This window comes from Cryptomeria japonica, chromosome 5, assembly GCF_030272615.1.
Source record: "Cryptomeria japonica chromosome 5, Sugi_1.0, whole genome shotgun sequence".
Taxonomy (NCBI): Eukaryota; Viridiplantae; Streptophyta; class Pinopsida; order Cupressales; family Cupressaceae; genus Cryptomeria; species Cryptomeria japonica.
Genome location: NC_081409.1, coordinates 832,502,896 through 832,574,984, shown reverse-complemented (window position 1 = coordinate 832,574,984; position 72,089 = coordinate 832,502,896). Strand labels below are relative to the sequence as shown.

At 34.3% G+C, this 72,089-nt stretch overlaps 1 protein-coding gene across 8 annotated transcripts; it reads left to right on the top strand.

The window, feature by feature from the left end:
- The first annotated feature begins 16,148 nt into the window (after positions 1-16,148).
- Positions 16,149-39,179, top strand: LOC131075509 (uncharacterized). 8 transcript variants are annotated; one of them, XM_058012354.2, is made up of 16 exons: positions 16,152-16,553; positions 16,708-16,753; positions 17,905-18,152; positions 20,400-20,503; positions 20,786-20,886; positions 21,178-21,294; positions 21,953-22,022; positions 22,214-22,300; positions 22,451-22,516; positions 22,690-22,782; positions 22,965-23,021; positions 23,354-23,482; positions 23,700-23,790; positions 23,997-24,085; positions 25,118-25,311; positions 38,755-39,179. In XM_058012354.2, exons 3-16 carry the CDS (start codon positions 17,918-17,920, stop codon positions 38,822-38,824), a joined length of 1,503 nt encoding a protein of 500 aa, XP_057868337.2. In that variant the 5' UTR covers positions 16,152-16,553; positions 16,708-16,753; positions 17,905-17,917; the 3' UTR covers positions 38,825-39,179. The 8 variants fall into 8 exon arrangements, with proteins under 8 accessions (XP_057868343.2, XP_057868345.2, XP_057868337.2 ...); XM_058012356.2 differs by having other exon boundaries at positions 16,701-16,753; XM_058012358.2 differs by having other exon boundaries at positions 16,688-16,753.
- The last annotated feature ends 32,910 nt before the right edge of the window (positions 39,180-72,089 follow it).

Below are 72,089 nucleotides of genomic sequence, written 5' to 3'. Positions count from 1 at the left end.
TGGCAATGTAATCTTACCTCGACGGGTTGTAACATGACATTCAGAGGTAGATTCAGACGAAGATCCCACACCTTTTAGGACAATCTTGGGTCTCTGAGAAGGATTCTCAGGATTTTTGTTTTTGATAGTAATGGTAGAGATATGATTGTCCATTGAGATGTGATTGATAGTAGAATCATAATTGTAAGGTGCTCTAGTGTAATTGGCTTCATCATCTGTGACTTTGCCTTTTCCTTTGTCATGTTTTGGGAATGGTTCCTTAAACACCTCATGCTCTTGATTAGATGAATGTCCCTCAATCTCTATATCTCCTCTGTCAATGAGATCTTGCACAATGTTTTTCAATCGATGGCAATTACCTGTCTTGTGACCCTTGCTCTTATGAAACTCACAAAACTCATCATCATTCCACCAATTTGGTTTGACCTTTGGTTCATATGGAGGAAAATCTGGAACTGTAATTACTTTGTTTGCTACTAGCTTTTTGAATACTGATTCAAGTGGTTCCCCCAATGGAGTGTACTTCCTTCGCGGTTTAGAAGTTGTTTGGTTGTTCACCTGATTGTTGGTAGAACTTGATCCAGAAAAGACAAACTTTGGTCTCACTGTATTGGCATCAACAACGCCGTCATTAACTGTATTCTTGTTCTTGTTCCAAAATTTTGGTTTGTCCTTTCCTTTAAAGTCCTCTTTGTTTTCTTTGAATAGTTTGATAACTCCTTGTTCAATTAAGACCTTTTCTGTTGCTAGGCCCTTTTCAATGACATCCTTGAATGTAGACAAACAAGCTTTTCTGAGATCATAGCCAATAGCCTTATTAACGTTTTGTGTGAACATCTCTACCATTTGTTTCTGCGGGATTTCACAAGAGCATCTGCTAGCTAAGTTTCTCCATCTCTGTAAAAATGTTGCGAAAGATTCTCCTTCCTTTTGTTTAGTATTGCACAAGGTAGTAACTGAGACATCTGTTTCAATGTTGTAAGAGAAATGCTGAATGAATGCCTCTGCTAAGTCGCCCCATGACTGAATACCAGGAGGTAATTGAGAAAACCATTCCATAGCTTGATCTCCTAAGCTCTGTGGGAACAACCTCATTAAGTATGTTTCTTCTGCCGCTACCTCAATGCAAGCTGTGAAGAATTGTCTTATGTGTGCCTTGGGGTCTCCTCTCCCTCTATATTTGTCGAATTTTGGTGTCACAAAGTGTGGAGGAAATGGAGGCATTGGAATGCTCTTATCGAAGGGATAAGGACATATATCTCTCATAGTGTATGTAGGTTTTGATGTACTCATGTCCTCCACTTTCTTTTGTAGATCTCTAATTTGTTGCTCCAAATTATTCTTGGGAGGAGATTGATTTCTTGTAGCATACCCCATGTTTGAAACACCCATTTGAGGAGGAGCTTGTTGCATATATGGATGATACTGATCGTAGACATGTCCATATGGAGGTCTATATTGTTGTGACATGTATGGAGCACTTGGCATAACTTCTTGTTGGGGAACCCCATATCTGTTTTGTGTGTATAAACCATATTCAATAGGCCTTTCATTTTCCATTGTGTTGCCCCCAATTTTGACATGAGGTCTCCTTGTGTCAAAATTTTGAGGATGTCCTTGAGTATCCACTTGTTTTGATTGATTCATACCTTGAGCATGTGATTGAGCATAAGGCCTCCATGATGGTCCTTGAGTGTAAGTATCATATGTTTGAGCTTGTGTATGTGGGATTGCTGGCTTTTGAAGCAAAGCTGATGGTGACTCAGGCATCATATTATTTGGTCCTCTATTTCCTCCACTATTTGGTCTCCTTTGATCCATGTTAGGTTGAGTTTGTTGTGAGGGTCGACTTTCCATAAGTTGAGATAAGTCAAAATCATGCGGTATTTTAGCTCCACTATGTGCCATCATGTTTAGAAAGTATTGTCGATCTCTCCTCATTATCTCTTCAACCAATCTATTGAATTGAGGATTCATTATGGATTCTTCTATGTCTGCTAATAGTATTGAAGAGTTGTCCACTGTGTCATTGTGTGTAGCATTGTTGTTTATAGTGTTTGCGCTCTCCACATTTGGATTGTGTCTATAAACATTCATGTCTGGTAATGTAGTGTGCTCAGGATTGTAGAATAGATCATTGTCATACTCATAAGAACTCATGTTTACGGATTCTTGAGCTTCTTTAGCTATTCTCCTAGATTTTTGAAGGCGGGTTTCAACCATGAACTAGGTGTTTAACCAAGCTGTGAGAGACTAGATGAAAAATGAAAAAAGTATGGAAGACCAAGAGTTGTATGGAGTGTAAATGAATCTGAGGTGTACTTGCAATGTCCAAAATGTAAGACCAAGTATGTAAGTAGTAGAGTAGGTGTGACTTCCAAAGAGAGGATAGTTTCTCTTGATGAGGTAAGCTGACCTTGACTCTAAGTAAGACCAAATGAGACCCAAAGGTAAGAAACCTTGATGAGGGACCACTTAGCAAAGTGTAGTAGTATGTAGTGTGTTGACAAAGTATGATGAGGACAAGCAAGTGACCTTTTGACTCAAGTTTAGACAAGTATGAATGTAAAATGAGATGTGAAGCAATGATGGACTGTGTGAGACCTTAGAACAGGCTGAATGCTAGATGAAACCTGAAGAGACAACCTAAGAAGCTCAAGTATGCCGAAACTGATTTTCTTTGTTTGCTTGACTGTTAAAGTTTTCAAATCCTGACACAGACGCCTCTGTATACTTCACAGACGCGATTCCCAGACACAGACGCTACTCTGTTTGACACAGACGCTGATAAAAACACAGACGCTATTCTGTACTTCACAGACGCGCTTATCTGACGCAAACGCGGTTTGAACAGACACAGACGCGTTTCTGTAACCTTAGTGCAATTTTTCCTATCTGTGAAGTTGTTTTGTTGTGACCAAATCTGATTTTTCGACTGTTTTTCGTGACAAGAGGACACAATGTTGATGACTCAATGTTTGTAAACTGTTTAGACTCCAAAAGTGTGTTGTTTGATGTAAAAAGTTTTTGCATACACTTGAAGACACAAAAGACACAATGTTTTGTTGTTTTGTCCTGAATGTTTGAGTGTTTAGCATAAGACAAGCACAAATCTTAGGGCTGGCCAAGACAATAGTTGTTGATCCCACATAGGGTTTTACCCCCGAGGCTACGCTATTCAGAGCGGATACTTAGATGCTTGACCTCACTGGCTCCACCCTCGGCACTCACTTCTCGGGTCAGCCAAACATCAGTCCCCATGAAAACTCCCCATGGCGAACTTTGTATCTCTACTAAGAACCGTATGTGTGTGGGCCGCTACCAGAGGTCCGACCTCCTGCCTCAACAACTAGAAGGATTTGGGCATCTAAAACAAAGAGGTGCTAGTAAGGGCATCCGCTTGTGTGCCATACATGCGGCACTTTCAGCTCTGTAAATACAGAAGGCTCCCAGCCAGTAGGGGTTACGCCCTACAAATGATCAAATAAATTTGATCAAACGGGTTTATGGGGAGACATAGTGTCGGTATGAACTAATCAGCACACGTTATTCATAGTTTTCACCATGAATACATTTGATTATAGTGGTTTGGATGAGGTGGGTTTTCCTCGCTACCACTTGGGTCGTTCTCTTCTCACTAGTAGTCCTAATGACCACACGGGAAGACAGGCCCTCTAAAGATTAAACAAAAAAGAGCCTATTGCTCAAGACACAAAAGACAATGATTCAATTTTAGTGCACCAATTGAAGTGTTTGCTAAGCTATGAAAAACAAGGCACACAATCAAAATTACAAAACCCTAACTAAGGCCCTGCAACAAAATTGTTAGTAGTTTCAAATGATAACCCCTTCCTGCAAGCACACAAGTTAGGTAAATTTTAGAAAACCCAAAAAGACTTTGTGAAAAAGGGGCCTTCAACAAAAACGTTTTTGCCTCCAAAGCAAGCTGCACAAACCAGGTTAGCTAGATCTGCAAGGGTTAGCCGAAAATAAACCAGATCTGAAACCCTAAGTACAAAAATCTGAAAATCCGAATCAAAGAAAATTGAAAAATTTACAAAACAGAATGCACAGACGCCTCTATACCAGACACAGACGCGTCTGTACGACACAGACGCGATTCTGTAATTCACAGACGCGATCAGAGGTCACAGACGCCTCTACCGAACGCAGACGCGATAATATAAATCACAGACGCGGTTCTGAATCACAGACGCACCTTTCGGGAACCTGCAAAATAAAAATTGACAGAAACACAGACGCGATTCCCGATATCTCAGACGCTTCTGAAACACAAAAACGCGATCCGAACACTCGCAGACGCGGAAAACCTAAAATGTCGTCAAAAACTTGTCCGATCTGCAACTTAAAAAATGCCAAATCTGCAACAAAAATGTTAAATGCAAAGGGACAAGAGTCCCACCGGGCGTGCCAAAATGTTTATGGTGAAAATGGATAACAAATAACAACAATATTGCAAGGCTAAAATGAATCCAACCACTAAACCCTAGCCTAACAATGAACAAAGATCCACCATAACATATGAAGATAACCTAAGACAATGCAAAATAACTCAAAATCACAAAGATTATACCATCACATGTCCAATAGGGTTTTGATCTCCATTCTTCCTATCTCCATTGATCTTGCTTGATATATTTGCTCTCAGATTTTTATATGCACAAGAGCTCAACAAAGAACGGAATGTGGTTGTAAGTGGAATTGTAGTGTAGCCAAGTACTCCAAAATCAGTCATTAGGATGTGTCATTAGGGTTTGACAATGAAGAAAGCATCTCCTTAAATAGAAGACACAATGAGAAATGGAGGGTTAAGATTGAGAGGTGTAAAAAGAGAGGTCGGCTAGGATTAGAGGGTAGGTATAAGAAATACCAAAATAATGAAAGAGGTAGGTAGTGTAGGAATTAAGAGATGAATGACATGTGTCATGTGTAGAAAAAGATAATGAATTAATTAAATAAATAAAGATTTATTTAATTAATAGAAGAAGTAGGACAATTAAATAAATAAAATATTTATTTAATTTAGGAAAAGGATAATTTAAATAAATAAATGTATTTATTTAAATGAGAAATAAGGCTAGAAGAGGATAAATGAATTAATTAAATAAATAAAGATTTATTTAATTAATAGAAGAATTAGGCTTAGATAATTAAATAAATAAAATATTTATTTAATTAGACATGACAATTTTGAGTGTCTACAAAAATAAATTCAATATTTGAATTAAATCTCATGCAAAGATTAAATTGAAAATCCAAGTCAAAGTTAAAGCACATGCTAAATTAATTATTTCAATTAATTAAATCATTATCTTTCCAATCTCTATTTCTATCTTCCACTTTGCTTATTTCCAAAAAGCTTTCAATTAGTTAACTATTCCATCTATTTTAATTAATCATTTCAATTAATTGATTAATTAAATCATTTTCTCAATTCTCTCCAATCATTCTTTTTCTATCTTCCAATTAGCTTTTTCTAAATAAAACTTTCTTTGTCATCAATCAATTCTCCTCTAATAATTCTTTCTCATCTTTCAATTAGCTTTTTTCTCAATTAGTTAACTCAATTAATAATTCAATCTATTAAGTTCTACCTCCAAATCAACAATTCAACTATCAATCAACATGTGAGCTCACCCGAGTTCCACCTCTTGATCATTTTGTTCCACCTCTCAATCAATCTCACCCAAAAATCTATAAATTCAACATCAATTCCTCATTTTTAACAATCATGAACTTTGAATCTTTGTGTCACTTGCAGGTTACCAGAGCAATATCTGAAAGCTACCATACCACAAAGAAGAGAAGAACAACTGAAGCCATATGCGATCATGGAATAAGGAGTTTTGATTAATATTTTACATCCTTATTGCTTTGATTGTATTATTTCATTGGTTTGTTTTGGAGTGCTTGAATAGTTAAAGAATTCATGATTTTTCTTATTTCCTATTTATGATGATTTTAAGCATATACAGATGGATAGACTACTAAGTCAAGGAATACGTTTATTATGTTCAACAATTACTATTGTTAACAATTTGGAGGAGGTAAAGATTGAAATTGATAAAACTCAAAATTTGTTTTCTAATGAGTTAGAAGCACATGAGAAAAACTTTGACTCCTGGTTGAAGTTAGAAGATTTCTAGTTGGATGTTCTAGTTGATAATGGAGTGATCCCTTCAAGGGATATGTACATTGAACAAAGAGAAATTCTAGAACACCAAATGAACACAATTGAGGTTCTTATCAAAGATTTGAGAAAGACACTAAAATAATGTAATGATAAAGGAAATGACATCATTGACAAGATATTAGCACTTCTTTGTACTTTCCTTGATGAAAATCAGAAGCCTCTTCATGAAGACATCATCATCAAAGAGTTCAATCTGCTAATTGGAGAAGAGATCGATAAACAAGCTTTCTCACTATCTTCCATTGATAAGTTGGTAGATATCCAAGTGAATTTGGACGATCTAATCTCATTTCTAAAGAAACACAAGAAGTGATACATGACCCTCAGAGATTCTATCACTAGGGTCAAGGTTATCACAAGTCATACCAAAGGACCTGACCAAGAACAAATGAAAGCAGTTCTACAAAAAATCGAGGATTTCATGAAGCAAGATCAAAATGTAGTGTCTCATGACACTTAGTATTTTTCATAAGTATATGCATTATTAAAAAAGACATTGACACCTTCAGTGTCAATTTTGTATTTAGTTTTTGCACTTAGGCAATGCATGAGTCCAAAGTCAATTAGGACTCTTCTTTGGATTAGTCATAGTAATTTCCTAGTTTTATGCTACACCTCTCTTCTATAAATATGAGGTTTCTCATTGTAATAGACATTTATTGTCTTTGATCTATATGCCGAAACTCTACCGAAGTGAAGAGAAAAAGTGAAACTTTATGTTGTGATTTTGCAAATTTGATGAAATAAGAAGAAAGTTTTTGGCATCCAGACTTTGTGTTGGATTAATTTGTGTTTATGGTGAGAGTGTTCTTATGTCATTTTCATTATAAAGTCTTATTTACTCAAGTAAAGGTGTGTTGAGAGAATATCATTAAAGCGTAGAGGCAATTATATATATATATATATATATATATATATATATATATATATATATATATATATATATATATATATATATATATATATATATATATATATATATATATATATATTGTATTATATATAATTTATTATGACATTATATTTTATATTAGAAATTGTTAAAAAAATAATATAACATAGTATACAATTATATTTATTATTACATATAATATTATACATTCAAATTATATTATTTTTTTTTTTGATCGGTAAGAGGCCGAGGCCAAAATTTTTATTAATTATTTGAAATTTACATTGCTCCACTCGTGTGGGCGCCGATAGGAAAGAGTGGAGGGGAGAAAACCTCCGGCCTTGCTCGGGACCATAGTCCAGCTAATTCAAATTATATATATATATATATATATATATATATATATATCAAGAAAAATATGTAATAATATATAAATATATTTAATTAAATTGTATTATATATAATTTATTATAACATTATATTTTATATTAGAAATTGCTAAAAAAATAATATAACATAGTATACAATTATATATATATATATATATTTTGATCGGAATTATATTTATTATTACATATAATATTATATATTACAATAAAAACAATTAAATATAAATATCAAATTATATAATGAATATTAGTATATTTTCATATAGTATAAATTAAATTAATATATAAATATTATTAAATATAAATATATAATATATTTAATATATTTTTAGTATAATATATAATAATATAATTTGAATATATAATATTATATGTAATAATAAATATAATTGTATACTATATTGTATTATTTTTTAATAATTTCTAATATAAAATATAATGTCATAATAAATTATATATAATACAATTTAATTAAATACATAACATAGTATACAATTAAAATATAATGTCATAAAAAATTATATATAATACAATTTAATTAAATATATAAAATAGTATATTAAATTATTAAAAAAATAATATAACATGGTATATAATTATATTCATTATTACATATAATATTTATAAATATATTTTATATTAAAAATTATTAAAAAAAATAATATAACATAGTATACAATTATATTTATTATTACATATAATATTATATATTCAAATTATATTATTATATATTATACTAAAAATAATTAAATATAAATATCAAATTATATAATTAATATTTAGTATATTTTTATATAGTATAAATTAAATTAATATATAAATATTATTAAATATAAATATAAAGTTATTATACAAAATTAAATTAACATAAAAAATATAATACAATATATTATTATATTTGCTATTTAGGGCTATTAAGAACCATGAGATCAATTAAGATTTTATAATAATGACATAGTGTAATTTAAAACTCCCAAAGGTGAGAAACAAGTACAAACACAAGAAGTGAGAAAGTATGCAATTTCTCAGTAGCTTCCTCCCTTGCCAACGGTCTCTCTACAAAATTCCTCAAATGTATTATGTCTTGAGAAGTATAAGTAGATGAGGGCACAAAAGGAGTGCATTCCTCCCTCGCCAATATTCTCTCTACAAAACTCCTCAAATGTATTATGTCTTGAGAAGTATAAGTAGATGAGGGCAGTAAAGGAGTGCATACATGACAAAAAAACAAAATGAGGTTATTCAAGTCAATCACAAATAATTCAATATTTTGTTAAAACTATTACCATTGGTTCAAAGATTTACCAAAGGTATAGCTAGTAGTTTAAAAACGAGCAGAGAAAACACATAATAATGAACAGAAAACAACATAAAGAATAATAGACACAACAAAGAACTCAAGACACAAGATTAATGTGGTTCACCACTAAGTGGCTACGTCCACCAGAAACACATGGAGAATTCTTATTAACCAATATCCAATTACACAATACATTATGTATGTGCTGCACACAACCATTTATATAAACATATCAAATATGAAATGAAGAGTCTTCTGGGAAGAAAAACAACCATGTGATTGTTGGGCTTCATATACCCAACAATCTCCCCCATGAAGTCCAACCGGTGTTGGCATTTCAATAAGGATATTAAGAAGGTTGTTGATGGTTATGGATATAACTGATTAAGGATGTTTACTGTCTTGATATTATTATTTTGTCATTGATGTCAAGAAATTGATTTTCTAATTCAGTATGATGTTGCCATATCTTGAGAAGTATGATTTGAAGAGTATAAAGATGTCGGTAAAAGACACATAAAGAATATGATGAATAAGGGGATGAATAAGGTATTCAATGGGAAACTATTACCGAGTCAGACAATGATGAGATCATGATGTTTAGATTGTTTTGACATCCTACATATGTTGTAAATTGTAAGGTTAATACTATTCTATGTTATTGAGCAAAGAACCTAGTCGGTAAACCCTAAGGAACCTAGTCGGTAAACCCTAAGGTTATCGCTATCAGTTAATGAAGGTGGAATGTCTACCGAGTGAAGTTTAGTATTTACCGAGTTGTTACCGAGTTGTAACTGAGCTGTAACAGAATACATTAAATGGTTACATGCGTTATTTAATGAAGGAAGCTGAAGAGCTGGAACTGATTAAATGATTGGTATGCCGTGCATGAAGTTTGTTAATGAATCTATGGCAAAGGAAAATCGGCATGAAGATCTACAACTTAGATTGAATCGCAATACCCTAGCACAAGTTCCAAGAAATGTATGCAAGTTCCAAGGCAGGGTGAAACATTTTCAGATCGAAGGATACATTAAACCTGGTCAAAGTTTGAAGATCTAATGGCTATGATTGATCATGGGAAATGTGATCAAGGAGATTAAGCGGTTAGCTAATTGTTTATAAATAGGGAACTATTGATAAACAATGTATGCGAGCAAATGTATGCACAGGGATGCTACATAGTGATTATCAAGCACATAAGCTTGAAGACCTATTTGAATAACATAGTATAGAAGCCCAACATAAGGACAAAATTAGTTCTATGTCTAGATTGTATTGAGCAAATAAGAATCTACTTTAGCATTTTAGATGTGAAGTTGCAGATAGATTTTTATTACTGTTATTTTGTGAAAGTGACAGAAAATCTCTTAACTAAGTGGACTAAACAGTCTTATTTGTAAAACCCTCTAGCAAGGTGACATTCTGATTGAGTGTTTGAAATCCTTTAACAAGGTCACTTCTAACAAGGTGAAGATCCTAACAAATCTGAGGGAAATCCCTTAACCGGGTCACATCTAGCAATGTTTTGTAATCTTTAACAGGATTTGCTTTTAACCGAGCATACTCTAGAAGAGTATATTTCTTAGTGGGTCCGAAATCCCACAGTGGTTTTTCCCTATTTGGGTTTCCACATTAAATCTGGTGTTATGAGGTTTATGATGTTTATATGCTTTCGAGTTTGCATGTTTAGCAGTTTTGGTTATATTACTGAAGTATATGTTACCGAGGTTGAATCTGATGTTTTTATGGAAGATTAAGTTTGTATGATTCACCCCCCCCCCCCATCTTGTTGGCTATTGGATCTGGACTTACATTAAGTATCAGAACTATCAACCGACACAACCTGTAACATTCCCTGCATCTCCATTCCAAGGCTCATACTACAACCAACTCTTGAGAAGATTTTAATATTGCCAAACTCTGTTCATGAATAGTGTGAATTAATCTTCTCCAAGTCAGATCAGAGTTAAAAACATATTCTCTAACTACTTCATCCAGTAATTCATAATCAGGAACACTACTATCAACAGATGCATAATACACTCCTCCGTCAAAGTCTCTTGCTTTTGTGCTCCTCCGTAATAGAACATCTAGAAGATCACCATTATCAAATTTTAATACCCAAATATAACTCTTGTACAGGTGTGAATAGCCTACAAACATCACTCCCAATTCTCATGGTTGCCCCACTGAATGAATTTGTTTTATTTTGTGCAGAAACTTGTGCAGTACCTGCAATCAATGCATTCCACTCCGCCTCTATTTCTGCAATCTGGAGCAATAAATCATCACTCTTTTGTTCTTTTTGAAATTCATTTTCCTCAAAGACCTTATCCTCAGCCTTTCCGAAGTCTTCTGGATCTTGCGCAGCCTTGAGCCAGAGTCTCTCTCCCGCCTTCATGAGCTCTATAATCCCGACGCTCCTGGGACATTCAATCTCTAGGCACCCTGAATCCTCTTGTGGATTCTTTCCTCCAAAGAAAGGCTTTCCTATCAATAAGGCATACATTTTGGTGAGGAAAGAGTCCTTAGTTAGGAGCTTCCCATCACTTTCCTCTTGCTGAAATACGATCTCTTTAGAAAAATTCGATTCTTTCTCAAAGTTATCTTTTCCAATATTCATGATGCGACACAAAACCATCAACTTCTGGTCCATACAAATCAGTTTGTCGGTGAGTAGGAGATTCTCTTCCTTCAACCTCATAAAATTTTCTTTTTCATAATCCTCCTGAGTCTTGGTCTCAACCTCATCAACTTCATCCTCACTTGCTTCAGCATCCTCCTCTTCAACATCCTCTTCTTCAGTCGAATCAAGAAAATCTTCAAACAATGAATACTTCAAACCCTCTTCTTCTTCAACCGAAGTCTCCTCATTTTTCCAGCCATCCCACCAATGGACATGACGTTTTGTTTTAACTTTTGCTTGCACACTTTTACTCTCCACCGAGTCTTAATTTGCAAGAAAATCTTCGATGACTGGATCGGTGTCTTCATCTTTTGGCTGCCTTTTAGCCTTCTCGAGAAATCAACAATTTCTTTTGAGGTGGCCTCGCTCTCCACAATACCAGCAACTAATTTCTCTAACTTTGAACTTCTGCATCTTCTCAAGAATTTTCAATCCTTTATCTATCTACCTTTCCATCTCTGCTCAATCACTTCACCTAAGCTCTGATACCAATTGTTAGTTTAAAAACAAGCAGAGAAAACACATAATAATGAACAGAAAACATCAGAAAGAATAATAGACACAATAAAGAACTCAAGACACAAGATTAACGTGGTTCACCACTAAGTGGCTACGTCCACCAAAAATGCAAGGAGAATTCTTATTAACCAATATCCAATTACACAGTACATTATGTATGGGTTGCACACAACCATTTATATAAACATATTAAATATGAAATGAAGAGTCTTTTGGGGAAGACAAACAACCATGTGACTATTGGGCTTCATATACCCAACAATATCCACCACACCAGGTGTCAATCTATGTCAACCGTCTTCATTGATGAGTCAATTACAAATTAGCCCACACACATCACTCTCCCTGTCCCCCTATATCTATATATCTCTTTTCTATTTCTCTATCCCCTAATCTCTATCTTTATCTCCCCCTCTCCATCTCCATCTATGTCTCTCATTATTTGTCTCCCTCTTCCTCTTTTTCTCTATCTAGACATGTCTCACTCTCTTTACCCATCAATATCTCTTCCTCTCTTCCTTCCTCTCTCCTTCTTCCTAGGCTCCTACTTTTATATTTCTTTGTGCCCCCTCTCTCTTCATTTCCATCTCTTTCTCTCTCTCTCTCTTTCTTTCCCCCTATCTCTAGACATGTCTCACTCTCTTTATCTATTCATCTCTCTCCTCTCTCACTATTGCAAACAACACATAAACCTATTGGTAATGGAGTCCAATTATCTTCTTGATTAAAAGGTTTGCTTTCACTTGTGTTTAGTTCCCTATTAATGAATGCCCAATTGATCTTAAGCTATCACTTCTTTATTGGGACCATTGTTGCATAAACAACATCATTTTCTAAATGGCTTAACAATTAACCTCATGTACTACACATATATATTGAAAAAAAGACCAAATTTTTATGTGATTGACCTTCCATACCTCTTTAGCGTGCCCATTGCACACCAAGGTGCAATTGCTAGTATATTTCCACGTTGTTATCTGGTTTGCGAGAGGAAGTTATCTAGGTCAAACGAAGGCGACACATCCGGAGACAGAGAAAATCAGAAATTCTAGATAAATTTTATGAAATTATCACATGATGTATATTTTATCTTATTGTAAAAGACCATAATGGTCACATGTAAAAGTTATGTAAAAGACCTTTAAGGTCCATGATATAATGCGATAGGAAGTTGCCATGCAGTGTAACTAGCAAAAGAAAGAAGAAAAAAAGGGGGTTACTAACATGCTAACCCACTAACATGCATGATTTACTTTTCGTAGATTAATTTTTCTTTCTGCATGCATGCGTGTTCGTATTTAATTTTTAGTTAGTTGATTTAATTATGCATTTTGCATGTTAATTTAATTTGTAATGACTCATGCACACAATTTATTTCTACGCATGTGTGCACATAGATCGAAATTACTGATAATTAAGGTTTATGAATGTTACTTAATTGTCAGGCACATTTACTTCATTTTTTTTTGCTACGTTGCATTTAGATGCATGTTAATCACGATCCACATGTTAAGTTTCACGTGTTAGACATGAATTGCATGAATGTTAAGTTCATTTATTAATTACATGTTAGATCAAGTTGTCATATAGTTTAAAGCTATACCTAATGAGAATTTATAACTATTAAATGATTAACTTTTGTCTTTGAATGTTAACTATTAAAATGATCTTTGCATGAGGTAAGGATATTTTTGAAAGAGCTAAAAATAGTGCAAGTGTGTATAAGGACATTCTAGGAATATTGGTGATAAATACCTAACAATTTGGCCAACTTATCAAACTACTCAGGTATGGTAAGCAAAGGTATACATGTGTGCATTAATATAATTTTTATAGTTATAGAAATCATGCAAATTTATCTACTTGCTTAAGCATTGGGTCAAGAAATTATTATTTGGATAAGGAGTAATGTTTTGAGGAATAATTTATTTCATTTTTACTATGGACTAATGTTTTGGTGTTGTTCCCAAGGGTGTGACAGATGAGACTACACATCAAAAGGAAGAGAACATTGTTGGAGAAGGGGTAGCGTAACTTTGTGAAATTAAATGGTAGTAATGGAATTCACACACTCACATAATTGCATTCTTCTTGCATTTTTGAATGATTTATGCCTTATGTTTTATTTTTAATATGTTGTGTTTATGTCGTATTAGTGATTTCAGAGTGCTTCTGTGTTGGAGTTTTGTTGACTTGTTTTCAGTATGATGATAATCTTTCGGTAGATGCATCGAGACGATGCATTCTTTTTAGAGGGGAATTATGTCATAACCTGATTTATTTCCTAAATTAATTTTATTTTAATTTCCATTTAGTGATTAATTTTAAGATTTATTATCAAATTATTCAGAAAGAAAAATGTTATAATGTGCTTCATGAATAGGAAACTATAGTCAGAGAGGAGTTGATTTTATCTAACATTTAAAAAACATATACAAACAAAAATGAAAATAAAAATTAAGTGAGAAGATCAAATTGAATTATAATATTTAAAAATATATGTAAATATTTTTATAAAAGAAAAACATGTATTAATTTATAAAATGAGTTTTTACAAATATATTTTTAATTAATAACTTAATCTGACCTATTATAATTTAAAATAAAGTAAACTCAACTTATTATATATAGATAGAAAAGAGTAAAAGTAAAATTATTATTAATCTACTCGTGTTTTAAAAAGGTCATGTTTGAGTTTAGAAATAAAAAAAACTAAATATAAACTATATTTAAAGTAAGAGAAGGGAAAGGTAAATAATGTTTAAAAAAAAAGAGAACTCAACTAAAATTAACGCATGGAAAAGCTAAGATATTAATAGGGGAAGGAAAAGAATTTGTATTAAAGCAAAAGCCACATGCATATACCACTATTGGTATTTGAAAAAAAAAAATGTGTGGATTATTTAATAAAAAAATTGAATGCTATAAGGAAAAAGCAAGAGTTAAAAATAAGAAACTTAGCCTTAACATAGTTCTTATTTGAATGTAAGAACTATATTAATCTTTGTTTTGTTTTGTTGAAAGGTTAGAAAGTTTTCTTATGATTTTTTGTAAATGATTATTATTGTAACTTTGTTTTGTAAGAAAGCATAAATAACAATTAGAACTACTTTAGCTATGTAGAAATAACTTGTGTTAGAAAGGCAATATGAGTATCCATTAATTATAGGATATTGAGCATTATCTTTATGTGACTCTTATGCATATCGTAGCCTAAGCATCTAGGTGTGTCATTTTTAGGCGTATGTAGACATGTTCTTTAAATTGATTAAATTGATGATATGGGTACCATTTGACATGGTAGAGAGGTAGTTGTTTGTTGAATGTCTTGATAATCTTTTTGTACCATATTTTTGTATTATAAGCAATTATATATAACAATGGCATAAACATTCTATTTTGAATTATATATAACAATGACATAAACATTCTATTTTGAAATCACTCTAACAAAATATTACTATTGTAAATGACTAATGTAAAAATATAATGTATCTATTATAGTGCTATTATAAAGATATATATTTTTTTTTGAATACTATAGTGTTTAAAGCATGAACTTTCATAAAAAAATTAAAATCTTGTGATTGAAACTTATTGTTTTTATCTTTACCAAAAAAAATTATCCATATTATTAAATAATAAATAATAAATAATAATAATAATAATCAATTGGAGTTCACCTTTTTATTATTATTAATATATTGATCAAAATCTATTAACTTGTTACACCAAGAAGATTCATATAAAATAGTAAAAGCACTAAAAAATACTACTAGTCAATAACCATGATCTGCCCACTTTTCTAAAACCTTAAAATAAAAATGCTTGTTTTAACTTTTCACGACACTAAGATAATAATAATAATAATAATAATAATAAAGAGCAATAAAATAAAATTAGGTTTTGCCCTGGGAAGTGAGGGGTAAAAGGACTAGGAATGTTCTGGGTATATGCTTCACCGGAAAACTCCGGCAATTGACGGGAAACATTCCTTTTGCCATTACCACGTCACTCGCAAAGGGTGAAATCCAAAAGATTCCGCATGCCCATTAATGATGACGTCATCATCTGGACGATTCGCTACTCCCCGTCAAAAGACACTGTTCACAAAGGCGATACCGTGACCTGTCGGGAAAAAAAACCGAAAACAAAACGCAAAACAATCTCTGTTATCAACTTAGCTCGCCTTGCCCGGAAACGACAGTAACTTGTCGGAAAAAAAAAAGAAAACAAAACGCAAAACAATCTCTGTTATCAACTTCGCTTGCCTTGCCCCAGTTAAATACAGAGACGTTTTTATTCATTGTTGTATTTTTGTCAAAAGTCTTCTCATCCTCATTTTGTCAAAAGCCTTCTCATCCTGCAAACTTTTAAATCTGTAAACACATTTTCACTGGTCTTCTTGTTCATCTCTTTCCACGCCAAGCTCAAAAAGGGAAAACAGAAAAAACTCTTATTGTTTTTCGACTTTTATTACAAATAAGCGAAGGCCGATCTATTCCGTATTGGGGCGTTCTTAACTCTGATCAGAATTGGCTTTGTTCCAGGTATTCAATTAAGTCCTATCTTAATTTGAATAAAAAAGAGAGAATTGTACAGACATTTTTGACGCCATTTGCATTCTTTATCTTTTTTTTTCCACATAATTAAATTTTTGGGTGCTGCTGTATTCACACTGTGGATCTCTCGTTGAGATCATAGGATACAGCTGACGAGACTCGTTACTGCAAGGGCACTGTTTGTTATCGTAAGTACAATTAATTTTGTAGAATAGTTTGAATGAAATTTGTAATATTGTCCAACACTGATTTGTATTTTTCGCAAGTTTTGATTTTGATTTAGGTTTTGAGACCTCCATGACAAGGTTTTCTGGTGTCAACTGGGATTTAGATTGGGGAAATATCATTTTTTTTTTCATGAATTAAAAATAGATTAATTAAAATCGACCATTAATAGAAAGCCAAACAGGTATTATGTCTTGACACAAGGCAACATCGAAATTAGCAGCCTCTGATAATATAATATCCCCAAAATCTCAAAAAAAAAAAAGACTAAGTTCGGCAGGGCTATAATAGCAAAGATTGAATGACAGTTTATTCGGCTTTCTGGATTTTTAATGGTGATAATTTCTGCTGTAATAATTCAACATGTACTATTTTTCCTTTGATTTTTTTTCTTTTGAGGAATCCGGGGGTAAATTAGGTTCTTTCATACACAATTTGAGGTGGGTGCATATCGGATGGTGGGCATGCTCAATATGCACCAAGTATTTATGGAACTTCCTTAATGCAAGTATTTTACCATGGATTGCTTTTCCATTTACCTCGTATGTTGTTAATCAAGGTGCACAATCTACCTCTTTTAACATGAACATGTGATCAATATAAGTACACACACCTTCATCATCACGCCCAACAAATGTATAAGAAGCTTTCGCTTTAGTTATTTTGAATCTAGTTATGAGTTATGGGTTCCGATATCTTCAATTTTCAAAATAAAAAATTCTGTAAAAAGTCTGTATTGAAAATATAGGTGCATGTGTGATTAAATAACAACGGAAGTGGTATCTTGAACAACACTGAGCTTGATTTTTTGATTTAAGAACCCATATCCACAAGTGCTGAGTTGTGCGTTACATTCTTATTAAATTTTTCATAATTATATAGTGAATGTAAGGCTATTTTAACTTGCGAGTTTAAGGATTTTAAATACACAAACTACTTGTAGTGGTAAATATTAAAGATTTAGGTTCTATTTGGATTGTAATTTAGAAGGTGAATAACTGTTTGAAGTCTTGTTTCAAGATAAATTACCCTCTTGGCATCTTTTCTCACTTTGCAGACAACTCTGCTGTCAAATTGCTACCAAGGGAGATTTAATTCTGTTGCTGATTTGTAGGTTTTGGTAAACAATGAGGTCTGTGATCCGAGCAGCTAATCGTGTGAGGTCAATTTACTGGCTTACAAAAGAGGGTGCATTTGACGGGTGCATAAGCAGGGGTGGAAGATCTTTTGTCAAGCTGCAGAAAGCATTAGCATTTTCTATGCCATGTAGCCCTGTTTTGGAGAAACAAATCAGTATGGGTCTACAGCATGCTGTAATTTCAAGGACCTTACTGTTATCTGCAGTCAAAAATTATAGCAGAGGTTGGTCTTCAACGATTTCATTTATTATATTGGTGTCTCTCTTGTTTTAGATTCTTATTTATTCGTATGCATGAGGTGAAAATCTTCAGGATTCCTTAGGCATGAAAATACTCTTTTTCCATGGAATACATTTTGGGCACAAGGGTGGGGTAGGGGATAGGGAGGGTTGGGGAACATTAGTCTATAATAAAAAAATTCAGCTCGCATAAATTGTTAATGAAAACAGTGGTTAGTATCTACAGCTTAAATTGTTGTTAGTAGTAACAGCAATGGAAGCGTTTCCTATAGCATCTGCAACCCGATAAACTAAAACAAACAGGAAATACCTAAGGAAGTGTGAAGCTGAGAAAAGGTTTGGCCATAAAGTGGTAAAATATTACTACTTAAATAATCTTACCTGGCAATTAGAAAATCTTATTTGAAAAACATTCTTATCGCCGCAAGGATTAAATCCAGCGTTACCAGGAGACCCGTCTCCTACCCCTGGAGACACGTACCAGTACCGGAGACGTCTCCGGAAACTTCTTGATGCATAAGGTTCTTTTGACTGCCGTTTCCTGCCGTCTCCAAAGTCTCCTGACCAAAAAATGAAGTCTCCTCCCAAAAAACTTGGGGCAAAATGTAGTAAAAAGGCAAAAAAAAATGAAAAAAAATAAATAAGAGAAGCTTACAGCAAAGCGAAGTCGTAGGAAAATAACTAATAAGGAAATTGTTTCGCAGAAAGACAAAAATCCATGCAAATCCATGCAAAGTTATAGTGATCAGATCTATTGATAGCGTAGACTTTTTGAGAGGACTGATTTCTTATCATTGTAATAGTCTAAATAGAAATTGCCTTCACTATTTAGCAGATAATATTGAGTGTGCTCAACATCTATATTACCTTACTTTCACTAAACAATTTAGACCGGCTATTAAGAGTATAAACAATTTTAATTTCAATTTTTGTTCAATTTTAAAGTTAATTTTAAACTTTATCATTGTTCCTGTTTCAAAGTTCTCTGTCACGATATGTTTTAGAAATTATTAAATTATATTTAAGAAAAAAATCGGCGTCTCCAAGTACCCCCGTCTCCTATTTTTGAAAATTAGCCGTACCAGTACCGGTACCAGTCTCCGAAGTCTCCAAGTACCCCCGTCTCCTGGTAACCTTGATTAAATCACAATATATTTTTTTCTAGATAAAATATTAAAAGACGTAGAATGTCTGTAATTTTATTGATACAATAAACGTATGTTACATACATATGACAAAGTGGACATTGCACCAAAAACTGCAAGCCTCGACAGATTTTTGATAGATACACAGAGGCACCAAGGGCCAAAAATTGGACAGGACAGGAAGTATAGGATTAAAAATTATTAGTCAGTATTACATTATAATTATTAAATTATACTGACTAATTATTAAATCATAATAATTAGTCAGTATTACATTTTAATTGTTCAGCAGGTTTGGTGGGGTATTTGATGGAAAAAATACCCTCACATTTCTAGGTCAATCCTAGAAAATCATTCAGCTGAGTTTTATATTGCCATGTTTCAAGGTGATCACTGAATGAGTCAAAGAGGGCTTGTTGCACATGCCAATCCTACCTTTTTTCTTCTCATTTATCCTCAATTTAATTGAACTGTGTCTGCTTTACCAGAATCAACCATATCTTCAAATAAGACTTGCATTTATTATTTGTAAATTTAATCAATACCAAGAACGACATTTGAAAACTTTCAAGACAATTATCAGCCATTGATAAAGTATCTATCCCCTTCAAATTAATTTATTAAATTGCTTTACAGAATCCAGTTTGAAGCAGCAAGTAAATATGGGAAATCAATAAATTATAGTTGTTCTTTGATGAATAGGATGGTGTGAGAACTTCAGCTCCTTTTTGTGTGATGTGCAGAATTTTCCATGAAATAAATCATGCAACAGTTTTTGTTTTATTTGCTTGCACTTCTGTCAGAAAGAGTCCCCTACCCTCCGGCATGATTGTTGGGTGTGAATTTTGCAATAGATCATCAGGTTCAATTAGGCTGCTGTACTTTGCAATACATTAGTTTCTCTTTGATATTTGTTAGTTCTTATACCTTATTATTTTCTTTGTTAATGTTCCCCAATATAGAAAACTAATAATAAGCAGAGAACATTCAGGAGCAAGAGTGATTCGAACTTTTCGCTGCTTATAATTTAACAAAACTCTTCTTGGAAGTCAGAGCTTCTGATAGTATATATCTTGGATGTCACAGATGCTTTAATTGATGCAACAGTGGATATGGAAAGAAGGGGTCCCTTAGTAGAGTATGAAAGGAGAATAGCAGCAGGAGAGCTTATGGCAGGCGACAAAGATCAGGTATTTTGTACCATGATATTATAATTCGTATGGGAGATCACTAATCTTTTCATCTATAGATACCAAAATTTAATTTATTGAATTTATAAAAGGATTCTAATTCTGTAAATTTCTGGCCTTTTCTAGGTTCAATATTGTCATGTTTCCTGATTTCACAATTTCAGATTTAAGAACTTGAATCGATCTCTTACAGAGAATTTTTTTTAATTTTTTTCTTTCAAGTTTCTCTGCTTTGCAGCTTCCTTATGCTTTTACTGAATCTTCTTTTTGTTAAACTTGTAGGAAGAGACCCTCAGGGTTCTTCAGAGGTTGTATGATGAGCTGATGGATGGTGCTGAAACCTGTGGATTGGAAAGGTCTGCATCTTCTGGTCAAGTTGGCAGGTGAGGGAGATTGCAAGAAGAGCAGCTGTTTTAACAAGGTGGTAGCACACTTGTAATTGAAGTGCTCCTGTGGTTGCAGGAATAATTCATGCATTCCCCCTATCATTTAGCATGGAAAGTTTATTAGAATCATTGAGAAGCATTTTCTATTCTTAAGAAATTTTAAGATCATGGTCAGCCATAGTGATAAATGCATTCTCTTGTCAATTCAAACACAAATGCATCCATCTTTCTCAAATGATGCTATATTGTGTTCTTTTATCACGGTCTAATCGATATTGGAATTTGTAGGAGCTGGTTTTGGTCCATCATTCCAAAGACTTCTTTGTCACCTATTCATGGCTTGTATCTATATGGTGGGGTGGGCACAGGAAAAACAATGCTAATGGACTTGTTTTATGAGCAATTGTAAGAAGATATTTCTTTAACTCTTCAATTAACCTTTTATTCAAATTTTGATTTACGTCTTGCTTTGGCTGTACTTGAACTGCTCAAATTTCATTTTATATGCTTATGTTCAAGCTACTATAGTTTATTTTGCAACTGATAGGTGGATGTTAAATAAATAGATTTTCTCATTTGAATGAGGATGGACAATGTACAAAATCAGAGCAGCTCCTAATTTTTGTATTCTAAATAACGACCATGACCAAACTCATTAGCATTATGCTATACTGGACTTAAATATCCATTCTAGAAATTTATCATGAGTCATCTAAGATCTCTTTATGCTTACTAGGAGCTAATATAAGGAGTGATTATGATAAATAATTGTAACACCATGGAAAAATGAGTGATTCAGAAGTTTTTTTTTCTCCTGAATCATTTGTAATATTCTTCTATTGCAAAATGGTTTGCTGTCATCTGAGTAGATATGGTGAAGGTCTCTTTCCTTGGGTTATTGTTGATACAATTTAATGGAAATGCCATTTAAAACAAAAATTTATCTCTGTGATTGCTGGAGGAAAGTTAAAATATATATTCAGCAGAAGCTAATTAATTGTTCTAGTGAACACTTTTTACACAGTGTATGCTTAAAATTGGTTTGAATCTGTTCTTTTCATAGGCCTGAAACTTGGAGAAAGAAAAGAATTCATTTTCATGACTTTATGTTGGATGTGCATAGCCGTTTGCAAGTAAGATTTCTACCGTCCTAAAGAAGATCAATTCAAGTGCCTTTTTAGTGTCTTACATGCATACTGATGATGAAATATGTCACATCTTTTAATATCCTACAATCATAATGAGGTTTCCTGCATTAATTGTTTTTTTCTATATGGATTTATTAGAGTTGGTAGAATTCACATGGTTTAGATAATGACTACAGAGACATAAAGGTGTTAGTGATCCATTGGATGCTGTTGCTGAGGAGATTTCAAGAGAAGCAATTTTATTGTGCCTTGATGAGTTCATGGTAATAATTTCATCCTAGATGATTTCCTAAATTTCAGATTATATTTCTTTGGCAAGTAAGTAGCATATGCTATTACCATTCGATTCCATTACTTGCAAGGAGAAAACTTGAGGAATGTTTTTCCTTTACCTTCAGTTTTCAATGTTGTAGGTAACAGATGTAGCTGATGCATTGATATTGAATAGAATGTTTGGACATCTTTTTAATAAAGGAATTGTAAGTATTTCCAATTCACCTTTTATGTTGTCAAGAAGTTAACTATAATACTCATACAAGGAATTTCTTTGTTTTTCTTGAATAGGTACAATTAGTTCTGCATTTCTGGAATGTTAATTAGTGTATTAGAAGTTGTCATATGTCAATTGAAGATGATCTTGCTGTGATTTCAGATCTTAGTTGCTACTTCCAACAGGCCTCCTGATCAGCTATATGAGGGCGGTCTGCAGAGAAATTTATTCTTACCCTTCATCTCACTTTTGAAGGTGCAGAGCAGGAAACTAACTTTGAATAAAGATTGCCTAAATATAGAATTCAACCATTTATTTTTATATTCTAATGCATATTAAATATAAAATTAAACCTTCTAATTTTATATTCTAATACAGGCTAATACTTTGGGAGTCACTCTGGAAATTGCTTTTTAATTAGAGTTTTCTTGTTGTAGGAGCGATGTGAAGTTCATCCAATTGGTTCATCCACTGACTACAGAAAGCTCACTTCAGTAAGGTTCTTGCATCTCTGAAATTTTGAAACATGTGATATCAAGTTTTAGATAGTTGATTATTCTTTCTGCATCAAATTCCACTTGTGAGCATAGCATAGCACATACATAAAATGTTCTGCATATTGGGATAATTGGGGTTGGTCTTATGGTTGGTAGACAACCATTAAATCAGACAAAAGAGAACTTGAGGTCCTTCCTAATTAGGGAGGTTGAGCTTATGCATCGTATAACTATCTGCACTATATGGCATTTACTGCAGAAGGTTGCTCTTCTGATTCTTGTGTTTATTACCTTCATTATTGCTATCTTAATTATATGGTCTGATGCAGGCAGAAAAAGGATTCTATTTCTGTGGTGAAGGAGCCTCTCAACTTTTGAGAGAAAAGTTCCGAAGTTTGATAGGTGGATGCATTGCCACCCCAACAAGTGTAGAAGTTGTCATGGGGCGAAAGTTACAGGTTTGGATTGGTAGATAATTGTCTTTGAGGGTAATTTCTTGTAGATAATGATCTTTGAGGGTAATTTCTTTGAAAGCATATTTTGATTTTTATGTATTCTACACCCAGTCATCATCATGTAGCTGTAGTAGCAGATAGGTTAGGTTGTATGTACTTTCCTGCATTGTCTGATCATTATTACTGAGCATTGATGCAATCTCATCCATCCATTTGTCAGATTCCATTTGGAGCAAATGGTTGTGCTTACTTTCAGTTCAATGATCTCTGTGGGAAACCTCTGGGTGCAGCAGATTACTTTGGACTTTTCAGTGAGTAGTTTGTTCTTGTAGGTCAAATGGTTTTAAAAATTTGCACATTGGATTTTCACAAGAGAGACATTTTTACTTATTTGGTATTGAATCCTATGCATTTTTGATTATAAAGTATTGCCATTTGAGTTTATTTTCATCTTGGTTCTCTTTTATTATTCAATTTTAGCCCATTGATGCATAACTGTAAGGATGGTTGTATCCAGAGCACTTCCATACTCTTGCACTTGAAGGTGTACCCACATTTGGGGCACACAACAGGACAGAAGCTTATCGATTCGTCACATTAGTTGATGTATTTTCTCTCTCCTTGATCTTTGAATGTAATTACTTCCTTGAAAAAATTGGAGATACAATATGAGCTCATTCTATATGTCTAATTATGTCTTTATATTGCCAAAGACAGTGTATTGAATGATATTGACAATGTTTCTCATTTGCCTTCACGTCGTATGAATTGGTTTGAGGTAATCGTTTGATCTTGGTTAATCTCCTGTCTATGTGTGTATTTCTCACTTTTTTGATTGTCTGGGAAGGAGGCTTGAGCATGTTGGATGCTTTGACATATTGTATTTGACATGAGCAGCTCTTTTTATGCCTGCAAATTGATTCCCATGGTTACCTGGGTAGATGGGCATGGGTCACTGTATGTCATTTTTGAATTTTGGGTATGCTGGGTTATGAGTGTGTCTTTGTACACAAGTTTAATTTCTGATCATGAGTGCATCCATAACTCTGGCTGTGAGTGTATACATTTGGCCATGCATGCATGTCCGTGCCCTTATGTATATGAATGTGCCTGTACCTTTGCATGCATCCAGAATGTGGAAATTTGTTCTCTCAAAAAGTCAAAAACGTTGGAAGTAATTGATTATGTTGTCTGTTCAGTGCCCAAGTGTCTGAAATACTAGAGCTAGCACTCTTAGGAATCCATTCTAGATTTCTTATTAAAGAGTTGAATCAACTGGGAAACCACACATGTATTAAATGCAGAACAGTCAAAATTGAAAATAATAAATTTAATTAAATGAATTCAGTCCTGAGTAGAATCCATTTATAGATGTCACCTGTTGACTCTCAAACTGTTTACATGGGTACATCTACCAAGGATTGTGGGATATGTCTAAATAATAGAGGTAAGCTACCAGTTTTGGTAACTAAGAAAATCAAGGCATATGGCACAAAGTTGTCTTTTGAAGAATAGGCTTCACTAAGATGAGCCTTTATCTTGTGGCTGCAATTTTCTGGATTGATATTTTGACACTTTGAATTATTAATTAGAAGTGTAACAGCAGGCATGGTTGACATTTCATGTTATCTGTTGCAGGTTATGTATGAAAACAAAGCCAGGTTTCTGTGCACGGCAGAGGCATCTCCAATAGATCTCTTTGAACGGGTTCTTACAATTGCTGAGGCAAAAAGGATGGCACCAAGAACTTCATCACGGTCAAGGAAGAATGATGATGCAGATATCTGTGTTGACAATGAATTGGGATTTGCAAAAGATCGAACCATTAGCAGGTACAAATTTTAAACTTTTTATGGAAAGTTGAAACCTTGTCTATGTATATGCACCAATTTAAGTCTTAGGTAAGTTGCATTGTTTTATCACTGATTGATAATTATGGTACACAAGATCATAGTTGTATCTAGTAATCTCTAGTCTCACAAAAATTGTTTTCTGCAATGTTGATAGTTGATACTGATTCGGTCTTGTGAATTAAATATGAGGTCTTCATGTAAGTTTGTATTAGTTATGTTGACAGATCTATGTAGAAGGTTAGTGTTGTCATTTTATGACACCCTTGGTCCATCAGTGAGAACCGATTAGAGATATGTTCCATGGACCAGCGCTGCCCCAGTTTGATCAAAGAGGAAACAATGGAATCATGAAGTGTGAAGTGTTGTCTTGTCAGAAGGAAGTTCCTTAGTCTTTTCTTCCTCAACCCCAGAACTCCGGAACCCCTAGGTTCCCAAGTTCCCAAGTCTTCTCTTCCTCAACCTTGTAACTCCGGGACCCCTAGGTTCCCAAGTTCCTAAGTCTTCAGTCTGCCTAGAATCTTGGAATGCAGAAATCCCAAAGCCTAAGTTTTCCCAACTTCGGGAACCCTTGTTTCCGAAGTCTTCCATCTTCCCAACTTCGGGAACCCATATTTTCGAAGTCTTCCGTCTTCCCAACTTCGGAAACCCAGGTTTCCCAAGTCTTTCGACTTCCGACGACTTGCAACACTTCCAGATGGCGTGATCAACACTCAAAGCCTTAATGCTCCACCAACTCTTGCGACTTGTACACTTTCTTTTGTGGAGCTACAGGGGTGCATTTAATGATTTTTGCAGGATTTTCATCAAGTGGAGTACAAGGCCATGCTTATTTGTGGTTACTTATGTCATGCCTGCATACTTTGACTTTGGAATGTCAGGTGATCCACCTTCGAGAAGTACCTTTCTTCTTGGGATTGCGTTGTCAGGGCATGGCCGGGTTGCTTGCATGTACACAATGTCAGTTGCATGCACTTCCCTGCATTCCTTGGCTGACATTTCCCTGCACACATAAGGGTCAAGGCTTCTCTTTCTTGACCAATGGTCTCTCCTCTACAACCAATTTTCCATATAAAGGTTGTTAAGCCTCATTGTAAGGGGTTCTCTCCCTGTTGGCAGGAAGTAAGTATGAAGGAAAATCATCTTTTAAATATTTCACATGTAATAAGATAGGTCATTTTGCATCTAGATGTCTTGAAAGGAATTCAAGATTTGAAGAAAGAGCTAGAAGATCTTTTAGGCCTAACCATGATTATTAGAACAAGCATAAGTACAAGAGGAACAAAGACAAATCATACTACTGTGCGGATGAGGAAGGAGCGACTGATTCTGATGATGAACCGACACAAGATTCAGCTAGTGGATCCGGAAATGAAAAGAATGGGATAAGAAGACAGTTATCTGCACCCTGGACACCTCAGTAGAATGGAGTTGTGGTAAGGAAGAACATAACTATCTTGGATGCGGCTAAAACTATGATGATGGAAGCTAATTTGCCTCATATCTACTAGAGAGAAGCCGTGAGCACGACGATATACACATTCAACAGAGTTCATATCAAAGGAGACACCGGTAAGACACCTTATGAGTTATGGTTTGGTCATACACCTACAGTTAAGTATTTCAGAATCTTTGGTAGTAAATGCTATATCAAAAGAGATGATTCCATTGGAAAGTTTGATCATAGATGTGATGAAGGGATATTTCTTAGTTATTCTAATGAAAGCAAAGCATATAGATGTTATAACAAAAGATTGCAGAGAATTGTGAAGAGCACAAATGTCAAAGTGGATTAGCTGAATAGAAGTCAAATCAGAACTTATGAGAGAGAATCGGTAGTGGAAATGATCATAATTGAACCGGTAGCACCTACATTGGAATAGAATGTTGAACCAGTTACTCCGGCAGTATCAGAAAATTCAACAGTAACTGAAAATCAGAGCAAAGGAACAGAAAGTCAGAAGACTCCTAAGTATGTTAGGTTAAATCATTCAGAAGATTAGATCAGTGGAGACAAGAATAAAGGAGTAATGACAAGAAGAAGGTTGGTAGCTGATGAGGTATGTTTAATTTCTCAAATTGAACTGGCATCAGTAATTGAAGCATGTAAAGATGAATGTTGGATGAAAGCTATGGAAGAGGAATTAGATCAGATAGAAAAGAATAACACATAAACTTAAGTTCCCCGACCTAAAAATAAGAATGTTATTGGAACTAAATGGGTTTATAGGAATAAATTGAATGAAGATGGACAAGTTGTGAGGAATAAGTCTAGATTGGTTTGTAAAGGATATTCTCAGAAGGAAGGAATTGATTATGATGAGACTTTTGCTCCAGTAGCTAGGATTGAAGCTGTGAGATTATTTCTTGCTTATGCTGCTCATAAGAATTACAAGGTTTATCAGATGGATGTTAAGTGTGCATTTCTGAATGGAGATCTTGAAGAAAAAGTTTACATTGAGCAGCCTGATGGATTTTCACTTTTAGTTGACAAAAACATGGTTTGTAGGTTAAGGAAAGCTTTATATGGATTAAAACAAGCCCTTAGAGCTTGGTATGCAAAATTGGATAAATATCTTTTGAAGCTTGGTTTCACTAAAGGTAATGTTGACAACAATTTATATTATAAGATCACTGATGATGACATGTTGTTTGTTGAAGTCTGTGTTGATGATATCATTTTTGGAGGTGAGGATAAGTTATGTATGGAATTCTCTGATAATATGAAGAATGAATTTGAGATGTCTATGATTGGGGAGATGAAATTTTTCTTAGGTTTGCAGATTACTCGGATTGATAAAGGTATTTTCATCTGTCAAACTAAGTATGCTAGGGAGTTGTTGAAGAAATTTGGTATGGAAAATTCTAAACCGGTTGGTACTCCTGTGGTTACAAGTGAGAAATTGACTAAGATAGATGCATCAGCACCAGTAAATCCTACAAGGTACAAGTTTATGATTGGAGGTTTGTTATATTTGACTCAGACTAGATCGGATATAATGAATGCAGTTTGTATTGTATCAAGATATCAGAGTGATCTTAGAGAGAATCATGAGAGCGCGGTGAAAAAGATTTTCAGGTATTTGCAAGGAACAATTGAATATGGTTTGTGGTATCCTAAAGATGATGGTTTTACATATGTGCATATACAGATGCAGATTGGGCTGGAGATGTTGATGATCGAAAGAGCACATCCGGTGGAGCTTTCTTTCTTGGAAAGAAACTTGTTTCATGGATCAACAAGAAACACTCATGTACCTCTTATCTACTGTTGAAGCTGAGTATGTTGCTGCTGCTACTAACTGTACACAAGTTCTATGGATGAAGCAAATGTTGAAGGATATAAGGGTGGATTGTAATGAACAGGTAGCTATTCACTGTGATAACTTTGCTGCTATTGACATATCAAAGAATCCGGTATTTCATTCTAAGACAAAACACCTATCTATCAAGTACAACTTTTTGAAGGAAAAGGTGGAAGCAAATGAAGTTAGATTGGTTTATGTGAACACTAAAGAGCAGATTGTAGATATCTTCACTAAACCCTTGCCTAAGGAATCATTTGAGTACTTTAGAGACAGATTGGGGGTTTCTGCTCCTTCGGTAGAGACCTGAGTGATGCTGATTGGCATCAGTCCGATATGCATTTACAGAGCTACTATTCATTCCGGATTGATGTGTTGATGCTACTACTCAGGGGGAGTAGTCAGCTGTGTGGTTCAGTGGATTTATGATTTTTCGTTGATGTTTATGTCAGATTTTTGGCATTGATGTCAAAGGGGGAGAGATATATGTGAAAAATAGAGCTTAACAAAATATCAGTCAAAGGGGAGAGATCAAAGCTTAACAGGGATATCATTCACAAGGGGAGTTTGTTAACTTCATTTTAATATCACTTTATGGGAGATTGTTGGCTGTCTTCTTTTGGGGGAGACTTGTTTGACATTTCTTGGCACTCGGATGTTTTTCACATCTAGTGTTGCCATCAATGCCAAAGGGGGAGATTGTTGGCAAATTGGAGGAATCTTTTGATGCACTTGATAAGTGGTGTTGGTGCGACTTCTAGATGGCTTTCAGGATGTTGTTGGTTATCTTGTTCGTGTTCCTGTTGATCGGTGGTGTTGCATTTAGGACCGGACCTAATGCTATCTTATTCTGCTAGGTTATGGACCGGTTTATGTAATGTGTTGGTGGATGATCTTGAAGCGTTACTGGTTGGATCTATTGATTGAATTATGTTGTTTCGGTATTAGGTCGACTTGGTTGATCATTGGATTGCGGGTTTATATTATGAATTTATTGTATTATCTTTTAGGTGGCCGACCTAATTGTTTAGGTCCCGGGTTGGTATAAATATGATGCAAGATCTCTTTGTAGATCATGTAATGGTTATGGTTATGAGTTTATGGTTTTAGGGGTTATGCAACTATCTGTGTGCGAATAAGGTTGTAATCGTATGCAAAATTTTTGGTCGATTATAGGTGATTGAATTGGGTTGGTGAAAGAGGTTTAAGACCTCCGATACTGAGCTTATCCAAAACTGTACTCAGACATAGGAGATGCTATTCTTGCAGTTCACTCTTCTTTCCGAATTGTAGTCTAGATTTATTTTGTAGTCAGTGAAGCTCCTTTTGTGACGAGCAGTGCAGTCTAGGCTGTTGGCCTTCCTACATGTGCAGGCCCCTCTTTTTGTAATCACATACTTACTGCAGAAGTATTATTTGACTGTGGGTAGGCTTCCCACCGTGGTTTTTCCCTCTACTGGAGTTTCCATGTACAAATCTTAGTGTTATCTTTTGTGGATGGTTGGTAAATGTTTTGTGGTTTATATTTGTGCTTAACTAATATATTTGCTATTCCGGTATTTAGTTTATGTATTCCGGTAATAAGGTTTTAATGCTTAAAGTTTTATAATCTGTCGACAATTGATTCACAACCCCCCCCCCCCCCCCCACTCTCAGTTGTCCACCGATTATCTGAGCTGTTTAACAAAAGCATCAGTTGCCTCTTATTATAACAATGTAAATATTAGTTAGGTTTCTTGTTTTCCAAGAAGTGCATGAGCATAGGCTGTTCCCCTTCAGAATGGCTGATCTTGATCCTTTGCAGGTTACAGAGGAGAGAGTTTTCTTCTTTCTTGTAGTTGTGATTGCGCCCAATGAATTATACAGGCTACTGATCTATATGCTTAGCAGGCAAGCATCCCGCAGAGGTCGCTAAAAATGTTGTCATTTTATGATACTGATCTATATGCTTAGCAGGCAAGCATCCCGCAGAGGTCGCCAAAAATGTTGTCATTTTATGACACCCTTGGTCCATCAGTGAGAACCAATTAGAGATATGTTCCATGGACCAGCGATGCCCCAGTTTGATCAAAGAGGAAACAATGGAATCATGAAGTGTGAAGTGTTGTCTTGTCAGAAGGAAGTTCCTTAGTCTTCTATTCCTCAACCTTAGAACTCCGGAACCCCCAGGTTCCCAAGTTCCTAAGTCTTCTCTTCCTCAACCCCAGAACCCCCAGGTTCCCAAGTGTTAGTTTTACTTTCAGATTAACAATAAACTCAGAAAATAGATTTTTCTATTAAGATTTTCAACTGAGTGAATGATAGAGAGCAACCAAAATAGATGAAAATGAGACAAGACAACATTACCCTGGGAAAACCTCCTAGGAGGAAAAACCCAACAAGAAGAGATCCTCAGATCTGATTATGAATTATACAATATTCTGATTACAAAACTTATCTCTTTAGGAGGTCTGATATGGCCACACTTTAGGGCTGATGTAGATGACTAATCAAAATCAGGTTTGCACCTCAGATCTGCACTTTTGTCTTCATCAACCAGTAACTTGGTCTGCAATTTTGACGCCTTATTCTTGACAGCAGTTCGCACCTTTCATTGGAGATATTTACATCTAAAGTTTACACCTTGGCATTAGATGTAGTTTGCATTCATGCACAACAGATAATTGACTATTTTTGCTTCAACTTGGGAGCTAATTCACATGATGTGAGGAAAGATATGATATATTAATGAGGTCAAGTAGTTGTTCATTTATATGTGGCAAGGGGACCTATTTGAGGTTGGCTTGGTGCTAATTTCTTTTATTTATTTTATTCCTTTTGTGCGATGACTTTTGGTTTATAGGGTCGGCCCTATTAGAGGGAACATGTTTCCCTTAGAGTGGCGTGTGTCTTTTGAGTTATAGGGCTGGCCCTATTAGAGGGAACACGTTTTCCTTAGAGTGGTGTGTGAGAGGGAGAGAAAGGCCCAGCCCTTGGCGGATTCCAATGTTGCCTTAAGGCAATTAGAATCCGCATCCTACCTAGTTAAAATCAACACTCCCTCTTAACTAGGGAGGAAATAATTACATAATCAGAATATCATAATCTTCCATCTTGCACACAATCAAAGAATGGATTACATAATCAGAATGTTGTAGTCTTCCATCTTGCACACAAGCATAGATTGGAATCACATAACATAGTCTTCCATCTTGCAAACAAGCATAGAATGGATCCACCTTACATTGCCCACAGAGGGTGGAGAGGATCTTTTCTGCCATCTTACATTACCCGCAGAGGATGGTTACATTTGCTCTTCTCCCTGAGAAGAATACCACCTTGCATTGCCCGCAGAGGGTGGTTGATACAACACAATGTATCACTAAGGTTGAGACTCCTTCTCAACCAATGTTTCATTTTCCACAACACCAAGTTTGTCTCTGAAGTACACAAACTTCACTCTCAATAGGGGCTTGGTAAGAATATCTGCTATTTGATCATCAGTATTGACATACTTCAGCTGAATGGCGCCTCTTTGCACCATATCTTGAATGAAGTGATAATGAGTCTCCACATGTTTTGACCTGTCATGAAACACCGGATTGACAGACATCTTTATACAACTCTGATTATTACAATGAATAACTGTAGATTCCCAAGGTTGTCCAAACAACCCAGCAAGGAGCTTACGAAGCCACACCGCTTCTTTAGAAGCAACACTTGTTGCAATGTACTCAGCTTCAGCTGTACTAAGTGCTACTGAGGATTGTTTTCTGCAAGCCCAAGAGATCACTACGGATCCTAAGCTGAAACAGATGCCAGAAGTGTTTTTCCTGTCCTTGACACTCCCTGCCCAATCTGCATCTGAGTAACCTTCCAAGGTTATTGAAGTGTTAAGTGGATACTTCAGCCCATAACCAACTGTGCCTCGCAAGTATCTTAGGATGTGCTTGGCTGCAACAAGATGAACATGTTTAGGCATGCTCATGAATTGGCTGAGAGCATTCACTGCATAGCATATATCTGGTCCAGTGTTAACTAGATACATCAGGGATCCAATCAATTGTCTGTACTCAGATGGATTTGCAAAATCAGAGTTAACTGCAGAAACACTCAACTTCTTTAAGTTAGATTCCATAGGAGTAGACATGGGTTTACAATCCATCATTCTAAATCTTTTCAAGATATCAATAGAATACTTTCCTTGACTTAAGAAAATTTCGTTAGATCTTTGCCATACTTCTAGTCCCAGAAAATAATGCATTAGACCTAAATCTTTCATTTCAAATTCTGAAGCTAATTCTTTCTTACATCTAATGATAAGCTCATTTTTACCAGTAAGAAATAAATCATCCACATATAGAACCAGAATTAGCATTTCATCATTGGATATTTTGAAGTAAATGTTAGAATCAACATCATTTTTACAGAATCTTAAACTTAACAAGTATTTATCAATTCTTTCATACCAAGCACGAGGGGCCTGTTTGAAGCCATATAGAGCTTTCTTCAACCGGCACACATGAGTATTTCTTTCATGAATCTCATAACCCTCAGGTTGTTCAATATAGACTTCTTCCTCAATGACACCATTAAGGAAGGTAGTCTTAACATCCATTTGATGTAGCTTCCAACCTCTAGCTGCAACAATAGCTATTATAGTTCTAATAGAGGTATATCTAGCAACATGAGCAAATGTTTCTTCATAATCTATGCCTTCTTTTTGAGAAAAACCACGAGCTACAAATCTAGCTTTATATTTTTCAATACTACCATCAACATTATGTTTAATTTTAAATAACCATTTAGAGGAAACAACAGATTTACCTTTGGGTCTAGGCACTATGTCCCAAACATCATTCTTGATGATTGACTGATATTCTTCATCCATAGCAAGCTTCTAGGCATGATGGTTCAAGGCTTCTTCAACATTGCATGGCTCAGACTCAATGAGATTTCTCATCAATGCAACATAGTTGGAGAATACTTGAGGTCTCTTGCTTTCTCTGAAGGTGCCACTGGGAGCTGCAAATCTTTCGGCTTCTTGAATGGTGTTTCTCACTCAAAGTGGCCTCTTTTTGCTAACAACAGTGCCACTAGGTATATCAGTGGGATTCATGGGCTCAGGTGAGTCATTATGCTCTTCTTGAGGTGGAGGCTCAACAGACTCCCTCTGAATCTCAAGGTTAGTGTCAATATTCATATCTTGATTATTATTAACCTCATCAACAACAAGTGAACCTTTTGATTTCTTAAAAGCGATATCTTCTTTAAACGTAACATCCCTACTTACCTCAACATACCTTTGAGTTGGAATGTAAATCCTGAAGGCTTTGGAAGATCCATTGTATCCAACTAGCATCCCCTTCTTTCCGGAAGGCTCTAACTTAGTTCACTTTTCTTTAGGCACATGAACATATACAAGACTTCCAAAAATTCTCAAGTGGTTGATGTCAGGTTTGGATTTTGAGAAGGCTTCTTCAAGAGTCATATTCTTTAGAACACGGTGGGGACATCTATTCTGAATATAGACTGCTGTTCTAGAAGCCTCAGCCCAAAGAAAAGTCTGCAAGTTTTGATCATGGATCATAGCCTTTGCAGCCTCAACAATAGTCCTATTCTTTCTTTCAACAACTCCATTTTGCTGAGGATTGTAGGGATCACGGAACTCCCTCTTAATTCCTAACAACACAGAAGTCATAAAAACTGCCAGAGGTATACTCACCTCCATTGTCAGACCTTAAACATTTAATTCTTTTACCATAAATGTTTTCAGCCAATGCTTTAAATTCTTTAAATCTACTTAAGACTTCATCAGATTTTTTAGTCTTTTAAGAAATAAATCCAAGTTTTCCTACAGAAATCTTCTATGAAGATTTACATAGTAGAGACATCCACTAGGAGAAGCTACAGACATAGTTCCACATAAATCAGAATGAACAAGTTCTAATTTTTCTTTAGCTCTACTTTCACTTCTATGAAAAGAACTTTTAACATTTTTACCCATAGCACAACCTTTATAAGTATCATCATGAAATTGACTGAGTTTAGGCATACCTTTAACTATCCTTCTGAGGGAAGAAAGAGCTTGAAAGTGTAAGTTTCCAAGCCTTCGATGCCATAGCTCACAGGATTCAGGGGCCTCATTAATGAGGGCTTGAATAGGGTTAGTGGAGAGCTTATACAAACTATCATATCTATTTCCAATAACACGAGCAGATTTAAAACTAGATTTCTTAGGCCAAGAAAGTACTTTACCCTCAGAAAATGCTACTTGATAACCTTTATCTTCTAGAGCGGAAATAGAAATTAAGTTTCTTTTAATTTCAGGAACAAATAAGATATCACTAAGTTGAAGTGAAATACCAGAATTTAAATTTAAAGAGGTAGTGCCAGAACCTTTTACTGAAATATCGAGCATCATCACCAATTACCACATGTAGACTGGTATCCTTTTCTACTAAGTCTGAAAGATGCTCACGATAGCTTGTGATGTGTCTGGAAGCACCACTGTCAATCAACCATGTGTTACTATCTGAGGGTATGCTGCTTGACAAAGCAGAAATGAATAAGAAGTCTTCATTTTGTTCTGAGACCTCATTTAGGTTGGCTTCCCTTTGCAAAGGTTCATTTTGACATTCTTTAGCATAGTGACCATATTTGTCACATCTAAAACATCGAACACAAGAGAGATCTCTTAGCTTCTTCCAAGAATTCTGAGAGCTGGGTGGTCTGAATTCTCTATTCCTCTTAGGATTATTCTTCGTCCAATTATCACCTTTCTTGCATTGGGTTGCAAGCATATGCTGATCATCCACTTGAGGACTCCCGAGTTTTCCTCTTGTGGCAAGACGAAATTCCTCATGAAGACAATTGTTCCGAAGACAATCAAAGGTTGAGAATTCAGATCTCCCACTTATGGATTGAATGAAGGAATCCCATGAATCTGGGAGACCATTCAATGAGATCATGACAATGCCCTTGTCTTCTATGTTATGACCAATTGAGCCTAGTTGATCCTTTAGTTTAGAGATCTTCATGAAGTAAGACATAATTGAATCTTCTTTTGCCATTTTAATGTGAAGTAATTGTTGCCTTAATGCAATTGCTCTACTGAGGTTATTGATCTCATAAATACCTTCCAGATATTTGAATATCTCTCTGGCTGTAGTGAATTTGGAGATAGAGGTGACAAGGTGATCTTTGACTGAGTCAATGATGAGCTTTCTGGCTTTGAGGGCATTCCTTTTAAACTGCTTTAGTTCTTCTTGATCTGTAGGCGCAGTCAGCTTTTCGTTTTGCACAAACTGAAGGAGATCATCTTCCTCAAGAGCAAGTAGGATGCAAACCTTCCAGGCAGCAAAGTTAAGTGCCCCTTCGAGCCTATCTTCAACTTTCAGCCCTGTCATTGTCCTGACTGAAAATGAAACAACAAACTGGAAATAAAAGAGTACTGAAATCTGAAAGTTAATATATATATATATATATATATATAACCTAGGGCTCTGATACCATGTTAGTTTTACTTTCAGATTAACAATAAACTCAGAAAATAGATTTTTCTGTTAAGGTTTTCAACTTAGTGAATGACAGAGAGCAACCAAAATAGATGAAAATGAGACAAGACAACATTACCTTGGGAAAACCTCCTAGGAGGAAAAACCCAGCAAGAAGAGATCCTCAGATCTGATTATGAATTATACAATATTCTGATTACAACACTTATCTCTTTAGGAGGTCTGATATGGCCACACTTTAGATCTAATGTAGATGACTAATCAGTATCAGGTCTACACCTCAGATCTGCACTTTTGTCTTCATCAACCAGTAACCTAGTCTGCACTTTTGACGCCTTATTCTTGACAGCAGTTTGCACCTTTCACTGGAGATATTCACACCTAAAGTTTACACCTTGGCAGCAGATGTAGTTCGCATTCATGCACAACAGATAACCGACTATTTTTGCTTCAACTTGAGAGCTAATTCACATGATGTGAGGAAAGATATGATATATTAATGAGGTCAAGTAGTTGTTCATTTATACGTGGCAAGGGGACCTATTTGAGGTTGGCTTGGTGCTAATTCCTTTTATTTATTTTATCCCTTTTGTGTGATATGACTTTTGGTTTATAGGGTCGGCCCTATTAGAGGGAACACGTTTCCCTTAGAGTGGCGTGTGAGAGGGGAGAGAAGGGCCCAGCCCTTGGCGGATTCCAATGTTGCCTTAAGGCAATTGGAATCCGCATCCTACCCAGTTACAATCTCCCTCAACCCTAGAACTCCAGAACCCCCAGGTTCCCAAGTTCTTAAGTCTTCAGTCTCCCCAGAATCCCAGAATCACGAAATCCCAAAGCCTAAGTCTTCCCAACTTCAGGAACCCGTGTTTCCGAAGTCTTCCATCTTCCCAACTTCAGGAACCCATGTTTTCGAAGTCTTCCGTCTTCCCAACTTAGGAAACCCAGGTTTCCCAAGTCTTCCGACTTCCGACGGCTTGCAACACTTCCAGATGGCATGATCAACACTCAAAGCTTTAATGCTTCACCAACTCTTGCGACTTGTACACTTTCTTTTGTGGAGCTACATGGGTGCATTTAATAATTTTTGCAGGATTTTCATCAGGTGGAGTACAAGGCCTTCTTATTTGTGGTTGCTTATGTCATGATTGCATACTTTGACTTTGGAATGTCAGACAATCCACCTTCTAGAAGTACCTTTCTTCTTGGGATTGCGTTGTCAAGGCATGGCTGGGTTGCTTGCATGTACACAATGTCAGGTGCATGCACTTCCCTGCATTCCCTGACTGATATTTCCGTGCACACATAAGGGTCAAGGCTTCTCTTCCTTGACCAATGGTCTCTCCTCTGCGACCAGTTTTCTAAATCAAAGCTGTTAAGCCTCATTGTAAGGGGTTCTCTCCCTGCTGGCTTGAGCTATTTATGCTCTTTCACTTCTCTTGAAGACTTGTATTTATCTTGCATTTCTGCAACTGTAAGTTTGGCCATTGGCCTTATAATGAATTGAAATCATCATTCTTGCCTTACTTCAGCTTATGCATGCTGTGTATGTGTTCTTACCTTCATTGTAAGTGTATGTTTGTGGCTTTCTTTCACATATATGCTGTGTTAACCTGTTTCTGGGTGTGACTTGTGGGAAACCTTCTCCCCTCTTGACATTCAACAAGTTTTAACTTCCATACGTGCGTTGAGGTCATTCATGCAACTGAAGTTTGTGCATCTCCTGGGTATTTTAGTTGATTCTTTGTGCCATTTCTGGTGTAGAGAGAAACATCTCTTATCTTGGTGCATCACCTCTTTTCATTTTAAGCTTTTCTCTCTTCCTTTTTCCTCTGCAAGCTGTTAGGATAAGTTTAGAAGTAAAATTTGGAGTGTTGAGTTGGTTCAACACCTGCACTTGGATTGAGAAGGAAGCTGACCTTCTCCGGAGATTCAACCCCTTTGCGCAAGGTCCCACACTTCGGGGTTGTTTCCATGTTTCACAAGGTTGCTGAGTTGATAGCTCAACAAGGGTGCAAGCTTTTGTGATAACAGTTAGTTCAATTACGGGTCACTTGTAAGAGAGACATGGAATTGCTCTTTTGACATAACTGAAGTTCATATCTTACTAGTTGGAACAGACCTTGTTTTATGAGTCATTTTCTCTAGATTTATCTGATAGTTCGATTGATGACTATAGCTATTCCATGGTAAATTGCTGCCATATTAATACATTGGAAGGCCTGTATTGTGCTTTTTTGTATTGTTATATATATTGTTCTCCATGATGATAACAGATGTTTGCTGTCTCACCTGGTTATTGTATCGCTATACTAGTTTTTAATGAATGGATATTTTATCAAATGACCCGTGTTTTCTTGAATAAAAGTTTCACATCTTTTTTGGTTCAAAGGAAATAAGTTCAATTCAAACTCGTCCTATAGGGCCATCGGTACTTTTGTGTATTTGCGAATTGATTACTTTCAAGTGATTTTTTTCCTAGAAAAAATGCATGTGGCTCACAGTTACACTTGCCGTAATTTTTATTTATGAAATATCTAAGACAAGTAGGAGCTGCCAAAGAACCAGGTCAAAGGGATTTATTTGTAAGGTTTTAGTTAGTTATTCAGTTATATTTCTTGTGGCAGATTGACAGAGATGAACAGCAAGGAGTATTTGGAAGAACATGCTTTATACCTCAGCAAGAAAGAGACATAAGAAGGTTTTCAGACTTGTGACGACAGAAGCTCCAAAAGAGATTGATTTATTGCAGGCATGAACAATGAACCTAGGAATATTTAAGTTTGTAACCTCTCCCACAGATAATGTGATGGTCACAATTTGAAGCAATTGTTCTGCAGGATTTCAAAAGCAGTTAATTTCAAGAACTATAAATGTGCTCTTTTCAAATGGTGACAAAGCAACAAAGATGCTATCTCCTCATCTGAGTTGCGCTTACAAAGTCACAAAACACCATCATGAAGTACTTTCTGTAACATACTGATTGTATGATGCTTGGCTGTATGAGAATTACAGTTGGAAATATAAGTTAACCTTATCCTAATTTAATTTATCCAGTTGTCATATAGTAACTTCTCAATTCTCTTTGATGACCCAAATGAAGTTATCATTGAGAAAACTAATGATCATCTTTATAATTAGTCTTTAATGGTTGGTTATAATTTTTCACTGCTGTTGAAAAGCATTTGTATCAGGTCAAGTGGATTTATAGCAATGTAGCAATGTGGTATTATATTTTATCAAAGAAACCTTTTGTCATGGTAAAAATTCAGATATTCCAATAGAAATACATTGTTATGAGTCAATTGACTGTAACTAAAAGTAATGGGTTATCCCCCATGACTGCTGAAAACTAAGCCTCTAGGCAATGGAAGATTATGATCAATATTATTGTACCAAATAAATAGTCACTGACCAAAGTTTTTAAAAAAGAAAACCATATCCAGAGAGCACAGTAGTTCAAGGATTACGCTTCGTAAGAGTCAGCTTAATAATTAACAAAACGAGGGGATCACCATAATTGTTATCAAAACAAAACAGCTGTTTAAAAAACTTTATTCGTCAATGAGGAGTGCTGCTTTCAATTCCCATTTTGGAGGCGATGGTCTGCATCATAAGATGCCCGCTTTTGAATTAGGCATAGTTAGCCTAGTTTAATTTGTCTTCATCCTTGACTGTAGTTCACAGAAGAAAACCAAACAGGATTGGAGATGATATTCTCCAAGTTTTTAGAAAGCCCTTCTTGGCTCTGCTCTAGCTTGGTGATGAGTCTGGATTATCTTCATTTGATGGACCAGCTCCTTGTTGACCTTTAGATAGTCCTACAAGAGTTGATAAAGATGATGTTAGAATAAAGCCTCCGAATAATGATGCTTTGAGGGAAGCTAGAATTGGTACTTACAGCAATATGTCCTGCGTTTCCATAAAGTGATTAATGATTATCTGTTGAAAAGTTTCAGCTACCACATTGCTCGATACATTCAATTCAAGAAATTCTTGCAGTTTATCCTAGACCAAAGATGTTAATGAAGATATAGTACTCAATAAATGGAGTTATATTTTTCTGCATTCCTGATAAATACTATTTTCGAGCAACATTTTGTAGCAGTAAAATGTTCAAAATTGGAAGCATGACCGAAATAGCAAAATTCTGTATAGAAGGATGGGACTAGGCACACACATGCATAAGTCTCCAACTGAAGTTGGTATTCGAGAGATCCCTATTAAAAAGAAGAAAATGCCATGTCCCCTCCCAAATAGGTCAGCCCTTCCAGTTCATTTGATTTAAAAGGTGTTTATTAGCACCACTTAATATATTAATTAACAACTATTTAATATGAACCACCATTAAGAAAATAATAAATATAAGATAAAGTAGAAGGTATTTCTAAATTTTGAAATATGGCATCCAAATTGGGATCTTGTGACCTAAGCTACAACTAGGTATTGCTATTTATTTAATCTTGGGTACCATTGTGAGTTTATGTTTTTTGGATGTCAATTTTGTTGCAATCAATTTTTGTTTAAGAAAGGGACAATACCCTTTGGAACTAGGCATTGTGAGAGCTTTCAGCTGGGTGCTCTCAAGGTTGATTGATGCCCTTTTGTAGGGTTTGTAATCAGGTTGTAGGTCTTCTTGGGCAAATTTAAGTGGCGCTATCTTGGAAATCACTACACCAGCATCTATCATCCCTCAAATAGTGAGATTGTAGGTCATATCGCTAGACATGCATTAGTTTTTAGTAGATCAAATGCAAGGATGATTGACATCATCAATCTAGGTTTTGGAGGAACCCTTGGACAACTGCCACCATTGGGGATTTCTCAGTGCTAGCATGCTGTCCACTCTAAGCATCAAAGAACTGTCAAATTTGTCCACTCCAAACATAAAAAAATTGCCAAATCTACCCGTTGATGTGTATTTTGTACACGACCAAACACAGAATAAAATACCTAAAGGTACCTTATCCTCTCTTGAATAAAGCTTCTCAACTGCTAAAGATCTCTCCGAAGGATCAGTCGGAGTAACTCCAAGGTTCCGATATGTAGGTTCGCTACGTGTGGATAAGCTTCTCGTTGTATGATGTGATTTTGCTGGAATCACAAGGGGACTTACGTTTGATTGCCTGAACGTCTGATTTGCTTTGGATATTGCTAGAACGTGGGATTTTACTGGTCCTAGATTTTGAAAAAAAAGGAAAAAGGAGAAGGATTGAAACGAGATCTATTTCTAATACTAATAATGTAAGAGCAATGAATGACCTTTGATGAAACTCTAACCAAGTCTTGCTTTGACATGCTAGGATCATCTCCACAAGGTTAGTGCAATCTTCTAAGGATGACTTTATGATGTTCAGATCATCGCTACAAGCATAGACACCGTCAGGTTGATGCATATCAATGAAGAAGCGATAATTGAAGTTAAGCTTAAGCTGAATGATTCTAGTTGACTACGCAAGGCAAGTCTACAATCAACAAACCGTTAGTAGTATGGATATACGAATTTCACCGTTGATCATACAAATTTCTTCCATTCACCTAATAACATGAAATCAAATTTGAGAAGTATAGAGACCATGCAAATTGTTGAATCAACCCATAGAATTCACCATTTCTTCAATGAAGTTTACAAGTCTTTTGCAACAATATCTTGGCAACAATCTTTGCCTTCTCTTTCTACTCTACTCTAACTATTTCCTACTTTCTGACTATTAACTATTAACTCACTATTCATCGACTATTAACTATTACAAAATGAAGAGCTTGAGTCTTTTATAATGCTCTAAATACAATTCAATGTCTCAGATCAATTTGAGATCAATGGCCGAGATTTTACAATGAAAACCCTAATTAGGGTTTGTTACAACAAACTCAATTATGGCCAATGAAATAATTGCATTATTTGGACACATGTCTTCTCTGGAATATTCGACCAATGGATAACGGGGGTAAGTGCCTCAGAGTTTGTGCCATCACTGGTGAGTCAGGTACATTGTATCTAGACATGCTGACGTGGAACCCTCGAATTGGTGAAGTAGTGACTAGGATGCCACCTCAATCTTGCGCTTTGTAGACTTGAGTTGATTCATCATCATGAAGGGATGTTGAGAGATATCTCTTGATACTCAACATTATTCAATTGCTTAATGTGATGATGATGAGAATTATTGATGTAGTTGGGCCCTTCTTCCATCCTTGCTTGCTTGCCTTAGGGTGATTGCATGATCTCTTCCTTTAGATCCTTACTCCAATCTTCCTCTAACCTGGTCCATTTGATTTCTTTCCTTGCTTCCTGCAAAACAAACAAATGGGTATCAATCTCACATGATATATAACCTTTATACACTCCCACTTTGACTTGATTTCTTATTCTACATTTGCAGGTCTGATATGTGTTTCTATAGGGGAGATTCCTCCGTTCGATAAGTGAATTCACTGTCCATGAAGTATCCTTATTGTCTAAGGGAGAATTTGAGTTGTCTAATGATGAGATTTGTCTTCCTTGATCATCAGGTCTACACCTTCAAAGTCTGATTTGCCTTTGTGAGAATGATATTATTGCTTCTTTGGTAAATTTGCCTTGCTAATGATTGAATTCTTTTCGCCGACTGTTCGAGCTGCTTACAAAATTCGCTCTTGGAAAAGATGCTGTTTTGTTTTTATGTTAGAATGATCTAATGAAATCCTTTATATATGTGGCCTAGTGTAGAGACATGTCTTTGGGATGCAAGGCCGACTTGATCTAGTGTAAACAAAATTGTAAATTATCCCTCTTAGTGCTGGCCGACTTCTATTTAAAAATTTGAATTTGCTTTTGCCGCCAAAGTGAGATTGGTTTATTAATGCATCAAATGTTTCTAGGTTGACTTGCACTTAGTCTTCTCTTGATCTTTTCGGTTTATCACAAAGCACTTTACTCTCAACAAACTTTGCTCTTGTACCTTCAAGAGGTACATGTCCTTGAAAACAATTTCGCTCTGGTATCTTAGAGAGGGATAGGACCCTTAGGATAATTCGCTCCTGTACCTTGGAAGGGTCAGGAGTGAAATTTCTCTCTTTGCTCACTTCACACTCAATTCTTTTCACTTTGCCTTAGACTTGATTTTCCAGATTCTCTTCTCATCGTGCTCAAGTCGATCTACTCCCAACTTTGCTTAAAACAAGATCCTCTTAGTGCTTTAGGTGAGATAGGAGGACCTTCCAAGAGATTTCGCTCTGGACCCTTAGAGAGGGACATGAGCGAAATTCTTCTTTTGATTCAATTCCTTCACCATTCCTCAATACTTCACCTTGAACTTAGCTTTTGAATCCTTCTTCCATCATGATCAAGTCCGTTTGTTCCCTAATAAGATTCGTTCAATTGCTTGAGTGAGAAATTAGGACCTTTCAAGGATTTTGCTCTTGTACCTTTGGAAGGGTCAGGAGCGAAATTTTGCTTCTTGGCTCAGATTCCTCATGTTTTGCTATTCAAACTTGTTTCAATTCAATTTCAAGGCATGCATACATCATTTCCTCTTCAATCACGCCATAGGAGCAAGGATTTTGGTCCAACTTAGAAGCAATGGAGGGCTCTAAGAAAAATTCGCTCTTGTACCTTTGGAATGGTCAGGAGCGAAATTGACAATATTGTTCAAATTCTCCAGACTTAATCATTCAACTTGGTTTGAATTCACTTCTAAAGGCACGCAACTCAAGTTTCTTTCAATCAAGCCCTGAAAGCGTGAGTTTGGATCCAAGTAAGGAGCAAGAAGGTGTTCTAAGAAAATTCGCTCGTGTACCTTTGGATGGGTCAGGAGCGAATTTGATGCCCTAGCTCAAATTCCTCATTGTTCATGATCAATAACTCGTTCAAACAAGTCTCTGTCACTCCAATGTGAAAAATATCAAATCAACCTTTTAAAGAAGGCCTTAGGAGGGATTTCGCTTCAAATTGGGAATACTGGACAGTTTCTTCACTTGACGAAACTCATTCCATCAACTCAGATCCTAAGTCTTAGTCATCCATATCAGATTAACCTCAAGAAGACCTTTGAAATCCATTTGCTTTCCAAAGCTTCATCCAGATTTAGAAACTAAGTTCATCAAGTTTTAATCCCTAAGGCAAATCGGTCATTACATCAGTCAAAACTTCATCTTTCATTGTCAAAACCTTCTTCACTGAATCGGCCATCAGAGGTTCTTTTGTAGCAGATGATTGATCAATCAAATTCACTTGCTTGCACAATTGAATCAGGCCTGATTTTCATAAGCTTTGGTCTGATTTTAGGACTTTCTGTATTTGCAGGATTAATTCTATCTGAGTGCATTCTTCATGTGGAGATGCACAGATCAGATCTCTTCCCTTATGTGGAGGATTCCCCATTCTTGGTTTATCATCATCTTATATTCCTTGTGCTCCATTATTTGTTTACAACCATACCTGCAAAGACATAAAACTTTGTAATGGACACCTTAGAATGCCCAAAAACCATACCAATTGCTGCTAGGAATTTTATCAAACAGTTTGCATCCAACTCTTTATTTCTCCGTTTAATGTTTTAAATTCCCTTATGGCTCCAGAAATGAAATGTTGGTTGGTTTTACATGGAATTGAAATCACAGAATATGAACAAGAATGAAACTACAATAATATGCAACTGGAAATTGAACTACTGCTAATATGATATTATTTTCAAAATTAATGAAATACATAGCAGATTTTTTCAACTCACTAAATACTCTAGCAATAATGCTCCATCAAATGTTTTCCAATCTTGCTGCTACAATGACATGAATAGTGCTGTGTGAATAGTGTTGCATGAATAGTACCACATGAATAGTGCCTGCGTGAATAGTGTTGCGGCCCATAGCTGGAAATACACCCAAATAGTGTTGTTGCCTGTAGCTGGAAATGCACCCAAAATGCACCCAATCTGCCTGTTAATGAAGCTGAAAGCAATGGATTCCAAAGGCCAAACCCCAAGGGAATGACGTCTAGAATGTCACACGAGAGGATAGACGTCCTCTAATGCCAAGAAAGGATCTGCAACTCACACATCAATTTCTTCTCAAATTCAACATCCTGAATGAAGCCACAAAAGCTTCCTTTTATTCTTTCTGCAAGGGTCGACCCAACTCACTTAAGCAATGTGGGATAAAACATGTGCAATATAAAACATATTAAAACATTCACTTATGTCTCCCTTGGATGCCCCTTTGATTTGCACACATCCCCATAAAATAAATATTAAAGTAACACTTTAATATTTTACAATTAAATTAAATGTTACTTTAATAACACTTCAGGCATTAAAATATACTAGCAATCGGACTCCGAATAGCGCGACTGATAACTCGTCGGAAAGCTCTCGCCAAGGAGTATCAAATCCAATCACCAAAACTAGCCTCCGTTGTGTCCTGTTGACTTACTAAAAATAGTAAGTATGCTTGAAATTAAGTAAATCAACTCCGTTTTTGCCTAAACTGGAAACTGACGAGGCCAAAACACTCAAGTATCCCTTTAAACCCTTCGTTAGCCCTCAGGACCATGTAGAGCTAGGCTAACACACATATGCTTGGTCAATTGCTAAAGTGGGGACATTACAAACTTGAATTAATTATCATGTACATTAATCATATTTCTGAGTATGAAATAATACTTAGATTTGATTGTGGTCTAAACTCAGAGAAATTAATCCACTGGAAATTGCATTTAAACCAAGAGTGAATGAGGCCTGATCTCTTTGAGAAGATCTGATAAATTTTCCTGTGATTAGGAACCAACCTGCTTGAATCTCTTCTTACACAACTTATCCCTTATAATTCACCTCATTTTTGCTTGAAAATCTTCTCTCCTTTGGAGCCAATCAGTGATTAATATCTCCCTTCAAGATGGATATGTAGGTACAAACCTAGAAGTTTTGAATCAACTTTGAAGTGAATTGCTTTATATTTTTTATCATTGAATCTCAATGGAGTCCAAAACATGCCACGAATGTGAGAAGGGATGAAAGGTGTAACAACAAAGAGGATGTGGTGGCAAAGAGGCTGGGGTGATGTTGTAAAGAAGTGCCACGGGGGAATAAGGTGGAAGGGTAGAGTGAGGTGGATGCTCTCCCTTTTAAAATTTCTATTAAAAAAAAAACTTATCTTTCATTCCAAAAATTCTGGTGGTGGTAGGGCCCGTTTAATATCAAAGACAAAAAAAAAACAAAAAAAATTTATTTAAATTCCCCAAACCAGTGGTTAGTCTTTAATAAAAAGTTAATTCAATTCTCCATTTTGAGTTTAAAGTGGGGCCCAAAAAGGTGATGAGAGGAATGTGAGGGAAGTGGTAAGGGAAGTTGCTACGTGGAGAAAGAGGGGAAATGGGATGTTGGAGGAAAGGGGGACAGAAGGGATATAAATGATGGAAGTAGGAGAGGCGTTGGGTTAGGAGGTATAAGAGGTAGTGGATGGAGTTAGGGAAGGTTAGGGAGTAAAATGTAATGGGAGGTATGAGGGGGTAATGAAAGGGTAGAGGGGTGTAGGTTATAATGGGATGAGGTTTAGACTAGGGGAAGGAAGGTGGGATAGATGGGTAAGAAGGTTAGGGGTAGGGGTAGAGGTAAGCTTAGGGAAATAAAGGAAGTGAGACTTATGGGATGTGGGTTAGAATAGGTGATTTTAGGGGAATAAAGGGGTAAAGGGGTAGGTAGTGTGGATGGCAGGCTAAAGGGAGTGTGAGATAGAAGGTATGAGGGGAAGGGAGATGTTAGGATAGAATAGGGGTAGGGGTAAGGTGGAAAGGAAGTTAGTGAAGGGAGGTGAGGGTGTAAGATGGAAGGGTAGGTCTAAGTTAAGTGAAGGGAGGTGAGGGTGTAGTGGTAGGATTAAATGTAGGTGAAGGGTAGTAGATGAGTATGTTAGGTGAAGGTGATAAAAGATAAAGACAGATAGAAGGTAAGGGATATGGAAGTGGAAAGGGTAGGGTGAAATGGTGATGGTAGGAAAGGGGAAGTGGAAAGCCGTTAAGATGGAGGGTTATGGAATAAAGAGAGAGATGAAAGGATGAAAGGGTGGAATGGTGATGGCGAAGGCAAGAAATGGAAATGAGAGTGATTGGGCCTGGGCACCCACGGGCAGTGTTGGGAGAAGTGGAAGTGATAAAATCTTGGCTGGGTAAAGCAAGTGTCGAACCTCAGTTCATCTTAAAGAGACAAACTTGATCAACTTCTGACCTCTTGACCCACTATACCTCTTCAATGCAAAGGTTCATAGCGAAAGACTCAACACTAACCTAGAACTAAGCTAAGAGGACCAATCCTAGAAAGCAAAAAAGTAGGGGTCCCCATTTGTAATGGGGCGATGTGTGAATACGTCACAACACTACCTTAGCCTGTCATCCATTGATTTGGTTGGGAAAAATCATTGACTGCCTGACAATTTGACAGTGAACTAATGGCCAAACATTCGATAAGGTGTTATAGCTACAATAGTTGATAATATTGTTACATGTCATTTTTGCATAAAAAATAAGGTTTCACTATAATGGATTTGTGTCTTGAAGTTTCATAAAAAGGGCATTTGCATGCCTTGTGATTTGTTCTCATGTGCCTTGGGTTCGTACCTTGTAGTTTCATAAAAAGGGCATTTGCATGCCTCGTGATTTGTTCTCCAGAGCTATTATAATCTTCATTCTTGAGAAGATTTGAGAGTCCAATACCAACTTTTACAGCTAGACTGATAGACATTTGACACGGTTGTGTCAGCTCTGCCTTTGAATATGCTACACAAACTTGGCATTCATTCTATCAGACTTTGGTGGAAGGATTGGCATTGGTATCCTCTCACCGCCTTTTGCAATTATAATCCACATTTAGGTTTTTGTTGGCTCTCTCTGCACCTTCCCATGGTGCTTGCTCTCAACTTATAGTGGCATTTGCAGTCATCAGCGTTTGTTTGGCAATGATGTTTTCATAAACATTTGGTCAGCCGTCACTGAACCTAAACTTGCCCATTTTACTTGGTGTATTATTTTCCAACGTTTGCATATGGGCTCTCATCTTAGACATACGAGAGTTCTAGATCCTCATCCGTTCTGCAACCAACTAGAGAGTTTCAAATACCTCTTTAAGTTCTGTCACCGTGCCCAACTCTTGTGGAGTTGGACTCATGACTTTTTTGACCCCTTTGGACTAGAACCTTTTTCTTGGCACATAGTTCTTTTGGGGGATTAGCCTCACATTCTCTTCAAATATACCTAGATCTGACATGCTTTCAGGGTGGAGATTCTTTTTTCCTTATAGAAAGATAGGAATGCTATTATTTTTGCTCACAATTCTATTGATACTTATGTTTTGATTTTTATTAAAGCCTCTATTTGTAATAATGTGATTCTTCATATCCAAGTTAAGCAAATAAAGTGGCACTAGAGGTGGCCCACCTCCAGGAATTACTTGATCATTGGGTATGCCCCTTGTACAGTGGCTAGGGTCCCCTTGGACAACTTAGCTTCCCATGGTCGGATTCACTAGATGTTAATGAATTATGTCAATGAATGGGAAAGGCTTGCTGTGAGTTCGGTGTACTCGTGGTGTTTGACTTTTACTGAGAAAAGTGGGTTTCTACTTGTCAGACATTTTAATTGTACATTCGCAAGATTTTTTTTTGGGGGGGGGGTTAGTCAAGAAGACAAAGAAGAATTATTTAAAGAATATATGTTTGCAAAATTGAAAGAATTGTAGATTTGCAAGACTATGAATTATTTTGAAAGAAATATTTATAGAATTATGAGATTTTGAAATTCTAAACATAATTATTTCAAAAATTTCAGATTTGTGAAATTTGGGTGATTACAATTTTTTTGAGTTTAAAGAGTGTCTATAAGGTGTAGTTGTTAAACCTTTAATTGCCATTTTGTAATATCATAAAATGAGATTTTTATAAGGTAGTTGCATGTCTAGAATTTAATGGTCACTTATGTTTTTTATATGGAAATTTTATGATGGTTTGTGTTGATTTCATTTGGTCCTTCAACTGAAATAATTATGTTTTACTCTTAAAGGAGTGTAATGTTCATTTCACGAGTTTTCTTGAGCATTGGCTATGGTATAAAAGGTCTTATGCAATAAAAAGGTGAAATAATGTTACTTTGCTTTGTCAAATAATCCTCAAAGTCTTATGTGTTGAAAGGAAGAATCTTTATTGTTTCAAAAACTCACCCACACTTAAAAAGGAATCATATTTTGAAGTGGTCAATGTATTATGAGATTCTATAGGGTTAGATTATTGTTAGTGTAGGTTTTAATTTCCTAGTTGGGTTATTTATTTTCCCTTTATTCCTAGGTTTTTCCTACACCTTTTATTAATCTTGCTTAGGTTAATAAATCATGCTTATTTAGGTGAGAGGATTATGAGGTGTCACCTTCCTACATGTGAGCATCCATTAGCTATCTTGGGAATATACTTTGCTATCTTTAGTCTGATAGATGGTTGCTCCTCATTGGTCGGTCCTGCCACCTCCTTCCTCTCTCTGGTCTATATAAGCACGCTACCTAGCTTGTATTTTGTATCTTTTGCTTTTGCATCCTCTTAATGCTAAATTTCTTCTAGCATTTGCATTAATCTTGTAACTCTGTGTTGCTATTTTGATTCAATATCATTTGCATTCATAGTTTAGATATCTATTATTTGCACTAGTCTTCTGGGTTATTAATTTTTTTCAGATTTTAATAATTATTTTGGTTTTATTGAAATAATTCAATTACTTTGAAGGCATGGAGGCTACCTTGTTGTCTCTGCATTAGGCACATTGCAAAACCAAGAGGAAGGTGCATGACATATTGCATGAAGAGTGAGAAGTTTTAAGATCTTATAACAATTATTTCCATATGCTCACATGTCTCAAGAATGAGTCATGTGTGGGATGGATTCTACAACTCTTTAGATATGCTATTTGTTATTAAAGCTTTGACAAAATAGGCTTAAGCCTATGTGTAAGGACCTCCATAATTTCAAAATAACATAATTCACCAAAATTACACATAACAAGCATATATCAATGCAACGTATCCAAATCTACAATATTACAATTAGGAAATTGTATTTCGACATAAAGTTAGTGTACATGAGGATTAGTACATAAGCTAATATGAAGGCAAAACATAAGGAACATATTCATTTACACTGAACCACAAAATCAATTACAATGAATACATGAAGGAAAAATCATGAAGACCACCATGACAAGAACTTTGACATATGGCTCCCTTGAGAACCTCATGAGCGAGAACATTATTGGAGCATGTATCTACCTTACCATGAAGTAATTATACTTCCCTGAAATTTTTCATGACATGAAAGATTTCCAACCCAACATGAAGGAGACTAACAATGCAAATATGGTAGGAGTAATGAAATTATGAAATATGGAATATCTTCATTCTAACACTATTCTAATGATAGGATGGGCATACAAGATGCATATAACACACATAAGAAGAAAAAATTAACAATTTTATATATCTAAAATCATTTCAAGATCTCAATTCCATCTCAATCACATTTATCCTAAAAGGTAAGCATAACAAGAATTATCTCAACATGGAGAAAAAACATGAATGCATCCATGTGTTTTCATGGAACAATAACAATCCCTAACAAGCATTGATAATGAGCAGCCAACATCCTTCCAAGACCTATGATAGCTCAAACTTTGATAACCATATCCGTACTACATAATGCTAACCCTCAAATAACCAGAAATAACCATTTTATCATTAATATGATATATAAATTATTGGTTATAAGTACCTATGAACATTGATATAAGGAACCAAACTGATTAATTACTTTATATTGAATCAAATTAAAGATATAATTATTGTTCATATCCCTAAATATTTAATATCTAAGGAATCTAACTATTAACATTAGTTTTTTCTTGTTGCTCCCTATGCTAATTTCTAAATAATAAGTTTTCTTCAAATTTTAAGTATTCTTATTGTGTAAACAATAACCTAAATTTACATCATATGCTCTATAGTACAACATTAGTCACATGGATTTAGTCTAGCCGTATACATGGATTTACTCTAGCCTTATAGGGGAGGCACCTTTTTTATCATCATCATAAATATACCATTAAAATAAAAATAAACAACATTTTCATTCATTCCCCTTTTCTAATAGTAGTCAACTCTTGGATTGCATATTTAGGGTCAATTCTTTCTCCAAATTATAATCTTAAAAATTCATAAAGTCATCCCATGAGTTTTTCGTTGTTGTTTGGAAGACTTGTATATTATTTTTTAACACTATTCTAGTGACACATAGATTTTCATTATGATATTTTCATCTTTTATTTCATATTCATCAATTACATTGATGGAACATCTTAGGTGGTTGTCACTATTGAAAATGCTATGGCCTTGGAATTTTGACACTTTTCCTCTAATATCATATCGAATTAGATTAGTACAATTAGGGATTCTATAGAATTCTACCTACTTCTATCAATCCATTCCTAAAGACTATCTTATTGGAAATAACCTTTTAGCATATATCCTAGGAGGCATTCTTACATTTTTCTAATTATTTTTTTGTTGCTAATATTACTAATTAGGAACATTTTGGTTATATTATAATTTTTGTTCTTGTAAAAAGTTACGAGGATATCCATAGTAAAAGTGTCTTCACAATGAGATATTATTTTGATTCTCTTCCAAATTTATATACCTTGCTTAAAGAAATAATTAATGTCATCCCTTTGCTGTGAAATCAAAGGTAGGTTCTTTTGATTTCTAATATGCCTTTCAATATGAGGAAAGTGCCTACACATTGGACTCTCTTGATATTGAAATGATAAAGAGAACAAAATAATATTTTTGATCTTTAAGATTGCCTTTCAATGTGAGGAGAGAGCATACTCATTACATTATTCTCACAAATATGGCACACAATGTTCATTCATGCCCTTTAAAATAAATTGTGCGGTTAAATTTAGTGCAATTCATTGGTCATTTGATAAGCGAACTTTAAATAAAATGACAACATTGAACCTTAGCTATAAAAATGACTACACAATATGGAATATCCTAATGAATGCAAAAACATATCAAGATGGAAGCAAAAAGTGTGATAAAATCTATCAAATAGAGGTTATATATGTAATAAAATAATTATGTGAACATGAATAATAGGTTACAAATGAAATACCCTATAAAATAAAGCTTAAAAACTTGTTAAAATCCTTAAAATTGTGTTGAAGTGAAGGTTTTTTTACATAGAAGATGATGATGCTCCCTATAGGTAGATACATTGAAGTAGGGGTAGATGTATTGATTTATGTTTAAGACTAGGAAATGAGATATAAAGTATAAGAGAGGGAACAAATACACAAGAAAATGGTTAAAAAAGAATGTAAAATAGATTAGGAGTGAAAACCCCTAAAAATAAGCCCAAAAATTTGTCAAATTCTAAAATGATGTAAAAGGAATATTTTATAGCATAGAAATAGATGCAACTCACTAGAGGTGGCTATGTTGATGTCAAAATTATATAAAAATTATAAAATAAGGGTCAAATATGCAAGAAAATGATTAGAGAAAAATGACAAATAGAATAGGAGTGAAAACCATATAAAAATAAGCACAAAATCTTGCCAATACCTTAAAATTGTGGCAAAGTGAAACTTTTCTAATGTAGAAATGGCAATGGATTGCTAGAGATAGATGCATTGAACTATGAAAGTATGCATGTTGAAGTAGGTGCAAATGCATTGATTGATTTTAAATCTAGAAAAAAAATAGAAATATGCAAGGCATGACTTAGATCTACAAGGAAATGACTATGGAAGCATGGAGAATATATTATAAATTAAAAACCTACAAAATAAAACCAAAAACTTGTTAAAATAGTAAAAAAAGAGTCAAAAGTGAAACTAGGGTTGTTAGAGGGAAGGTTTCCTAACACAAGTGGATGTAACTTCACTAAAGGCAGACACACTGGACTATGAAAGTAGTTATGTTGAAGCAAGGGTGGATTCATCAAACCATCAGCTCACAATAGGAAATTTGATAAAATATCAAAAGAATATTAGATGTGGGATATGAGATCCCACTCAACATACCAAAATGTGAATAAAAAGAAATAAAGAATAGAAATAAGACTAGAATATAAGAAAATAATCCTTTACCTTATAGCCAAAATGCACCTCTAATTGATCTAAAGAAGCAGTTCCTCCAAGTTTAGAGACTTTGCAAGAGACCTCTAAAAAACTCTTGTTATACACTAATGGTGTGGATATGTTGGGGATGTGTAATTAAAGGTACGAGGTTTCTCTTTAAACTAGTGACATGACTCCTCATTCCAAAATTCTTTATTAAAAATGACTTGGGGATAGTTTGATTGCTAGATTGGATAGAAGATTAATTAAGAATTGAGATTGATTCAAGAGATCAACAAAATTCAGGCTGATTGAATAAAAATGGAGCCTCTAAGTGGCACCTTGTGATTGCTGCACTTAGAGATGTCAAGGATCAAAGAGATTTGAATGAAAAATACTATTTTGATTGAAAAAGGGATAAATATTGAATGTTCTCACACATGTGTGAGATGAATCATGGAGATTTGTGATTGTCACATGCACCTGATCTCACACATGTGAAAACCATAAGTAGAATATAAGCAATTTTATAGGTAAGAGATCTCAAATATGTGTTAGCGTAATATGTGTAAGATGGAGAACATGCATATCTTCTCGGAGAATTGAATGGTTTAGATTTTATGAGAGAATTTTTGGAGAAGTTGGATGTATGTGACAAATGCATGTCAAGTGTGACCATAGTTTAAATAAACATTGGAATATACAAGTGGATTAATTAATTAATTGGTTACTTTTAGTCAACCAATGACTTGAAGTGGAAAAGGAGGAAGATAGTTTATAGTATGCATTTATTTAGGTTTTAGAGGATAGAGATATAAAAGGTGAATTTAATTATAATGGACTATAGAGAGAAGGTCGGTAAATTATAAATTAATTAATAAAATAAAATAAAATAAAATAATTTAATTAATGATAAAAGGGAGTAAAATTGGGTTTGATTAGGATATGAATGATTTAAGGTGTCTAAAATAAATATAGTTGATATGAGGTTGCTTACATTTTAATATAAAAGTGGTTTGATACCAAAACATGGTTGATTATTATTATTAGTACTTACCTTTGACCCATACCACTGTGACAAGTCTTTCTTAACTAGTTATTATTGATTACACTTGTCAACAAATCATAAGTTATACTTATTTTTGTTCAAAATAAATATATATCTTTTACAAAGTTAAAATATTAAAAAAATTAAATATTTTAAAAAAATAAAAAATGATAATAGAGTTTTCCTTCTAATTTCAACCTTTGACTTTTATAAACAATCAAAGATAAAAGAAAATCTTGAGCACACACTAATCTGCATTACATATAAGATGTTTGACATTTCTACCAAGAAATTTAGGATTTCCATGTGGAAAAAGTAGATTGGATGAATTTGCACATGCTAATCTGCATTAGATATAAGATATTTGACATTTCTACCAAGAAATTTAGGATTTCCATATGGGAAAAGTAGATTGGATGAATTTGCACATGCTAATCTACATTAGATATAAGATGTTTGACATTTCTATCAAAAAAATTAGGATTGCCATGTGGGTCAAGCTCACTACATTTAAGAGCTTGACCCAACTTGGAAACACAATGATAAAATATATCTAGGGGCAGCTATTAAGGGAAAAACAAGGTTGTTAATTGTATCATCGAGGATTGAATCACATCATCTTAGATGTGAGATTGAGATATACTACACCTAAGGAAGTTTGAGAACAAAGAACATGCAATTTTTTTTAGCAAATGGGTGGTGGAGGTAGAATGAAACTTTATCATAAAATGTGGTGGAGGTAGAATGACACTTTATCATAAAATGTGCAGCCTTTTGGGATATCCCCATCTAGTACAAATGCAATCTAAAAGTCAGGAGTCTTCATGAATTGTTTGAGGAAGAAAAGATCAAGAAGATGACCAATTTCTTGATCAAGATTCATAGTAGGAAATCTGACGTTGTAAAAAAATTGAAGAATAGTTAAAAATTGATCAATCTCGTGAATGTCATTAAAATCTTTCTTTCTTTCATACATACATACATACTAATTAAATGAACAAGAAAAATAAATAGAATGAAAATAAAATAAAATTCCCACACACCTTATTGAATAAGAAAATGAAGAAAATAGTAGATTCCCCATGCCATGTTAAACAATTAATCGATGAGAAGAGTAGGTAGGATGAGATTTCCACCATAACCAGAGATAAGCCATGTGGCAATGTAAACACCTCACATGAATAAGACGACTGGGAAAATTCAAAATGAAGACTTTCAATACAAACTTTTTTAATGACAAAACAATAAAGTAGAATTTTTTATTTTCAACGCTAAATTCATCCTTTAAGAGCTATAATCTCATCGATTATAGAGAGATTATGACATAAATGGTTGAGAAGAGGAGACATTTAGACTACTTAGTTGATTTAAGTAGAAATTTGTAGGTGGAAATGAGAAGCTTTAGGTTAGAGATTACAACACTGGTAGCGTTGGCACTTGTTTTCCCCAACACTTATCTTCCTCCTCTTGATATCACCTCATCGTCAACATTGTCAGTCGATGAAATTGTGATAGCCTAGTAAGTTTTCCCCCGATTCAGGAAGATGTTCCTAGCTATCAGTTTTCAACCCAAATTACACAATATTTGTATATATCCGACTTAATTAGCTACATTAAGTTTCTACAATTCATGAGATTTTGAATAGTTGATTTTGTATTAGATTGTGTGGTAGTTTTTTCATCAATGTTTTAGATCATGCTCCATGATCCATCACCAGTCAGGATGATTGAGTGCTACAAAAAAAAATTCTCTTCCAAATACACAATATTTGTATACATCTTAATTATATCGATTGATAGAAAAAGATTGTTGCGAGTTTGGCTTACTCATGGTGTTTGTGAGATTTTGCCAAGATCAAGAGGCAATGGAAAGCACAAATAAGAGAGACAAAATAGATGATAGGAATAAATTGTATTCTATCAAGATGCAAAATATGATCAACTGGATCATTACAAGATGTTCGATGATTGCTCGTACAAACAATGTAGATGAGCCTGCTTATATAGGCAAGGCTATATGGATATGTGAACACACAAACATGACATGTGGCTCAATAAGAAACAAGGGTAGGTAGGAAATAGGTGTGGGTAGGTAGGAGAAACAATATAATATTCCATATGAGGTGGATCACCCACTGAATGTGGATTGTAACAACAAGATAAGTCCACAAAAGGTGGAAATTCTCCTACACACACTATCCCAATGTGGCACAAACACCCAAGTGTCTCATACCCAAACTACTATGAAATGCATTTCCTAAGTAAACTTAAGTAAGGTGATATCTAAGATGAATAATTATTTACACCAACAGTGTTTGACTTTTATGGAAAATAGTGGATTTCTACGTTTATAAAAAATTATATGTAGATTCGCAGGAATTTTTTATTTTTTTTTGTGAGTGGGGGGTGGTGGGTTGAGTTGAGAAGATAGAGAAGAATTATTTAAAGAATCTTATATTTGCAGGTACACTGTGGTTATCCGCAGTGACTGCGGGCCGTAGTACTGCGGTGACTGCAGGCTACGTCACCCGCAGTACTGCGGTGACCCCAACCCCGACCCCGAATTTTTTTTTTTTTTTTTTTTAAATTTTAAAACAACAAACAAAAAATGCCCCACCCACCTTTTAAAAAAAAATTATTTTAATTTTTTTTTTGAAATTTTCGAAAAATTAAAAACAGAAAAAAAACAAATAAATAAAAAATTTCAGACCTGTACCTGCAAGTCCGTACGACGGGCCAAGAGGGGAGATTTTTTCAACGCGGGGTAACGGAGACCGATTTCGACGAATTGATAGTCGATCTTGAGGTTTTTGGGCCTTCTGAGCACAATGGCAATGATGGAATTCGCCAAAAATGCTCCAAAATTGCAGATCGGTGCCGGGACAAGTCACCACCCTCCACCTTCAAACGACTCTAGATTTGGCCTCGGATGTCGGATTTGGACGAAACAAAAGGCAATTCTAACTTTCTCGAACCTCCTCAATCCAATGGTGACCTCAGATCTGACCCAACAAGCTCCAATAATAACATGCAATAGAAAGCTCCAAAATGCAAAACCCCAAATTTCTCTCAATTGACAAACTAATGACACTCTAATGGCTCTGATACCATGTGAGATTTTGCCAAGATCAAGAGGCAATGGAAAACACAAATAAGAGAGACAAAATAAATGATAGGAATAAACTGTATTCTATCAAGATGCAAAATATGATCAATTGGATCATTACAAGATGTTCAATGATTGTCCGTACAAACAATGTAGATGAGCCTACTTATATAGGCAAGGCTATATGGATATGTGAGCACACAAACATGACATGTGGATCAATTAGAAACAAGGGTAGGTAGGAAATAGGTGTGGGTAGGTAGGAGAAACAATATAATATTCCACATGAGGTGGATCACCCACTGAATGTGGAATGTAACAACAAGATAAGTCCACAAAAGGTGGAAATTCTCCTACACACACTATCCCAATGTGGCACAAACACCCAAGCGTCTCATACCCAAACTACTATGAAATGTATTTCCTAAGTAAACTTAAGTAAGGTGATATCCAAGATGAATAATTATTTACACCAACAGTGTTTGACTTTTATGGAAAATAGTGGATTTCTACGTTTATAAAAAATTATATGTAGATTCGCAGGAATCTTTTATTTTTTTTTGTGAGTTGGGGGTGGTGGGTTGAGTTGAGAAGATAGAGAAGAATTATTTTAAAGAATCTTATATTTGCAAAATTGAAACAGTTGTAGATTTGGAAGATTTTGAATTTTTTTGAAAGAATTATTTAAAGAATAATGAGATTTTGAAGTTAAAAATAATTATTTCAAAAATTTTAGATTTGCAAAATTCATGTGATTATGAATTTCTTTGAGTTCAAAGAATGTCTATGTAATGTAATGGTTAAACCTTGAATTGTCATTTTGAACTATTATAAAATAAGATTTTACAAGGTGGTTGCATGTCCAGAATTCGATGATCACTTTTATTTTTTATAGGAAAATTTTATGATGTTTGTGTTGATTTAATTTGGTCTGTTGACTTAGATAATTATGTTTTACTCTTAGAAGAATGCAATGTTCATTTCAAGATTTTTCTTCAGCATTGGCTATGGAATACAGGTCTTATGTAATGGAAAAGTGAAAAAGTGTTACTTTTCTTTGTCAAATAATCTTCAAAGTCCTATATGCTAAAAAGAAGAATTGTTAGGGTATAAAAAACTCACACACACAACTAGAAAGGAATCATATTTTAAAGTGGTCAATGTATTATGATAGGCTACAGGGTTAGGCTATTTTGGTTTAATTGAATGTGCTAGGACAAAGGTGCATGACATATTGCATAAAGAGGGAGAAGATATAGGATCTTACAACAATAATTTGTACATGCTCACATGTCCCTAAAATGAGAGTCATGTGGGTGATGCATTTTACAACTCTTCAAATTTTCTATGGCTATGAAAGATTTAAAAAAATAGGCTTAGGAGTATGCAAGGACATTCAATGAGTTTATATGTGGATTATAATCATATATCATATTATATTCTATTTTAAAAGTTAGAGATTTTTATCATTATAAGCCTTTTAACATTTTTTTGAATACATGCACATAAGGGTATTCAAGGGTCATTGATGCTATCAAATGTTTGAATCAATTTAGGAGATTTAACAATGCAATCAAATGGTGAAATCATTAAAAATTATGTACCCATTTTTTTAGTCATAAGAGGCCTTTCATTAAATTTACATCATATATCTCCTCTCTTATCTTTTATGTGTCTAAAGCCCTTGTTGATTTTTGTAGTCTAGTAGTCTCAAAACCTCATGATAAGGAGATTGCAAGGATCATTCAACTGTTTATCAAGATCTATTCAATGGACTACACCATCATACATGAGTATTTCTAAGTCTTTCATGAGAAATTTCAAGTTCAACAATATGCATTAGAAACCTAGGAATGTTTCAAATGAGCATGAAAGGTTTCTTTCCAATACAATCATGTTGTCAAAGTGAAGAGACCAAAATATTTTCAAACCCTTATGAAGATTTTTCCAACCACCATTGGCCCTAAGAATCCTAAAAAATATCTTAATAGGAATATATTTTCAATTGAAAATTATATAGAACTATTTAGAGGACTAGTGAATTTGAAGGTATGTATCATATTCAAGGGGTCTTGAACAATATTAAGTGTTGTCACTTAGCTTATGAAAATTTTGCATTGCCATGGAAAACTCTTTTAAACATCTTGTTAATTTTTCACAATTTGAGCATTTACAAGTAAATAATGTCATGCATGCGAGTGATTGATTAAGAGATCTATACCCTATGTGAAGAAGGAAGTGAATTTGGAGAGAGCAACATGAATAATTGTTGGAATATTATAGAACTTGTGAAGGAATTCATTCTATTTTTGGAGATCTTGGACTCAACAAAGACAAAGAAATATGATGTACTAGTAATAGAGTGATGAGATTTTCCAAAACTCATATAGCCTTTGTAGGTCCATCAAGTTTCTTAGGTTTGTCAAGTCAAAATCCTATAAGTTGATGAATTATCAAGAAAATGTTACATTCTTTCATCTTCCCATTTTTAAATCCACCATCTAGACAATGCAAAAATAAAAAGAAGAAAATCTTGCTTAAGAACCTAGATAAAAATACCTAAAGTCTAAGGTTTTGTACATGTATAGAGAGTCTCTGAACAATGTTAAAAGATTTTTAGTAATATGTAAACATGATGAAATGTTAAAAAAATGTTCAAAATCAACTATGATAGACTTGTAGAAGACTATCATGATAGTCAACGGTGATAGACTATACATACCCACTAAATGCTAAGATTTGTGTATTCAAGAAGAGACCTTAGACTAAATGTCAAGGGTTATCATAGATGATAGGTTTCACAACTTATATGACTATAGATCTATTCTCCATTAAAATGTTTTAAAGAGTGCATTATAACCAAAAACCAAAAACCATAGGTGCCTGCTTTAGTTGAATTGAAGATAATGGTCGACTAGCTTCCATTTCATAAGCTTGCCTTGCCATCTTCCATACCTATTCTCTTGACTATTTGGTCCGATTTTTTTTATGGTCCCTTTAAAATTTTCATTCTCACCTCATTTTGGGCTCTTTGGTTACTTTTTCACTTGCTCTAGATTTATTAGATGTTGAAGCTCTCAATCTCTCACAACATCTTCATTTTGTTTTGGTTCATCTCATCTCCATTATTGCTCACAGTGAAGTTCTAATGACTTGGGATGTCTACACTCTTGTTCGCTCCAACAAGCTCTTGGTTTTTGGTGTTCGAGGGAAGTGTTTCTTTCTTGGGTTATCTTGTTTTAATTATCTATCTATCTATCATTCTATCATTATTATTTTATCAATATCTATATATCTAGCTATTTGTGGAGGTGGAAACACCAAAACAAGGGTTTGACTATAGCAGACCTTTAATCATAGCCACCCCAACATTTCATCCTTAGTTGTATGAGTGCAGGTAGAATGGAGAAGAATGTAAAGTGTGATAGATGATTCATTTTTGGACCCTTTGTAAGTAATATTTTACCTTCTTCATCCTTTTAGTTATTTTCTTTTAGTTCTGTCATTTCACTTTTACTTCATTTAGCACTTAGAACCTAGGCATCATTATTTGACACCTTTATATATTTTTTACCATGTCTATATAGGACATTTGTGTGTGGTGTTGTTGTCATTGACCCACACATGCGTCTCAGACAAAGAGCATATGGAGTCGTCTAGGTGGCCTTGATAATCTATGTTTTTGATTTTGTGGTCTAAACATTTCTATATGTTAGCACCACATAGCTACACACATACTTTTACATTCTAAGTGGGCATACTCAGAGGTCGTGGTATCCCAAATATTTTCTTGAAGTGGAGAGTTGGATTTTGAGTCCACAGGGTGTTTGACCACCCTTCATATTGGTTTGGTTTTCCTCCTCCACAAGAAGAAAACTCCATACTTTACCTAAACCATTTTATCACCATAGGATACATTCTACTTGACTATATATATATTTGGCCAAAATATTTATGTTTGGCATAGATACCGACATTTTTGTCACAAGAGAAACTTGTATGTATGACCAACCATCATTCCCTAGATATTCTATGCTAATGAGACTTAAACTACAATCTACACAGTTTCTCAAGCTTTTGGCAACAACTTTGTTAAGGTATTAGTTTTATTAAAGTCGTGTAACACATTCAATTAGGTTTGCTAAAAAAATCTAATATTTCTAGTAGATATTAATTCCAACACTCATATCATTAGTATAGTAGAACGTGTTCTTAAAATAAATCTATATAGACTAATGGAAAACTCTCCTTCAAAGATCTACACAAGCCACTTACAAATGCTTAATTTTATTAGTTCTAGTCTCAATTGATAAATGCAAGGTAGTTCATGCTCCATAAGTTATTCATCCTTCTTAGTTTTAATAAACAAAATGGGCTCTCTCAATTTTAATTAGTGCTCTAGACACATCATCTCCATTCTATAATTTTGCTCCATAAATTACCCTGGTTTAGCTTTACAAAAATAATAATCTTATCATTGATTTTGCATTCAAAACTTAAGACTTCTATGCCTCTTCATAATTAAATATTTTGAGCATCACTAAAATTATAGCCTCATATGACACTTTTCTTAAAATATTTCCTTGGTCACATTCAAAGTGTCATTTTTATTGTCAATTCAACTTAACTAGTCTAAACTCTAGGCTTTATTCAAATGCCCAAATTTATCACAACATGATCAACAATTGTGGATGAAATAGGAAGAACAAATGTGAAGGTAATTACTATTCACCATTTAGCCATTGTGTAATAAGAGTTGAGCACATTACCCATATTACATCATTAAGTGGCTATAAATATGTAGTTGATCCTTTCACCATGCAATTTGTGTCAAATTATCAAACATGCCACTTAAGACAACATGAGAGTATTATTTTTTTATTAGAGAATAAAACCTTAGAAATTTAATTCACATGAAAAATCACATATTAGTCTTTCAACCAATGAGCATTGACCACTAATGTCATGACCTTTTTTCTATTTATTTTACCAAATAAAGCTATGCACCTTTTACTTTAGTTACAAAGAAAATAAATAACAAGATATGCTACCATAGACCATATGGAAATACATGATCCACTATTACAAAGGGGATGGACCTCTAAAAGATTTGCACATTTATCCTTTTATCAATAGGAGTCTACAAACAATGCCAAATATTCCCTCATAACCCATTTTGAACTATTACTGCAATGTGTAGATAGCTAAAACTTGCACAACTAATTAAATGAATTTGATTTTTATTCATTTAATCATCATTTATTCGCCTATTAATTAGACTAAGGTTTAGTTAATATCCATATTCTTCCAATCAGCCTTGTAGTAAAATTAAAGATTTGATTAAAATCCTTTTCTTCTAGCCCAACCTATTAATTAAACTAAGGTTTGATTAAGTACCCTCTAGCCATTAAATTGAATAAATCTTATTTATTTAATTAAAACCCCTTTTTCCTTTTTATTGAATTTACCTTTGATTAAAATCCCTTTGCATTTGAATAAATCATTATTTGTTTGTGAATAGTCCCCCCACTTGCAAAATCCTACAAATGCAAATTGCATCCCTTTTGGCTAAAATAAATCTTTTATTTTATCTAAAAATACCTATTTTCCTCCACTTGCATTCTCCTACATTTTCCATTAGCATGCTAATATTCTTCTAGAACCCCTCTAACCTCTCATTAATTAGCCTAATTCCTCTAATCATGTCACATCCCAAAAATTGGGGGAGTCACTTCTCCAAATTTGGGGAAAGTCTTCAAAATGTCTTGAAGACTCTACCTTCTTCAACAAGTTAACTTGTTGAGTCTTCCTAACTTGTAAGGTTATCTAACTTTCGACAAGTTACCCTCCCAAGTCTTCAAAGAGCATTTAATGCCTCTTACAAGACATCACCCTAGCCCATGATGGTTATCCCTTTGGCCATCCCTCGACTTTGCACAAGATTTTACCTCTTGGACAATAGCATTCTCCCTTGGATAATGACATTATCCAATGATGTAATCCCTTGATGGTATCCCTAATGCTTGCTTAGCATCCTCTCAAGCCATCTCAAGGTGACATTTGTCAGCTTGGGATTGGATTGAATTCCTCCCATGGATTGGTAACTTTCAATCCTAGCCCTTGTTGAGATTGCTCAATCTCAATCATCCATTTATCTATAAATAGAGCCCATTTCTTTGATCTATTGATCCATAGTCTTTTGCATCCATATTATAGTTATTTTGTTGCGCAGGTTATCAAAGAGCTCCAATTGTTCACCCTCAAGCATCTAGGCCATCCTAATTGCATCATAGTTTAGATTATATCATGTTTTAGATGATCATTTATCTTAATTTCATATCAATTCCATAGCATTCTCATATCTCATCTTCATCTTAGGTTAATTACATCACTTAATCTTTCAATTTGGAAACACACCTCCATCTTGCATATCATCTATCATAGTTCTTCATCCATATCATATCAATAGTTTTTCATCTAATCACTAGGATCTAGTTGCATCCATTTTGATCCTAGATCATCCTTCAATCTCGTTCTTTAGGTTGTCATCTAAAAGGTCAAGTGCTCTTCCAAGATAAGAGCCGCCTTGAATCTTGAAGATCCTTGGAGATAGAGGACCATGAGATAATTTTGAGCAATTTGATTTGATGAACATGTTTTCTTCATTTAGATTTCTTGATATAATGTTTCATGGGTGGATTTGATGTTTGCTTGTCGTCTTTCAAGCACCCAACAAATCAGGTGCACACAATGCATTAGCATTCAACTATGATCATTGGGCCACATGATTAAAATTTGACTAATGACTAGGGGTGAAATATGAAAATCATATATAAGGCGCCCCCCTTACCTTTTTTCATTTACCAACAAAGAAATGAGAACTAAATATATTCACAACATTCAATCTTAGCAAAGATATATAATACTTGTCGGCTTCCATTAAATATACAATAGAGACCCACCACCTTTATTGCTCAATGATAAATGACAATAGTCTACTTATTTTTAAATCAATTACCTAATGTACTCCTTGACATCAACCCACCAAATATAAGTGTTTTTCTTATATGAAACCTATATGAGCACATATGCATTACACAAATGTGCTTGGCATATCTACCGCCCTAAACCATGTTGCACTCCTCTATAGGTTGATATAACATGAACCCAGAAGAGTTACTCACATACTCATCAATTGACCAATACAAAATGGATCATTAAGCTATAAATGCATTGAAAGTTATCCTTTTCTTTTATTACTACTGTGAATGGTGTTAAATTCCCTAGATTTTGGACAACTCATGTTATTCGATAGGGATCAATGAATATGAGTGAAAACTAGGGCTAAAGGTATAGACAACTGTATTTCACCATTTCATTGTATAGTGTAATAAAAAATGAACACGTAGCTCTAACACCACATTATATGCTCTATTGTGAACCCATGCAAAATAGATTATGAGAGCTTGATATATTTGAATCCTTAGGCCACCTTACAAATTGTGACTAATCATTATTACATAGACCCATCTAAACTTCTCTGTACCTATATATTGAACTACATCTCCCATAATACATACATTATTGGACTTTTCGCCGCATCAAGACAAATAGAGGGTGATAATTAACACAATTATTAATGGAGGACACACATGCCTATACCTTTTGTCACATTTGTAACAAAGTAGAATTATGTGCAAGCCCAAAATTCTATTTTTTTATCATTATAAAACAAACACATGAACAACTATGAATAGCATTCAACATTATAAAAAAGTTAAGTGAGTGGGAATAGGGTAGGAAGAGATAGTCTAAATGTCTCCTATTTATAGTTTAACAAGGCATGTAAGAATCTCATTCTATCCACTCTTTTCTTCATCTACCCATTGAATAAGGTATGTGGGGATTTCATTTTGTTTTCATTCTAATTACTCTTCTCCTCATTTTCCTACATGAAGGAATGCCAAATATCTCAAATGTAGTGTAGATTAGTCCGTGTTCTAGATCTTCCCCCATCTTTAAAATATATATTTTTAAATAATTCAAAGTTTGAAATAAGAGTCAAAACTCTAAAATGTTTCATATAATCAATCATTTATTTTTAGGTTTACAAAGATAAATACTTTGAATAGAAAAGAATTATAACATGATTTGATGACAAGAATAAATAGTAGTAACTAGTTAAGAAGTACATGTCAAAATAGTATTTGTCTAAGATAAAGTACTACTAATAATATATCAAACTCTTGTATCAAATCATTTTTAAATTAAAGATGTAAGCAACCTCGTATCAATAATATATTTTTTAAAGACACCCAAATTCATCCACATTCTAACCACAATCGATTTTATACCCTTCTAATATTAATTAAATAATGCCAATTATTTAATTAACCTTCCTAATTGCTCTCCTAGCATTAATTAAATATTTTAAATTATTATTTTAATTAATTTATCATTTTACCCCTTCTCTTTATAGTCCACAATCTTATATAAATTCACATCTATTTAATTAAAATCAATTTTTCTATATCCATATTATCCAAAAAATAAATTAGTACTGTAAACTATTTATTTAATTCCACATTTTTCTACCTCAGTTATTAGTCGACTAAAACCAACTAGTTAGATAATTAATTGAATGAACCATGGTGTTGAGTGCCATGTAGTTATGAATTTTAACATTGAGTTGGTTTGATTGTCAATGTCATGACACAAATTCACTTTCTTCCAAATCCCCTCATCTTGGCTTTGAGATCTACTTTGATCCACCAAATGTGGGGAAATATGTCGAGATTAACCAATAAGAGGTTGCAAAGCAACAAAATTAGGCTAGGTTTTATAAATGTTGTCATGTCCAACACATATATGTTGACAATATTTAAAACCTCTAGAATTGAAACTCCTTTCCCTAAGAGTTTGAGGGTAGGTTTAGAGGTGCTAGCACTCTCAACTTTGCAGTTAACCACTATAGACCAGCCCTCCTCCTTAGAAAGAGGTGGAAACCTAGTAGAGGGCTAAGGAGTGTGTTTAGGAAATAAAAAAACTAACAAACAATCCTTATCGTACTGTCATTTAAGGCTTGACATCAATAACAAGTGTTCGAGAGACTAATATAGTCGATTTTCTAGGAGTAACATGTTTGGCTGATTTGTCTATCAACTATTTTCTTGAGGTCCTTATAAAGGTCAACTTCAACACATATACAATTATTAGTGTGAGATGAATAAAATACTTTACATTCTACAAAAATCAATAAAACCCACTAAGGAGGCAATTTGGGTATGAAAGCTCTAGAAAGAGAAAGGTACAAATAAGAATTAAGCCCAAACTATAACATAGATTTTTTATATGTGACTAAAAATTCACGGGTCCAAGGTTTAACATGAAGAGAGAGGAACAAAAAATCCATAGGCATTGAGTGAGAACAACTTGAGCATAATTGAAATTAAGAAAGAAAAAAGGAAAAAAAACTTCACGAGGTTTTGTATGGTAGTGAGACAGATACCATGTGGGGTCTAATATTTGTTAATCAAATCATTGTAAAGAACACTTTCAAAGTGGACCCTACCCATGAAATATCCAACAAGAGTGAATTTTTTAAGCCATTTGCAGGCTTTGTCAAACTATGGAATTAGGAGAACAATATCTAGAGGTGGATCAAGAGACTTACCTTATGAAACACATTCAAGATGAATTTCTTGGGTCATTTGAGAAAGAGAGACATGGGATGTTTCCATCAAGCTTTTAACCCCAACAACAACAACTATAAAGGAATAAAAAGTTGAGGGGTGAAAAAAAGTCCCTTAGGCCTAGAAAATGCTAAAGGACCATATTAAATGTGAGCATGGGATAGAAGGATCATATTGAAAGTTGTAGTATGACATGCTCACTACAAAGCCAAGAAAATATAGTAAAGTTTTCAAAAACAATGTTTTTATAATAATTAATTATTTTTTATATATTTTTAATTTTTAATAAAATTAGGTCATCAACCCCAAACTATAATGCTAATTATCTTGTGAAAAAATATTAAATTTATTTTAAAATTTTAAAAATATAATCTACTAGATAAAAGATTTTATATATAGATGATATTATTTTTTCTATTTTGGATGAATAGTTATGACAAAATATGACGTCCCATGGAAATAGTTTTAATTTTTAATGTATGACATTTTTTAGATTTATTTTAGAAATATATTTATCAAAATAAGGAAAAAAACAAACCGATGTACTCAAGTTTTAAATAATAAATACACTAAAAAAATCAAAGAAAAAATAATTTTACATTCTATTTAACTTCATTTTTAGTATTTTATTAACAACTTAATTATAGTATCAAAACATTATCTTATCATGTTACATGATGTCGAGCGAGAGCAGGTCGAGTGCTAGAGTTTTGGGAGGTGTAGATGATGCAAGGGAAGCAGATGAGGATGATGGTGATGGTGAGATTGATGAAGATGATGATGGATGGCTTTATTGCCTATCCTACAATGTGGCTCGTTTGTGGGTTGCCTTCCTTTTGGCTTTGCAGTGTTTTCTCAACTACGTGGGGCCCTATTTGGGGTGGGATAAAGCTTGTTCCTTGTGTGATTGTTGGTGGACAACCTACTTTATGTCTCATTGTTGGCTTTGCTCCCTTTCTAGGCTTTCCTAGTTAATTTTGTTGGGTCTATGGTGGTTGCTGATGGTTTTTGTTTGTAGGGGCTTTTGTGTTGGAAGTTAGGCTTCCTTTAGGTTGTCCTATATGATATGTAGAGGGTTTTTTTTAGGATCATTAAGGCATGTGTCCCTACTTCGTCCCCCTCCTTGCCAAATGTCTTGTGTGTGTGTTGTATCTTCGTAGTTCTTGTAGAGAATGTTTGCATGGATCTAATTGAGGGCTAGTGGTGGGATGGGTCATTCTTCTCTTTGGGTTGTTCTACCACCTAGATCTTTGTGATTTTTTAGCTTTTATGAGGTTTTTCTATTTACTCCTCTATTTTCTCTGTTCAAACTCCTATAGAGGTGGAGTTTTCCTATTTGGAAGAGGGTTTTATTTTTATGAGGAGGTTGGGGCCCTTTTCTGTTGTTGTTTCTTGCCCACTGGCTTTCAAGTTGTTTACCTTGGAGGAAAGGGTGTTTAGAGTGGGCATCATTGGTGTTACAGAGGCGGTCATAGTTAGACGTGGTATTTTGGTTCTGGTGACAACTTTGTATTTTTATACAATGATCTCTTTTATACCATATCAAGTTACAATTGTAAGTAAAATATGTGAACATAATTCACATCTCATAAGATTAACCCCATTATACTTTTCATATTTCCTATGCAACATGAGAATTAAACATGCATAACCATTTGAATGTATGTGAAATATAATCTCTTATAATATTTTGTACAAGTTTTTATTATTGAGTCATGAAAATTGTAAGGACTTAAACTACACTAATATACAAAGAGAATAAAGGGTGATCTAATAAAATAAAGTTTCATTATTTAGTTACTTATGAACTATACTTATTTTATTGGGAGAGAGTAAATTTTTTAAATAAAATGCAAAAAATCATGCAAATATATAATAAAGAAATAACACTATCGTACTAGCTTCTCACATTTGATCTAAATATAATGTAAAAAAAAAAGAAACTTCACATAATCAAATATTATTTAACTATCCATAATTAACCCTATATTATTGTGAAAAGACTCTTCATAGACTTTGAAAAGGTTCTAAAAATAATTTAACCATCCATAATTAATCCTATATTATAATGAAAAGATTCTTAATAAAATTTGAACATGTTTTAAAACTACTATAATAGTCAACTAACTAGAGTGAAGATCAAGTTAAAAATATAACCTCAATGAAAATGTATTCATTCCCTAAAAGTCGGTTAATTTTTGAGACATACAAATCATAGAGAGAAACTTTTGAAACAACATGACAAGAAAACTACATACTTTGCCTTGTCCATTTGATCCTAGCCATCGAATTCATTCACATGGATCACAATCTATAATTTACATCATGTGACAAGTATCCCTCCCACCTTTATCCCCTCACATGTGAAAGGATGCAAAAGTAAAACTAGTTTTGGATCTCATCCATCCATTTTGAATACTACATCTCCAAATCTCAACCATTCACTTAAGGATATATGCCCCAATCAAATCCTATCCCTCATTTAACACTTGTCATATAACTACAACTTTTGATTATAATCTCAATATTCAATCAATATTAGGAAGCCATCAACAAATCCATCTAGACCATTGATTTATTTCTTGGGAATTCTATAATTTAAAGGCATCCCATCCCATTCAGGATAATATTTCATTATCATATTGCTACACTATCCATTTGTCTATTGAATCATCTCAATCATATTGTCATGGTGTTTGAATCATGAGTATCCATATCCAATCTATCAACTCATCGAAATCACTTGATCATTTAGAGGTTTGCATGTATTTAGTTTGAATAGGGTATATTTGACACATATTTCAATTATGTTATTTGCATGCAATACACATTTTCTTAAGTTTTTAACAATATTTTTGTTAAGGTATTATTTTACTAAAGTCATGCAACACATTAAATTAAGTTTTCACTAAGAATTTTTTTATAGTTGATAGGTGTCAATTATGATGCCTACAACTTTGGTATAGTAAAATGTGTTCCTAAATTAAATCTATATAAACAAAAAGAAAAATATACTTCAAATATCAACACAAGCTAGCTAAAAAGTTCTTAATATTATTGGTTATAGTGTCAATTAATTAATGAAAGACAATTTATGCTCTATAAGTTCTCCATCCTTCTCAATTTCAATAAAAAACATGCTTTCACTCAATTTTAGCTAACCCCCTAGATACACCCTCTTAATTCTATAACATTACTCCACAAATCAAGTTTATCTCTATAAAAATTTAATCTTATCATTGATTTGGAACTCAACACTTGAGACTTCTAGGCCTCTTCATAATTAAATCCTACGAGCATCACTAAAATCATAACCTCATAAGCTAATTTTCCTATAAATTTTCTTTGATTACATTCGTGCAGCATATCATTTTTATTAGCAAGCCAACTTAACTAGTTGAAACTCTAGTCTTTGATGAATAGCCCAAATGGATTTCTACAAGATTAATGATTAATGATGAATTACTGAAAACGAATGTGAAGGTCATTACTATTCACCATTTCACCACTGTGTAATAATTGACAAACACATCACCCGTATTACATCACTAAAATATTTATAAACATGTAGTTGATCCCTTTTTCATGTAAATTATGTTGACTATCCATATATTCCACCTAAAATCTCAAGGTACTATTGTTTTATCATTAGAGGAACAAACATTAGAAATAGTCACACCAAGATATAACATATTGGTATTTTAACAAATGAGTGCATCAACCACCAATGTAATGACTTACCTTTTGAATTTATTTCACCAAACAAAGATATGCACCTTTCACTTTGGTTGTAAAGATAATAAATCCAAGGCCTACAAAATATGCCACCTTAGACTACATGACAATGCATGATTCATTGTTGTATGTATAGACCTCTTAAAAATTTGCACCTCTATCCTTTTAACAAATAGGAACCTACCAATCCTTTTAAAGATTCTCCTATAATCCCTTTGAAAAACTACTACAATGCACTAATATTAACTATAATTGTTGGCCCACATTGATTAAAGTATGATGAATGCCTAGAGGTTAAACATCTAAATAACATTCTCCTCCTAGTTTTGTGGAGCTATCTTTCCACCTAGGGTAGTCTCTTGCTTTGTTTTCTTTCACTCCTATCCAACCTGCTACTGATTTAACTGTTGGTGATGTTTGCTAGTCCAAATCCTCTTTTGATGATAAAATGAGTGGTGTTGGGTATGTTGTCTTTCCAATTGATGTTGTGAGAGCCTCTATTGTTTCTTCTATTAATAATGTTGTTATTACTACTACTATGGTTTCTATTGATAATGTTATTGTCCCTGATGCTAATGACCCAAGTTTTATGTGGGTTAGCATTGTTCTAGTTGTAAAAATGGATCCATCCTAAATTGGGATGTTAGATAAGAAATCCCAAAGCTTTGTTTTAAAATAGGATGTTATCTATTTGGTGCTAGCTTTGATTTGGTTGGTTGCCCTATTTTGTTGTCTTTGTGACTAATTATGTTTGAATTATACTTTATTTTATGGTTTGTGCTAGATTTATAATTGGTTGGGGCTATTCCCATCTTATTTTAATAAAAAACAACTAAATCACATACAAGTGCCCCTTATATTTTTTTGTTTACCAATAAAGTAATTATAACTAAGCATGTTTATAATATTTAATGTTGGTGATAAAACATAATACTATTGGGCCTCCATTAAATAGACCAAGGAGATGCACCACCTTCACTGCTTGATGGTACATGATGATGATCTACTAATATTTTTGAGCCAACAAATCAAATGCATGCCTTGATATTATAGTCCACTAAACACCATAGAATGTTGGTATAAATTTTTTTATTAAATGAAATCTATGCAAGCACATATATAGAACAATTACCCAATTACCATCATAAACCATGCAACACTCCTCTATTGGTCAATATAAAATTCAAATGCACAAGTGTTGTCTATATAATCATCTACTAATCAATATATTCTAGGCACATTAAGCTATATATGGA

What these genes read in the sequence shown, in the direction of transcription:
- LOC131075509 (XM_058012355.2), top strand. Translation starts at nt 17,918, where the DNA reads ATGAGGTCTGTGATCCGAGCAGCTAATCGTGTGAGGTCAATTTACTGG. An exon ending in TGGCAGGCGACAAAGATCAG is followed by an intron (nt 20,504 to 20,785) that starts GTATTTTGTACC and finishes TTAAACTTGTAG; the next exon opens with GAAGAGACCCTCAGGGTTCT. An exon ending in TCATGGGGCGAAAGTTACAG is followed by an intron (nt 23,483 to 23,699) that starts GTTTGGATTGGT and finishes TCCATTTGTCAG; the next exon opens with ATTCCATTTGGAGCAAATGG.